Source organism: Panicum hallii, chromosome 4, assembly GCF_002211085.1.
Source record: "Panicum hallii strain FIL2 chromosome 4, PHallii_v3.1, whole genome shotgun sequence".
Lineage (NCBI taxonomy): Eukaryota > Viridiplantae > Streptophyta > Magnoliopsida > Poales > Poaceae > Panicum > Panicum hallii.
In genome coordinates, this window is record NC_038045.1 from 11,582,395 (window position 1) to 11,652,794 (window position 70,400).

General features: G+C 44.7%; 6 protein-coding genes across 10 annotated transcripts; 4 read left to right on the plus strand and 2 right to left on the minus strand.

Moving 5' to 3' along the window:
- The first annotated feature begins 2,758 nt into the window (after window positions 1–2,758).
- LOC112890086 lies at window positions 2,759–5,683 on the plus strand. Its single transcript, XM_025956934.1, has 4 exons — window positions 2,759–2,916; window positions 3,506–3,565; window positions 3,634–3,696; window positions 4,214–5,683. The coding sequence occupies exons 1-4, from the start codon at window positions 2,790–2,792 to the stop codon at window positions 5,395–5,397; spliced, it is 1,434 nt and encodes a 477-aa protein (XP_025812719.1). The 5' UTR covers window positions 2,759–2,789; the 3' UTR covers window positions 5,398–5,683.
- Window positions 5,684–6,138: 455 nt separating this feature from the next.
- LOC112890205 lies at window positions 6,139–9,843 on the plus strand. Its single transcript, XM_025957105.1, has 5 exons — window positions 6,139–6,306; window positions 6,942–7,001; window positions 7,093–7,158; window positions 8,171–8,236; window positions 8,416–9,843. The coding sequence occupies exons 1-5, from the start codon at window positions 6,177–6,179 to the stop codon at window positions 9,600–9,602; spliced, it is 1,509 nt and encodes a 502-aa protein (XP_025812890.1). The 5' UTR covers window positions 6,139–6,176; the 3' UTR covers window positions 9,603–9,843.
- An 18,046-nt stretch (window positions 9,844–27,889) lies between these two features.
- LOC112890875 lies at window positions 27,890–28,687 on the plus strand. Its single transcript, XM_025957745.1, has one exon. It carries the CDS (start codon window positions 28,020–28,022, stop codon window positions 28,536–28,538), a length of 519 nt encoding a protein of 172 aa, XP_025813530.1. The 5' UTR covers window positions 27,890–28,019; the 3' UTR covers window positions 28,539–28,687.
- A 3,625-nt stretch (window positions 28,688–32,312) lies between these two features.
- LOC112889078 (F-box/LRR-repeat protein 14-like) lies at window positions 32,313–35,526 on the minus strand. Of its 3 annotated transcripts, none has more exons than XM_025955563.1 (2): window positions 35,351–35,526; window positions 32,313–34,059 (listed from the first exon to the last, which is right to left on the minus strand). In XM_025955563.1, exon 2 carries the CDS (start codon window positions 34,040–34,042, stop codon window positions 32,621–32,623), a length of 1,422 nt encoding a protein of 473 aa, XP_025811348.1. In that variant the 5' UTR covers window positions 34,043–34,059; window positions 35,351–35,526; the 3' UTR covers window positions 32,313–32,620. The 3 variants fall into 3 exon arrangements, with proteins under 3 accessions (XP_025811348.1, XP_025811346.1, XP_025811345.1); XM_025955561.1 differs by having other exon boundaries at window positions 32,313–34,056; window positions 35,351–35,459; XM_025955560.1 differs by having other exon boundaries at window positions 32,336–34,104; window positions 35,351–35,485.
- A 1,083-nt stretch (window positions 35,527–36,609) lies between these two features.
- Window positions 36,610–38,819, plus strand: LOC112889080. Its single transcript, XM_025955567.1, has 2 exons — window positions 36,610–37,002; window positions 38,555–38,819. The coding sequence occupies exon 1, from the start codon at window positions 36,655–36,657 to the stop codon at window positions 36,997–36,999; it is 345 nt and encodes a 114-aa protein (XP_025811352.1). The 5' UTR covers window positions 36,610–36,654; the 3' UTR covers window positions 37,000–37,002; window positions 38,555–38,819.
- Window positions 38,820–39,514: 695 nt separating this feature from the next.
- LOC112889079 (protein trichome birefringence-like 25) lies at window positions 39,515–46,640 on the minus strand. 3 transcript variants are annotated; one of them, XM_025955564.1, is made up of 5 exons: window positions 44,282–44,299; window positions 43,454–43,884; window positions 42,569–42,646; window positions 41,815–42,092; window positions 39,515–40,651 (listed from the first exon to the last, which is right to left on the minus strand). In XM_025955564.1, the coding sequence occupies exons 2-5, from the start codon at window positions 43,695–43,697 to the stop codon at window positions 39,872–39,874; spliced, it is 1,380 nt and encodes a 459-aa protein (XP_025811349.1). In that variant the 5' UTR covers window positions 43,698–43,884; window positions 44,282–44,299; the 3' UTR covers window positions 39,515–39,871. The 3 variants fall into 3 exon arrangements, with proteins under 3 accessions (XP_025811349.1, XP_025811351.1, XP_025811350.1); XM_025955566.1 differs by lacking the exons at window positions 43,454–43,884; window positions 44,282–44,299 and adding an exon at window positions 45,874–46,640; XM_025955565.1 differs by lacking the exon at window positions 44,282–44,299 and having other exon boundaries at window positions 43,454–44,075.
- Window positions 46,641–70,400: the final 23,760 nt, after the last annotated feature.

Sequence of the window (70,400 nt, forward strand, 5' to 3'; positions counted from 1 at the left end):
AGGCTGCAAGCCATGCTTCTGCCCAAGAGGAATTACCCCCATCCCCGCCAAGAGCAGCAGCAAAGGAAGAAAACCAAAGCAGCCAATGGCCATCTTCGCTCCCCACTTTTGGAATGATAATGCCTATCATCAGAGGTTCCTCTCTTGAGTTGGAGAACAAGAGGTAGAGACCTGATTATTCGAGGCAAGTGCCCATCCACGATCAGGGGTCAAAACATAGTGGTCTCACATGCCAATCTTCTTCTCTGAGCAAGATGTCAACCTCATCAGTTACCCTCACACTGACACCATGGTAACCGAAGCAAATGTCCAAGGATGGACAATCGGAAAAATCCTAGTAGATACTGGCAGCTCAGCTGACATCATCTTTTCCAGCACTTTCGATAGGATGAATATCAGCAGACAACACCTCCAACCTATGGAGGTTCCCCTCATAGGCTTCAGAGGAAAAAGAGTGAATGCTCTGGGCAAAATCCCATTACCAGTCTCCTTTGGTGATCTGACCAATCCAAGAATAGAGTACATAACCTTCAACGTGGTCGAGATGAATTACCCTTATCTTGCCATTTTTGGCAGGGGCTTTCTAAACAAATTTAAAGCCATAGTCAACTAGTTATACTTCTGTATGAAGATCCCTGTAGCCAAAGGCATGATAACAGTCCGTGGCAAACAGCAGCTGGCCAAAGACATTAAGCGGGGGTGGCCCCCGAGCAAAGAAATGTCCATCATGTAGAGCTGGACATAAAACCCCCGTTGTTCAACCAACCCACAAGAGACAAAGAAAAAGCTAACATCAAAGAAGACTGTCAGGTCAAGAAGGTGCCACTAGACAATCACCTACCCCACGAAATGGTAACAATAAGCGCAAGCTTAGAGGAGCAAGAAGAGAAAGACCTACTTGAGTTTCTCAGCGAGAACAAGGACGTCTTTGCATGGTCTTATTAAGATGTCAAATAATAAGAAAGAAGAAACCTTCAGGCAGGCAAACAAAAGAAAGAGATCCCGTAAACTTATGATTCAAAGCTAGCTGCCCAGCGGATGGTCGGACAACAAGGCACCAACCAACCAGGATGCAACACGTGGAAAAGTAAAAAGGTCTTGCGCGGGTGAATGCGTGAAAGCGACGCCCCCCCCCCCCCCCCCCCTCCTCCTCCTCCGCTTATATAGGTGGTAAAAAGCAACGGTAACGACCGGCAATAAAATCGAGAGAAGTTGAAGCGACAACCAATAATAGTGAAACACATGCTAACAATAAAAATGACGCATAACCTTCAACTCATGCCAAATCCGATGTTCGGGGAAACATTTTTTGAAGAGCAAATCGCGATCTATGTTCGAGGGTTCGGACCGTCAGAGTCGGCCCTCGCCCGAGAGGGGCTACTTGGGGATCGCCACTTCCGATTGGCCCTAGCCGAAGGTTGTGCCCTGCTTCTGGAGGACAGAGGGATCAAGGATACGGAGGTTTCCAGCATGTGTTGTCTCCCTTCCTTTTCTTGTGCAGGATCGGAGATTCTGGTTACGAAGGGAAGAAGGAACCCACGAAGGAGGTTGTGTTCCTCAAAGGAGATCAACCCTGGAAAAAAACGTGAAGAGCGAGCCGACCGAAGGTTATCTTGAGGTCACGGGAAAAGCATGATCCTTAGAGGAAATATTCAAATTTAAACTAAAAAATCATAAGTAATTTATTTCAAATCTAAAAAATATGGAATGAGTATCAAAAATTTTCTAAAAAGTAACCAATTTATTGGCGCTATACTTGTCAGTTATTCAGATCTATTTTTTTATGTTCATAGTATTTGGTTGCTTGTAGTTATACCTATTATTTTTTAATAAATAAGATTCAAATAGAGCAATAATAGATAGGTTATATTTTTAGAAAAATTTTGGTACTAGCTTCATATTTTTTTAATTTAAAATGAATTAGTTTTTATTTTTTAGATCTAATTAGAATTTTTAAATTTTTTAAAAAACTCAAAACCACCTCCGAAACCATTCTAAGGGTCAAATTTGTCCAGTTTCAACAGTTGGATAGCCTCTCTCATCCGGTTTTATACGTTTTGTAGTTTAAGGTTAAAAATCGAACTTTTGCTATAGTTTAAAGGTGTAAACTGGACTTTTCCCTTAAATAAAAACATGCTTTTTAAGAAGAGGAAGAAAGGAAAATTGGACAATCTCTAGGGAGTTGTGCATAAAAAGTGAACAGTTGAATGTTCTACCATAGGGCATCGTGCACCTTAATCTCAACAGGAACAGCTGCCATTATCAGGGTAAGACCATAGCATTCCCAAGTCCTGGTGTTGTCAGAGCTTGGGCAAATCGAACATACTGTCTACTCAACTACAACGAATTTCCCCAGAAACGACGGACTAAAAAATTACAAGTTAATTAGTCCGCGTCGGTGCTCTCCTATTTAGCCCCCCTCCGGTAGAAAACATGGAGAAGTCGTAGGTTTCGTGCAATCAGCAGCATCCGTCGTCAACTAAGCATTTGAAAACAGCTGCCTAATGGTGATGCAACAGTCCAGCGCGCTGCAGGGTCCAAATAAAAATGCTTCGCGCTGCAGTGATCTCCCCTTTAACAACTCGCTCGCCCATCCACGCGCCGATGGTAGGGTGGATGCATGTGCATGGGATTTAATGCTGCGCACAAGTCAACACAAGGAATGGAGGAGCTCTGCGATCCAGGGCTCTCGTTCCTACCGAGACGCGATAAAAAGAGGTGGTGCCAGAGGAAGCACGCTAGCTCACTAGTTGGACTATAGATCGCCGGCGTGCAGAAGCTTGTGGCAGATGAGAGGGAAGCAGGAAGGTACCAAGCATGGGAGCAGCACCGGAACGGCGGCGATGTGGCTGCTGCTCCCTCCTGTCCTAGTTCTGATTGTGCTCAAGACTGGCTTCCTGCCGCAGGTCGCTCACTGTAAGTCGCCGTTTACGTGTTTTATCCTTGGACGAAGATCCATTCCATGGATCGGCCGGTGATCAGTTTTCGGTTCCGCTTTTATGTCTTATTCTTGGGTGTATTTTTCTTCTTGTTCATGAACCATAGTTGAGCAGCGTGGCGTGGCATGCAAACCTTTCCTCTGTACGTCCAGATTTCCTTTAGCAGGTGCCCCCGATAAAAATGTGCTGACAGGCTGCGGTTTCGCAGAATTAGATGCTTGTGCTTATGATATAATCAAAATTTGTGAACACATATATTTTCCTAGGTAATGATGTAAACAAATTTTCTGGTCTTTAATTTTGTCTGTTGGAAGTATCAAACCTTCACTTACTGCAATATTAATTGTAGTACAAAAGACCAGGTAGCATCGTGATCAAAACAAAAGGCAAATGACAACAACTGTAAGAGCATAGATAAGGATTGCTCTCCTTTTTCTTCTCAATCAAGAAATATGTTTTAAACGCATCAATGCCTTGGTATCATTGGGGAATTATGTACTATACAACGACAAGTTACGAGTTATGACTACATTACAGAACTAAAATGCACCTTCAACTTTGTGCAGTTCGGGAGACTGGATTCACCAAAGTCTCAGACGAAATGGTCCACAAGGTTTCAACCTTAGGTGAGCTACATAGTTTGCAAAGTTTGACATATCATGGTGTAATTCACTTTTATATATAAATACTCAAGGTCTGGGCGGTGCAACGCGGCAGCAGCAATCACATGACACGGTGAAGCGAGAAGCTGCAAAAGGTATGTTTGCCAATCTAGAAAAAACAAGTGCCTCCTCGATTGGTATCAACAACAATACACACCATGTGATTCGATTCATGAGCGCGCAGTTCCTTCACGTTCTACTTCCTCGAAACTAGTGACTACTACGTACCTAGAATTGATCAAGTTATGTACGATTTAGTATCACTGAAGTCTATATGGATGCTTTTTTTTTTGCAAGGACTAAATAAAGTATATGATTTGTATGCTATTTAATCATCGTCAGCTAATTATAATCAAGTTGACCGTTGGTACGGATCCTTTCACTGGCTTAATTAACTTCAAGCTAGTCATAGTGTGCTTACATATGAAATGTGCAAAGCTAGTCATTAGTTCTTACCTCGATTCATGTTTCGGCTTTACATATGCTGCACAATCAATTTACCCAAACGTTTTTTTAAAAAAAAGATCACCCAAAATGTAGATCCAAAAAAATTTCAATAATATAATTTAGAGGATTTTTCAACATCGTCATTCCTCTGGTATATATATGCAGATGTGTCAGCACCAATCAGCAAGTTAACCTGCAACTTCAACAATGCTCACTCTGACATCTGCACAATGGAAGGCGACCTGCGAGTCCACGGCAAATCCGCCACAGTCTATGTCGTCTCAGCATCTACCTTCCGGCCGGAGAATTCATCCATCAAGGTCCAGCCATACACGCGAAAGTGGGAGAAAGAGACCATGTCGAGGATCCGGGAGGTCACCATGCGATCCATGCCTCCAGCACCTTACAGTTTCACTATCCCACCGCGATGCACGGTCAGGCACGACGTGCCAGCAGTGGTCTTCTCCACCGGTGGCTGCGGCACAAACTTCTTCCACGCCATGAGCGACCTCATCGTCCCACTCTACATCACAGCCCATGAGTACAGTGGCCGCGTCCAGCTGGTCATCACTGACTACGAACCCAAATGGGTTGCCAAGTTCAGGCCGATCCTCGCCGCTCTATCCATGCACCCGGTGATAGACTTGGATGCCGACACCGCCGTGCGCTGCTTCCCGTCGGCGCGTGTTGGGTTGGAGAGCCACAGGATGCTTGGGATCGACCCAAGTCTCTCCCGCAACGGTTACACCATGATGGGATTCCGTGACTTCCTCCGGTCCACCTTCTCGCTGCAGCGGCCATGGACGACCCCTGTGATAAGTAGGAGCACCGGACGGAAGCCTCGGCTCGTCATGGTTCTCCGGCGCCACTCGAGGGCAATAACGAATGAAGCTGACGCCATCAGCTCCATGGTAGATCTCGGCTTTGAGGTGGTTGCTGCAGGACCGGAGGACGCCAGTGACATGGGCCAATTCGCCGGGGTGGTGAACTCGTGCGACGTGATGGTGGGCGTGCACGGCGCCGGGCTGACCAACATGGTGTTCTTGCCTCACAACGCCACGGTGGTGCAGATCATTCCCTGGGGAGAGATGAAGGTGGCGTGCAGGTATGACTTCGGCGATCCGGTGCCGGATATGGGGCTCCGGTATGCAGAGTACGAGGTGACCGCGGAGGAGACCACACTGAACGAGAAGTATCCCAGGGACCACCCTGTGTTTACTGACCCTGCTTCCTTACACCGCCAGGGTAAACTTTGGGAGATCTTCCTGCAGGGCCAGAACGTCACCCTGGACATCGGCCGGTTCAGAGGGGTCATGCAGCACGTGTACCAGTCCATCACCACGGACTAGAGTCGAAGGCAGGTATAAGGCTGTTGCTGAAGTGATACAGATCAATGTGTATTTTTCCTCTTCTTTTTTGGTTTTGTTTTTCAGCTCCTAGTCATTGTTACCCATTAGTCACAGTATAGTATATGAAAATAATGGCGGAAGTGTTAGAGGGTTGCCGCGCATGACTTGTCTTGGTATGAATTTTATTTATTTTTTATGAATAAGGAGGGGCAAGCCCCTACTGGGTATATATATAGATTAAGATGGAAAAGAAGTATATACATCAACCGAGGTAAAAAAAGATTTACAACAGAGTGTCGAGCCATTCGAAGATTCTTGGGAAGTTTTTGCACCATGCTGTTACGATTGTTGAAAATGACTCCGGCCGTTTCTTTCGGGGCATTGAACGGCTTTGACCAAATTGTCGAACGACGACATTGATCAAACACCCATAGAGTTAAGGGAGTATGCAAACAACTGCCGGTGGCCTAGCTTGCTGCTAATTTAGTGGTGTGATGCAATCCAAGACACCGCGGCTAAAAAATTATACCAGCATCTCTCTGCAGTTTTGACCACTGGCTCCCAATTCCATACGTGGATGCCATTTGCGCGCAAGCATGTGCATGGGATTTAATGCTGCACGCAAGTCAACCCTTATACTTAGCTCAAGAATCCAAGCGCGGATCGAGATGCGATGAAAGGGTAGTGTGCTTGGCTTAAGTAGCTGCAAAGGAAGCTCTTACTAGTTGGAGTGTCTAGCAAAGGGCATTACAGAGGTGGCGGTGTAAGGGCTTGTGGAGATGAACGGGAGGCATGAGAGTACCAAGCAGCATGGGAGCGGGGGAGGAAAGGCGGTACTGTGGCTCCTTCTACCTCCTCTTCTAGTCCTTATTGTGCTCAAGACCGATTTCCTGCCACAGGCTGCGCGCCGTAAGTCACTCTTTCATTGATCAGTCGACAAAGATCAGTTCTGTGTCTGAGAGCAATTCTTTTTTGTTATCTTTTATTTATGTGTTAAACTGTGCTGTCCTCTGTCCGTTTGATCCCTCAAATTACCAGTAGTGTTTGTTGTTGTTTTTTTCTCTTTGTTTTCTTTCATCTTTCAACAATGCATTGGAAAGCAGTCTGTGATTTCAAGATTTTACTTGAGCAGGACCCTCAATTAAATTGTGGTGAGATGTCCAGATTTTACCAGAAATTCACACTAGTGCTTATTAAAGTGGATATTGTTGAATGTCTAACAAACACAGAAATTTTAATGGTTTGTTAGAGAACACTATTTCCTTTTGTCAGAGCATATAATTAAATACATCCGTTCCAAAATGTATGTAGTTCGTTTTGGCTTTTCTAGATTCATAAGATTTGCTACGCATATAGATATAATGTATGTCTAGGTGTATATTAAAATCTATGAATCTAGAAAAGCTAAAACAAACTAGATTTTAGAACAGAGGGAGTACCAAATATGGGTTCTAATGAATCCGATAAAAAACATGGATCTGGTTATAGCGTTTAGGATGTTTAGCTCTACACTTACAAAACTATGCACCTTCCACATCATGCAGTAAGGGAGACGGGATTTACCAGATTCAAAGATGGAATGGTTAACAAGGTTTCATCCTTCGGTGAGCTAATGCAAGATTGTATACAGAATTTTTTTTCTCCACCTACATCTCGATGTCAAATGCTTGACACACCATGGTACCTCTTTTCAAGGTTTGGACAGTAGTGCAAGAGGGCAGCAACAATCACTCGACACTGAGAAGCCAGAATCTGCAAAAGGTATGCATAGCATTGATATGGAGAGAGAACATTTGTATTAACCAGTCTCAATGTATAGCATTGGTATGTAAGCTTGAGTTCGTTCTCTTCCTTGATTGATAGACTATAGTTTAATTGTATAGTTGCCAAGATCAAGAACTTGGTGATGTGGCATGGGATGAAATCTATCTCCCATCCCATAAAACTCCCCCTCCCCTCTCCTTATAATTACTCTGCCATAGCAGCAAATTTGCTGATGTGGCGCAAAATTTAATACCTATAAATCTCTTATGAAATATCCACCGAGACTAGCCTTATTAACAACAATATACACAATGTGGCCCTCACCTTCGATTTTCGTGTCACCTCACCTTCTGCAGCATCAAGTGACTAGTATCCAGTGCCTTGACGTGCTACATGAACAGTTGCACTAACCTAGCTAGTAGTGACTATTAGAGTAACATTAATTATGGAGTCATTGAATCTAAGGGACTTGTTTCAATAAATGTGATGTTTGCCATGCAACCGATGGAATACTTAATTCTATAAACTTTCTTCTTTTTCTGCAAGGACTAAAGGGTTATCGTATAAACTTGGGATGGACATGATAATCCTACCAGACTCTGATTAGTCCTCCGCACTACGAAAATACAAAGATTATGATACTTTTACTGTGAGCATTATCCTTCTGAAACCTTTAAAAGAAATCAAGTACTAACAATCTGCAGCAAACATCTAAAAAGAATATCTACAGCAAAATTACATGAGTCAGCAGAAGTTATTCTGCAGGTTGCTAGCCATGCTTCAGTACTTGCAGCTGACCAGTACAATAGAACATTCGTTAAATCTAAAAATTCATAATGTGTTTACCACGGCCACGCACAATAATGTAAACTGCATATACTTCAAATACAGTTAATTCGTATGGTTATTATTGTGAAAGTGTACGCATGTCTTGTGTTCGCATTACGTTGCAGTAGTTGCACTCGTGTACGTGTGAAAGCTTATATTAATCCATAACAATGTGCTGCAGGGTATAACCAACAAAACGAAATCCTCGCCACCAACGGGGCAAGGGATGGTTCTTTGGTAAACTCAGGTACAAGCAGCATTCCATATTTATCATAGCTTGATTTCTGTATTGGGCTTCACATCGGGGACAGTCCAGTGTATTACACAATTTGCACAACAAACTGACGCGAAAATGTTTATTTCCAATATGGGTGAAAAATTAAATAAATGTAGCGAAATTTCTAATCACACTTCTGTTGGATGCAGATGTGGGAGGAGCAGCAACAATGAGCAAGCTAACCTGCAACTTCAGCAACCGCCACTCGGACTACTGCTCAATGGATGGCGACTTGCGCTTCCACGGCAAATCCGCCAGAGTCTATGTCGTCTCCTCCTCCACCTTCCGCCCAGAGAATTCCACGATAACAATCCGGCCCTACACGCGAAAGTGGGAGCCAGGGACCATGTCGAGGATTCGGGAGGTCGAGGTCAGATCCTCAGCGCCGGCGCCACACAGTTTCGTTATCCCACCCAAGTGCACGGTTCGGCACGACGTGCCGGCGGTGGTCTTCTCCACCGGCGGCTGCGGCAAGAATTTCTTCCACGCCATGAGTGACCTCATCGTCCCACTCTACATTACGGCCCATGAGTACGATGGCCGCGTCCAGCTGCTGATCACCGACTACAACGCCGACTGGGTGGCCAAGTTCAGGCCGATCCTCGCCGCACTGTCCGTGTACCCGGTCATCGACTTCGACGCCGACACCGCCGTGCGCTGCTTCCCGTCGGCGCATGTGGGGCTGGAGAGCCACAGGATACTTGGCATCGACCCGGCTCGCGCCCGCAACGGCTACACAATGATGGGGTTCCGGGACTTCCTCCGCTCCGTCCTCTCGCTGCAGCGGCCGTGGACGGCCCCCGTGAGCCGGAGCTCCGGGCAGAAGCCCCGGCTCGTCTTCGTTCTGCGGCGCCACTCCAGGGCAGTGACGAACGAAGCCGACGCCGTCGCCGCGCTTGCGGACCTCGGCTTCGAGGTGGTCGCCGCGGGGCCGGAGGACGTGAGCGACATGGCCCGGTTCGCGGCGGTGGTGAACTCGTGCGACGTGATGGTGGGCGTGCACGGCGCCGGGCTGACCAACATGGTGTTCCTGCCGCACAACGGCACGATCGTGCAGATCATCCCGTGGGGGAACCTCAAGTACCCGTGCCGGTTCGACTTCGGCGACCCGGTGCCGGACATGGGGCTCAGGTACGAGGAGTACGAGGTGACCGCGCAGGAGACGACGCTCAAGGACAAGTACCCCAGGGACCACCCTGTGTTTGCCGACCCGCTCTCCATAGAGCGCAAGGGTAAAGTTTGGGACGTGTTCCTGGAGGGCCAGAACGTGACGCTCGACATCGACAGGTTCAGAGGGGCCATGCAGCAAATTTACCAGTCCATCACCACGGAGTAGCGTAGCTCCAGGCATCAAGTAGGGGTTCACAGTGATGGATCGATGTGTAATTTTTCTCTTCTTTTGCAGTTTTGGGTTTTCCTTTTTTAAAAAAAATCTCCTACTAGTATCACCTGTATGAATATAATGATGGATGTGTTGAGGACAATTGATGAGGGCTTCGATCAGCAGGATGGAGAAACAAATGAAAATATATAGCAGTTTGTATCATCAGTCTGGATGAGATGGACTGGAACAAGCAAGCAAGAGGTTTCTGAATAATTTTATATAGAATCATGTATCCTTATGATGATGAGATGCACTTGAACAAGCAAGCAAGAGGTTTCTGAACAAGCACAAACGATGCCCACGCGTTCCATGGCTTCTCAATTTTAGACGCAATAATCTATTTTTTACTCCACTGACGGAGGGATAAATGCCTCTCGTCCGCGTGTCCAGCCACAGGCCTTGTAAGAAAAATGGCCACTTTAGATCATAAATATAATTTAGGTGATTGAGTGAAAACATAGTTAATGGGATTAATAAGTTTGTGAGCTCATATGCGTAGAATTTCTAATTCTATGGATGAAATCCAATTCATAGTCAAGACAGTCCAAACCATAGTCAAGACACCTAAAATATAGTAAAAATCCAAAGAATATTTTGAACATATCCAAATGATTGCCGAGATGACTTGGGCAAGTGACAGCATGAAAGGAAGCGTCGGATGATCTGACAGCGTTGAAAATGAATAGGTTGGTGCAATTCAGAATTGCAATGACGATCAAGTGCAGAAAAGCTCTTCAGCACCGGATCATCCGACACTCTGAAGATAGGCGTCGGTGCAATAGTGCCAAATTTCTCCGGTGATTTGCTCAGAAGCTCCAGAAGGTTTGGGGAAAAGTGCTATCAGCACCGGATAATCCAACACCACTGAAGAAGGCGTCGGTGCAAGCATGGTTTAATTACTCAGAGAGCATGTCAAGTGACAGAAGGTTTCGGTAGAAAGCTCTTCAACGCCGGATGAACGACAGGCATCGAATGAAGCATCGGAGTAATGATGCAAGCAAAAGTGGCTTTAGGGAGAAAGGTCCAACAGCTATGTGGCTGAAAAGAGGTACCGAATGATTCGACACCCTCCTAGACAGAGTATCAGTTCATCTGGTACTGCACCTTTTGTAGCCATTGGAGTAACGGCTCTTTGGAGCTCTCGGGCTATTTATACCACCCCCCCCCCCCGCCCCGGCCATTTATGGTTGCCAGAGTTGAGAGGAAGCTCATACACATTGAAGAAGACATCCAAGCCATCACATTGCTAATTAATCACATCCATAGGCTTTACACATGCTTTGAGACTGTTAGTGCTAGGTTAGACCTAGAGAGAGTGAGAGAGCAAGGTGTTGTTGCCTTGTATTTGGTTCTAGAGTGAACAACAACTATAATCTTGGTGTGCCAGCCCATTGGAATCTTAGTGGCTCGCCGGCAAGTCATCGACCCTCCGGCTTGGTGTGGAGCGACAATAAGGACCGTGTTCGGAGGACGAGGAGACCCCTCCTTCTAAGGCGATGGTCAAGTTAGTAAATCCCGGGGAATAAGCCACAACCGCCATCAAGAAGCCACAAGGAGTCGCCACGTGGAAGATGGGGGTGAAAGGCGGCACGGGGAGTTCAGCTAAACCAGTGGTTTGGCCGACCCCCTGGCCACCACCTCTCCCACCAACCTTCATTTGGGTGGCTGTCAAGTGGGCCCCAAGGTCGGCTAGGCGTGCATCATGCGTTGGTACGTCGGTTTGGCCTTGGTGTAACACCCTAAGGTAATTTCCTTAAATTATAATGAATTTATTTTGGCTCAAATGAAATTTCCAAGGTTTTTCTCTAATTTACCTTGCATTTAAAACAATTTATAACACAAGGAAATAAAACTAATTATAGGGTCAACATGTTTGTGCATTCATGCTGGAGCATTATTTTTTTTTCTTGTGTTGAGCTTGTAGGATTTGAATTCAAATCTATTTGAATTCAAATAGTTTGTTTGAATAGATTGAGTAAAGGAAAAGAAAAGAAGAAGCAAAGGAAGGAGAGCCCAGCAGCCGGCCAGCCAGCCCAGCATCTCTCCCCTTCTCTCCTTCCCCGTGGGCCCTCTCTCCCTCTCTTTCTTCCCACGGCCCAAAGCCGCCCGAGGCCCAGCACGCGCCAGCCCAGTTCCCCTCTGCTTTCCCCGCCGAGCGCTCTCCCTCTCTCTGACCCGGTGGCCCCACCGGTCAGACTCTTCTTCCCCCGCACGCCCCTCCCCTGTTTTCTCCGCGCCGGCCCGGCCGCCCGTCCCTGGGAGTGGCCCGCTCCGCTGCCCCGCCCCGCTGCCCCCTGGACCCACTCCTCAGCGCCGCGCCCCGTCTAGACGCATCTAGAAGCTACCCGAGCTCGGAAGAGGCTCGAGCGGCAACCGCCCGCGGGATGCGCGGCACCCGTTGGATCGGTGGCCGCATGCCGAGGCTGCCGGCCCCTCCCTTTCTTATCCGTAGCCGCGCTCTCGGGCCGCCCTAAGCCGCCAAAATCCCCAGTGCACCCGAGCCCCGCACCGCCTGTCAGCCGCTCGAATTTGGGCCGCTGCCGTCGTTGCCGCCCTTGCGCCACCACCGCAATTTCGCCCTTGCCGTCACCGCTTCGGGCCCTGTAACCCTGACGTGACCCTCACCGCCCGTGTGCGTCGCCGACCGAGGCACCCGGAGCCCTGCAACCCTGCCCAAGATCTCCTTCCACGATCACCGACCGCTTCAGCCGCCTGCTCGCCGCCGAGGAGATTCCTTCACCGCATCCTCGCCCGTCTTGAGCCCACGGTGAGGAACACCACCACCCCCTCTCGGAGATTATCCAGCCAGCGTGGTTTGTGGCATGTGTCCGAGGTCGGAACGCCATCCCGGCAAGACCCGTCACGCAGAGCCGCCCCTCGCCGTGGCAGAACGCGGTTAAGCCCAGACCGGCCGTCCTGAGTACCCAGGCGTGCTCGTCATGTCCCTCTGGCTCTCCCAAGATCAAGCCCCGCTCGATGCGCCGCCGCGGGATTTGTCACCGGAGAGGTAGCGCCGCCACCTGTGTCCCCAGACCTCTCCAGCCGTCCGATCCGCAGCCAGTGACCAGGATTAGATCGCGGTGTGTTTAGATTGGAGCCACTAGATCATGATCCAGCGGACGGAATCCACGCGTACCCCTTCGTTAGTGAGTCTAATCTCAGCCGCCCGATCCAGATCCGAGGGGCCAGAAAAGAAAGTAACGCTTCAGCCTGGCGATCTTTCTAAAGAGCCCCTGAGTTTTTCTCAAATAAACCCGCAGTCCACCCGTAGTTCAAAAATAATTGCGGATAGGTCCTGTTTTATGCTTTTAGGCCCCTGAGCTTCCTGGAATTAGTGGCCGCAGTCCATGCCGCATGTTTTCACGTGCTAGCCCCTGTGTCTAGGGTTTAATTACGCTTAGGCCCTCGGTTTTTTCGCAGAACCCCCTGGTTTCTCTGTTTTTCTCGCAGAAAAGCCCCTGGACCCTGTTTTAAGCGTAGTTTTCGCATTCTAGCTCCGTTTTAGGTGTTCTTTATATCCACGCGATCGTTGTAATGCGTAGAATAGTTCTAGGCCAGTTTTATGTTCTGTTCTATTGTATTGGTGTACCGTTTCTTATATTTTGCAATTGTTTGCATGTGTGTGCATGTGTGGCCCATGTATTGCTGTTACGATCGTGAGTAGACGTCGAGCCACCGGAGCAGTAACAGGAGCAGCCATCTTCCGAGCAGTTTGAGCAGCAGCAGGAGAACTTTGAGGAAGGCAAGTATAACATGAACCTCCTATCACTTGTTAAATACAATTTCATACTGCATTTTAATTCTGTATGCCTATAAGGATTCCCTAGCCACTTTATATCCTGTATATATATCCTTTGGGTTGCATTTTGGTTAGTTGTGCTAGGTTGCTGCGCTATAACACACCTGGTCCTTTTTAATTAATTTGTTAATGATCTTATGCAACTTAATTCTGGAGCCGACCCTCTGTGCTGTGTGCTTGAGTGGTTTGTGCGTCCTTAAAAATATGATTTTGTAGAAACTTGGTTTAGGGGGCCAGCACGGTGCTTAGTGCTTGGTTGGCCACTCTCCATAAGGACCGGTTCATAGAGCGACAACCTGGGACAACCGCGCAACCACAAGACTGGAATGGGACGGTCTTGACTTACTAATTAGGTCGTGTTGGTTCGGGAGTAACTTACCTGCGTGGGCAAGAGGGGTGGTAAGCTTCAATGGTCCCTGCTCCTCCGGCTTGGTCTGTGCTGTGTGTCTTGTACCCCCGGAGGTGGGCCCCATCGTTGCTGATCCAGAATCCTTAGCGGTTACACCTTACCAACGTGGTCCTTTGTAACGGTCTCGTAGTGTGCTTGCTAGCCATCTCACCTAAGGAAGTGTGATGAACAACTAGCGTAGCTCACGATTTGTGGGTAAAGTTGTGCAACCTCTCGAGAGTGTAAAACTGATATATCAGCTGTGCTCACAGTCATGAGCGGCCCAGATCCTCCTTTTGATTAGTGGGGTTATCAACCTTTGATTAGGGAGATTCCCCGGGGTGGTTTTGGTTTGGATGGTTCTCAGTAGTTCTTAATTAATACTGATTAATTTCTTATGCAATTGGGTTATGGTAATTCATCCACTTGTAGTAATTAGCTTTGATAAAATTTGCCAAGACTAAAAGCTAATGCACTTTAGTCAGCCAGCCTAGAGCCTCATAGTTTGTGTTATACTTGTTGAGTACTAGTTTGTACTCACATTTGCCTCTCTACTCTTCTGTTCTATCTCGGTTGTCTTCGACTGCTGCTCAGTGCCCGGCAACGTGGAGGACTACGTCAGCGGCTTCGACGACTTCTAGGCGTTTGTCTCCCAGTCAACGTCCCTGTGGCGCCCAGCTCTTCATGTATTCATTTTACGCTTCCGCATTCCTTGAACTGATTCTTGATTCAGTTGTAATAAAGATATTCATTTTATAATTTATACGCTTTTATTCGTGACATGTGTTGTGATATCTTGATAATCTGTTGTATATATGCGTGACTTGATCCTGGCGCATATATGATTGCTCGATTTATGTTCTTATAAATCGGGTGTGACAGATTGGTATCAGAGCCGTGTTGACTGTAGGACGAAGCCTAGATAGAACTGGTCGAGTTTAAGATTTCTTTTCGCTTGCTCTGCTTCCGCAAAACCTAAACATCCATTTTTGCTTCTATTCCTTGAGTCTTAAGTCCTTGATTGGCTATCCCTCTCCTGCCTTCTCTGAGAAATAGCGTGAGTTTTTCCGTAGACGTTGGCCTTAGTCGCCTAATCTTATAAGTTAAGAGTTTTAGGTTGTCCTGATAAAAAATATATATATATATATGCTAGAACGAATGTGTTAGTCGAGTGGTGTTGATTTGGATTTTTGGTTGATTGCATAGTTTAGTAGTTAAATTTGTTCATGCAAATCGACCCTAACCCAACTTGAACTAAATAATAAAATTTGAGTTAGATCGTTGGGGGTAAAACCTATATTCCTTCTTTTGTCATATCATTCCGAAGTTTCATTTCCGCAGCTGCACAATAAGTCTTTCTCATAAATTTTGTTTGTTGAAATCAGATGGTGAACACCAGATGCACCGGTTCTAGTTCTGACCAGCAGGAGCAGAACAACCAGAGTACTGGTCAGCCGTTGCCGATGCCGCCACCACTGACCCCGGAGCAGTTCTTCCAGCTCCAGATGCAGATGATGGCTAGCCTGAACAATACTGTTCAGGCTCTGCAGCACATCCACGCCCAGCCACCGCCTCCTCCGCCGCCTCAGCCTCGTGATCAGCGTGCGGATTTCCTGAGAGGTCATCCTCAGACCTTCTCTCACGCCACGGACCCACTCCAGGCGGACGACTGGCTTCGTTCGGTGGAGCGCCAGTTGGTTGTTGCTCAGTGCGACGACCGTGAGCGAGTTATGTACGCAGCAGGGCAGCTGCGAGGCTCCGCTCTCGACTGGTGGGAGTCCTACCCAACTCAGGACCGTGATGCTCTCACCTGGGTCCAGTTCCGTGAGCATTTCAGGAACCACCACATTCCCGAGGGCATCATGAAGATGAAGCAGAAGGAGTTCCGTGCCCTTAAGCAGGTAAATTTGAACGAAATTCTCTGCAGTTCCTTTTGAGCTTCGATCTATCCTTGATCCCCTTCGTAAGCCTGACGCATTGAGCGATTTCTATCCTTGTTATCTGTGTTGTCATTTCAGGGATCTATGACGGTGACGGAGTACCGTGACCGTTTCCTTCAGCTGGCCCGTTATGCCCCTGCTGACGTCGCTCGTGATAGCGATAAGCAGGAGTATTTCAAGGAGGGACTGGATGATCACATTAAGTATGCGCTGCTGAACCACCGCTTTGACAACTTCAACCAGCTGGTTGATGCGGCCCTCAACACCGAGCGTAAGCGCCGGGAGATTGAGGATAAGAAGAGGAAGATGGCTCCATCCTCTTCGGGCAGCAACACTCGTCCCCGCTATCAGTATCCACTGCAGCAGCAGCAGCAGCAGAGGCCACCTCAGCAGTACCAGCAGCGGCAGCAGTTTCCTCCTCGTCCTCAGCAGCAGGCAGGACAGGGTCAGAGGCTTTCAGCGCCTCCGGCTCCACCAGCTCCGAGGCAGGGAGTACCCACTCCTCCTCCTGGGCAGCAGGCCGCTGCACTTCCTCGAGTGTGCTTCCACTGCGGCGAGCCGGGGCACTACGCCAACATCTGCCCCCGAAAAGCACAGTCAGGACAGCAGGGGCGTGCAGCACCGCCCAAGGCCCCAGCTGAGGGCAGGGTGAACCACGTGACGGCCGAGTCAGCGGCCGACGCTCCTAACGTGGTTATTGGTACGTTCATGGTCAACACCCATCCTGCTACAGTGCTTTTTGATACTGGTGCTACGCATTCTTTCATCACCCAGTCTTTTGTTGAGCATCATGGTATTCCTACTAGCACATCAAAGAGGTGCATGTTAGTATCTTCACCGGGAGGACAGTTGAGGTCTCATATCTTCTGTCCCAGAGTCAGTGTGGCCATAAGGGGGGTAGATTTCAGTGCGAATCTGATGGTGCTAGACACCAAGGGCATTGATGTGATCCTCGGGATGGAGACTCTTGCTAAGTGGAGAGTCCGGATAGATTGTGCTCAGAGGACTGTTCTTCTGTCAGCACCGGATGGTCAGGAGGTTACTGTTGGAGCTACAGAGCCTTCTGGATTTCTTCATCAGATGGAGGCTAGACCCACGGATGGTATTCGCGTGGTGTCTGAATTTCCGGACGTCTTTCCGGATGATTTGCCAGGTATGCCGCCTGATCGCGACATTGAGTTTTCTATTGATCTCTTGCCTGGCACAGCTCCTATTGCTAAGAGGCCCTATCGTATGGCTCCCGTCAAGCATGAGGAGGTTAAGAAGACTGTCGACGAGTTGCTAGCTAAGGGTTATATCCGTCGCAGTTTCTCTCCTTGGGCTTTCCCTGTGTTGCTTGTAGAGAAGAAGGATGGCGTGAAGAGAATGTGCGTCGATTATCGGGATCTGAATGCAGTCACCATCAAGAACAAGCATCCATTGCCCCGTATTGAGGATCTTTTTGATCAGCTTCAGGGTGCTTGTGTATTCTCGAAGATTGATTTGCGTTCGAGTTATCATCAGCTGAAGATTCGTTCCGAGGATATCCCGAAGATGGCATTCACTTGCAAGTATGGGCTATACGAGTATACGGTCATGTCCTTTGGCTTGACCAATGCTCCGGCTTTCTTCATGCATCTGATGAACAAGGTTTTCATGGATTATCTGGACACCTTTGTGGTGATATTCATCGATGATATCCTGATATATTCCAAGTCAAAAGCAGAGCATGAGAAACATCTGAGGCTTGTGTTGCAGAGGCTCAGAGAGCACAAGCTGTATGCCAAGCTCTGCAAGTGCGAGTTCTGGATTGACGAGGTTCCATTCCTCGGTCATGTTATCTCCAAGGGAGGTATTGCTGTGGACCCCGGGAAGGTGAAGGATGTGCTTGACTGGGTTGTACCGCAGACAGTGAAGGAAGTCCGCTCTTTTCTGGGCTTAGCAGGTTATTATCGGAGGTTCATTGAGAATTTCTCCAAGATTGCGAAGCCTTTGACTTCCTTGCTAGAGAAGGGTGTGGATTTCTCTTGGACTAATGAGCGTCAGAAGGCCTTCGAGGAGCTGAAGAAGAGGTTGACTACGGCGCCAGTCCTTACCCTGCCAGACCAGAGCAAGAGGTTCACAGTGTATTGTGATGCTTCGAGGGATGGTCTTGGTTGCGTCCTGATGCAAGAAGGCAGAGTGATAGCTTATGCTTCGCGGCAATTGCGCCGGCACGAGCTGAATTATCCTATTCATGATCTGGAGTTAGCTGCAGTTGTGCATGCTCTGAAGATATGGAGGCATTACTTGTTTGGGCAGAGGTGTGATATTTACACCGATCACAAGAGCCTCAAGTATATTTTCACTCAGAGTGAGCTGAATATGCGGCAGCGAAGATGGCTAGAGTTGGTCAAGGATTACGACCTGGAGATTCATTATGATCCGGGCAAGGCTAATGTTGTAGCAGATGCTCTGAGCAGGAAGAGCTATGTTAACATGGCCGTGGCTTTTCAGATGCCTCGCGAGTTATGCGAGGAGTTTGAGCAGTTAAGTCTGGGTTTCTTGCATCACACCTCGGGTACATCGTTCGAGGCAGAACCTACTCTAGAGGCAGAGATCAGGCAGCATCAGAAGGAAGATGAGAAGCTGCAAGAGATCCGTGAACTGATCAAGATTGGCAAAGCACCTCATTTCAGAGAGGATGATCAGGGTACCTTGTGGTACAAGGGTCGTATATGTGTGCCGGATGTGAATGACCTCAGGAAGTTGATTCTGAGTGAGGCTCATGACACAGCATATTCTATCCATCCAGGCAGCACGAAGATGTATTATGACCTGAAGGAACGATTCTGGTGGTATGGAATGAAGCGTTCCGTTGCGGAGTACGTGGCTATCTGTGACACTTGTCAGCGTGTCAAGGCAGAGCATCAGAGGCCAGCAGGGTTATTGCAGCCGTTGAAGATTCCAGAGTGGAAATGGGAGGAGATCACTATGGATTTCATCGTTGGCTTGCCTCGTACTCAGAAAGGGTACAACTCCATATGGGTAGTAGCGGATCGGTTGATGAAGGTTGCTCACTTCATTCCGGTGAACACTACTTACGCCGGTGCTAGACTCGCAGAGTTGTACATCTCCAGGATTGTCTGTCTGCATGGTGTTCCTAAGAAGATTATATCTGATCGAGGATCTCAGTTCACTTCACGGTTCTGGGAGCAGTTGCACGATTCGTTGGATGCGAAGCTACGCTTCAGTACTGCTTATCATCCTCAGACAGATGGGCAGACAGAAAGAACCAACCAAGTGTTGGAGGATATGCTTCGAGCCTGTGCTATTCAGTATGGTACCAGCTGGGATAAATGCCTGCCTTATGCAGAGTTTTCGTATAACAACAGTTATCAGGCCAGTCTGAAGAAATCCCCTTTCGAGGCCCTGTATGGTCGGAAGTGCAGGACTCCGCTGTATTGGGATCAGATTGGCGAGAGGCAGGTATTTGGTCCAGATATTGTTGAAGAGGCAGAGCAGTTGGTACAGCAGGTGCGAGAAAATCTGAGGGTCGCTCAGACTCGTCAGAAAAGCTATGCGGATGTGCGTCGTCGAGATCTGACCTTTGCAGTGGGTGACCATGTATACCTGAAGGTCTCACCGATGAGAGGAATCCGCAGGTTTAATGTAAGAGGAAAGCTAGCTCCTCGATACATTGGTCCGTTCAAGGTGTTGGAACAGAAAGGTGAGGTGGCATATCGTTTGGAGTTGCCTCTCAATCTCTCAGGGGTGCACGATGTGTTTCACGTGTCTCAGCTGAAGAAGTGCTTGAGAGTGCCAGAAGAGCAAGCACCGATAGAAGGGTTGGATGTGCAGGAAGATCTGACCTACATCGAGCATCCGGTGAAGATTCTGGAGACATCCGAGAGAGTTACCAGAAACAAGAAGATCAAGGTGTGCCGTGTTCAGTGGAGTCATCACACGGAGGATGAGGCTACTTGGGAGCGAGAAGATGAGCTGAGGAAGACATATCCCGATCTCTTTGCTAGCTAGCCTATTCGAATCTCAGGACGAGAATCCTGTAAGGGGGGTAGGTTTGTAACACCCTAAGGTAATTTCCTTAAATTATAATGAATTTATTTTGGCTCAAATGAAATTTCCAAGGTTTTTCTCTAATTTACCTTGCATTTAAAACAATTTATAACACAAGGAAATAAAACTAATTATAGGGTCAACATGTTTGTGCATTCATGCTGGAGCATTATTTTTTTTCTTGTGTTGAGCTTGTAGGATTTGAATTCAAATCTATTTGAATTCAAATAGTTTGTTTGAATAGATTGAGTAAAGGAAAAGAAAAGAAGAAGCAAAGGAAGGAGAGCCCAGCAGCCGGCCAGCCAGCCCAGCATCTCTCCCCTTCTCTCCTTCCCCGTGGGCCCTCTCTCCCTCTCTTTCTTCCCACGGCCCAAAGCCGCCCGAGGCCCAGCACGCGCCAGCCCAGTTCCCCTCTGCTTTCCCCGCCGAGCGCTCTCCCTCTCACTGACCCGATGGCCCCACCGGTCAGACTCTTCTTCCCCCGCACGCCCCTCCCCTATTTTCTCCCCGCCGGCCCGGCCGCCCGTCCCTGGGAGTGGCCCGCTCCGCTGCCCCGCCCCGCTGCCCCCTGGACCCACTCCTCAGCGCCGCGCCCCGTCTAGACGCATCTAGAAGCTACCCGAGCTCGGAAGAGGCTCGAGCGGCAACCGCCCGCGGGATGCGCGGCACCCGTTGGATCGGTGGCCGCACGCCGAGGCTGCCGGCCCCTCCCTTTCTTATCCGTAGCCGCGCTCTCGGGCCGCCCTAAGCCGCCAAAATCCCCAGCGCACCCGAGCCCCGCACCGCCTGTCAGCCGCTCGAATTTGGGCCACTGCCGTCGTTGCCGCCCTTGCGCCACCACCGCAATTTCGCCCTTGCCGTCACAGCTTCGGGCCCTGTAACCCCGGCGCGACCCTCACCGCCCGTGTGCGTCGCCGACCGAGGCACCCGGAGCCCTGCAACCCTGCCCAAGATCTCCTTCCACGATCACCGACCGCTTCAGCCGCCTGCTCGCCGCCGAGGAGATTCCTTCACCGCATCCTCGCCCGTCTTGAGCCCACGGTGAGGAACACCACCACCCCCTCTCGGAGATTATCCAGCCAGCGTGGTTTGTGGCATGTGTCCGAGGTCGGAACGCCATTCCGGCGAGACCCGTCACGCAGAGCCGCCTCTCGCCGTGGCAGAACGCGGTTAAGCCCAGACCGGCCGTCCTGAGTACCCAGGCGTGCTCGTCATGTCCCTCTGGCTCTCCCAAGCTCAAGCCCCGCTCGATGCGCCGCCGCGGGATTTGTCACCGGAGAGGTAGCGCCGCCACCTATGTCCCCAAACCTCTCCAGCCGTCCGATCCGCAGCCAGTGACCAAGATTAGATCGCGGTGTGTTTAGATTGGAGCCACTAGATCATGATCCAGCGGACGGAATCCACGCGTACCCCTTCGTTAGTGAGTCTAATCTCAGCCGCCCGATCCAGATCCGAGGGGCCAGAAAAGAAAGTAACGCTTCAGCCTGGCGATCTTTCTAAAGAGCCCCTGAGTTTTTCTCAAATAAACCCGCAGTCCACCCGTAGTTTAAAAATAATTGCGGATAGGTCCTGTTTTATGCTTTTAGGCCCCTGAGCTTCCTGGAATTAGTGGCCGCAGTCCATGCCGCATGTTTTCACGTGCTAGCCCCTGTGTCTAGGGTTTAATTACGTTTAGGCCCTCAGTTTTTTCGCAGAACCCCCTGGTTTCTCTGTTTTTCTCGCAGAAAAGCCCCTGGACCCTGTTTTAAGCGTAGTTTTCGCATTCTAGCTCCGTTTTAGGTATTCTTTATATCCACGCGATCGTTGTAATGCGTAGAATAGTTCTAGGCCAGTTTTATGTGCTGTTCTATTGTATTGGTGTACCGTTTCTTATATTTTGCAATTGTTTGCATGTGTGTGCATGTGTGGGCCATGTATTGCTGTTACGATCGTGAGTAGACGTCGAGCCACCGGAGCAGTACCAGGAGCAGCCATCTTCCGAGCAGTTTGAGCAGCAGCAGGAGAACTTTGAGGAAGGCAAGTATAACATGAACCTCCTATCACTTTTTAAATACAATTTCATACTGCATTTTAATTCTGTATGCCTATAAGGATTCCCTAGCCACTTTATATCCTGTATATATATCCTTTGGGTTGCATTTTGGTTAGTTGTGCTAGGTTGCTGCGCTATAACACACCTGGTCCTTTTTAATTAATTTGTTAATGATCTTATGCAACTTAATTCTGGAGCCGACCCTCTGTGCTGTGTGCTTGAGTGGTTTCTGCGTCCTTAAAAATATGATTTTGTAGAAACTTGGTTTAGGGGGCCAGCACGGTGCTTAGTGCTTGGTTGGCCACTCTCCATAAGAACCGGTTCATAGAGCGACAACCTGGGACAACCGCGCAACCACAAGACTGGAATGGGACGGTCTTGACTTACTAATTAGGTCGTGTTGGTTCGGGAGTAACTTACCTGCGTGGGCAAGAGGGGTGGTAAGCTTCAATGGTCCCTGCTCCTCCGGCTTGGTCTGTGCTGTGTGTCTTGTACCCCCGGAGGTGGGCCCCATCGTTGCTGATCCAGAATCCTTAGCGGTTACACCTTACCAACGTGGTCCTTTGTAACGGTCTCGTAGTGTGCTTGCTAGCCATCTCACCTAAGGAAGTGTGATGAACAACTAGCGTAGCTCACGATTTGTGGGTAAAGTTGTGCAACCTCTCGAGAGTGTAAAACTGATATATCAGCTGTGCTCACAGTCATGAGCGGCCCAGATCCTCCTTTTGATTAGTGGGGTTATCAACCTTTGATTAGGGAGATTCCCCGGGGTGGTTTTGGTTTGGATGGTTCTCAGTAGTTCTTAATTAGTACTGATTAATTTCTTATGCAATTAGGTTATGGTAATTCATCCACTTGTAGTAATTAGCTTTGATAAAATTTGCCAAGACTAAAAGCTAATGCACTTTAGTCAGCCAGCCTAGAGCCTCATAGTTTGTGTTATACTTGTTGAGTACTAGTTTGTACTCACACTTGCCTCTCTACTCTTCTGTTCTATCTCGGTTGTCTTCGACTGCTGCTCAGTGCCCGGCAACGTGGAGGACTACGTCAGCGGCTTCGACGACTTCTAGACGTTTGTCTCTCAGTCGACGTCCCTGTGGCGCCCAGCTCTTCATGTATTCATTTTACGCTTCCGCATTCCTTTAACTGATTCTTGATTCAGTTGTAATAAAGATATTCATTTTATAATTTATACGCTTTTATTCGTGACATGTGTTGTGATATCTTGATAATCTGTTGTATATATGCGTGACTTGATCCTGGCGCATATATGATTGCTCGATTTATGTTCTTATAAATCAGGTGTGACACTTGGTACGTTGGTTTGGTCTGATTTATGGGCCCTTAGATCCATGTGCTAGCCTCTCATTGGTTAAAAGTGTGTTTCTTTATATTTGAGTTGTGTTTTCTCCTTTTCTTGCTAAACTCACATGCATACAAATTTGTAAACACTTATGGAAATTGTTAGAAATAAATCCTATTATTATGATGGTACTTCATCTTTTATATTATTGATGCAGGTTTTAATAGTTAAAATTGGTACTTAACGATCATCAACACCATCTTTTGTAATCTTTCACATTCAGGTACATCATAAAGCCGTTGGCCGGGGTCACCTGGCTGACTAGGTATAAACTGGTGCCCGAATAAGCAGTTAGAGACTGATCTCTCTTATATCAAGATTTTTAGCCGTAGATACCAAATTCTAATTGTCATTGGACAAAGCTGATTCTTAGATAGTACACTCATGTTTCCTATGGATTCGGTACCCTAATCATTCTCACATGAAAGAAACATCGGTATCCATACGTTTGCGTATTTATCTAATGATCGTTAAAAATACCAACAAAGATCAGGACCGAGTCTCGTCACCTATTAATTAATGAGTTACCTCATAGTGCCATGGTTCTGCGCATCTCCCAGCAGCTATGATTGGCATCTATTGTCATATGCGCTTTTTTTGCGATAACAACTCTTTTAGAGAATGATATTTTGGTGAATGAGTCAAATGTTCAAACCAAGGTTATATCTTGGTTATATCTTGGAAACTACTGCTAAATATTTAAGTTATCAAATATAGTTCGTTGTATTGATTAGCCATGTGGAGGATGTTATGAGTAGAGTTATATATATATTTAAACAATAATTCTGAATAAATTTGTGATAAAAATTAATATCTATGTAGTGTTTATCTGGGATCAGCTTCATGTTAAAACGCCTCTACATGTAGCTAGGGAATATCAGACAACTGGAAGGCTTCAATGACACCGAACCGTAATAATTAAGTATTACATTGTAACAACTTCAAGGATTCTCTGGTGTACTTTTTTATTATCTATCTCAGCGGAGTGGAATAATCTTTCGCGTGTCTACTTGAACAATCGTAGACCAAATTTTTGTCTTGTGCTGGCGATGGAGGGTCTGCGTCTCTGCTTGAATGATTGCATTTGTAGTGCCACTCTCGGAAAGCAAACAGAGTGATGAAGTATACTATTTTTACAAGGGTGCGTGTCACAAACTTAAAATTAAGTGAAGTACCCAACACATTACTAATGACAAGTGATGCGAGACATACATCTACCACAAGCTAAATTAAAGTTGATGTAGTTTGCACACGTAGTAGTTGCGTTGACATCATAAACGTTGACATAATTGCTTATTTTATTTGTTCAGATTGACTAAAAAAATAGTGTTCCATCAATCATCGAATACTTTTTACAAACCAAGTGTACCTCAGTTGGTTAGGTTATTTGTGGTGGAATTTGCATATCCAAAATTAAATTCTCGACTAGGCGCGTGTAAATGTTCCTAGATTTAATCTAAATTTGATGGTAATGTTTGTAGGCGACGTGCATGACGACAACAAGGCATCTGCGTCAGCATGATTGTGTGTCTATCCATACCATATTTTTAAAAAAATCTAAAAATACATATCATTGTTGCCCTTTTACAGTATCTAGTGTTTTCAGTATAATATAGATGTTGAGAAACTTTTAATGGGCCTAATGATTTTATATGATGCAAGAAATATTATACATCAACGCAAAGATGTACATAGTCCCTGCATGTCATGTAACCATTCACTAACGGAAAATGTCTGTAGTGACGGGTCATAACCTCAATAATTAGTGACGATTGTTATGACTATTGCTTCTTGAGAGCCATCACTAATGACAAGTATATTCATTTCCTTAGATGTGAAGTAACTCTAGAATAGTACAGGTTCTTCCGATGTGCTTGAGAATTCAACACATTCAACATGTAACAGCTTTGGCAGTAGGCATAGGAAACACTACGTGAAAACCCCCTGATTGGTAACGGGTGGAGATAGTCATTGGTAACGGGCATGGCCAACATTACTTTGATTGTGTTACTAATGACCCAACATCGGTAATGGGCATAAACCCGTTACCAATGACAGTCATTAGTAATGGGATTATGTTGATGCCCGTTACCAATTGCATTTTAAAAATACCAAATGGCAGCAAAAAAGATCTATACCCAAGAGCAACACCCTCGCTTGACCAGCTTCTTTTCCTCCAAGAGAAATGATTTTTGCCACCTCTAGAATTCAAGCTAGGGACTTCTTGGTTTGCGCAAGCCTCCATTAAAGCGTACAATCACTTGTGGTTGAAAGAGGGATGCAATCCTTTTATATTAATATTTTTTAATCTTTTCGAATTTCTATAGGTCACATGTTAAGTCCGATTGGTCTAGATTTTTTTTGGTCGTCACTTATGTGCTCGTAGTAAAAATATCAGAAAAATAATAGAAAGATACAAAGATTTATGTGCACCACGTTGGTAATAGGCATCAAACACTCGTTACCAATGTGCACCACATGGGTAACGATACGTTGTTAAAGTCCGTTATCAATGATATTGGTAATGGGCGTTCTTAACATCCATTACCAATAATGAGTTAATGGTAACCGATGTCAGTGTTGCTAGGTCGGGTGGGACTCATTAGTAACGGGCTTAAACAATAGCTGTTACCATTAACTCTTCTTATAACGAGCATCATACACCTGTTACCAATACCATGTTACCTAAATACGTTTTCACGTAGTGAAACCCACACTGATTCTAGTATCAGTTGTAGCAAAAGTCAATATTTGGAATTCTTCAGGAGATCTTCAGCTCATGTGTAAGCAAAATTTTGAGTACATAGGTCGGTTAGGTTTGTCTATAGATGTATGTACCACATGTGCTTATGGTTGGTTTTGTAATGAAAAAAATAGCATAACATTCAGCTATTAGGTCCTCCGCTATGAGTTTCTGCTTTGTTCTTGTCCCCGCTCAAACTTCCCTACAGTCTACTGGTCGTGCTCAGTAGCACCAACGTCTGGTGTCCGATCAGTCACTAATGACATAAATTAGTGACAGGTTTAGACCCTACACCCTCCAATTGTAACATTTATTAGTGACGGCTCCAAATTTGAAACTATATCTTTTTATGTGAGAAGTGATTGGCATCTATCAAGATAGATAGATATATGTGCCTCAAAAGAAATTCAGATTCTTATCATCATCCTCATATCACAACACAATTGTATGTTCCTATACATAATATCTAATTCATATTTAAATTTACATCGAATTTATAGTCTCAAGTCATCATTTCACATCAATTGCCATACACCGTTGAAGTACAAAAATGTTGTAGATCCACAAGATTGAGTTTTATGTTTGATTCTTGAGCTTCAAAAAAGCATAGTGAAAATATGAAGCTCAATTAGTACAAGCGGGAAAATAATTTTCTCAACTATATATAACCATGTCATTAGTTAGCCTTCAAATGTTATCGACTATGCAATTCTTTAGGTGGTGCTGAGACGAACTTCTATCATCTTGAAAAGGTTTTAGATACTACCATATTTTCTTTTAAGACACAAGTATGTTGTATCTATTTTAATTCAGAATTACATATTGCTTTTTATTTTATAGGAAGAGTTGTTTTTCCGAAGGGCAAACTGTAGAAAGATAAATAAAACCGGCAATTTGTTTTTTGGTTGGTGCTATTGACTTGCTAAAACTAGGATAAAGGAAAAGTATTGGGTACATTCAGTTTTGATATCAATAGCTTATCCCCTATATGCTATATTTCTTTTCTTTAGGAACAGTTCGTCAAGTGAGCTTTCTTAAGACGAACTTAGTCTGATATAGGAGAATAGCCTCCTAGGAATAGGATTTGTAGGTTAAAGAAGCAAGGTGTCAAGACAAATCACTTAAATCTATGACATGATAAAGGAAAAGAAGTTTAATTATAACAAATATCTGCATGACTAACGCAATTTCTATCATTTTCAAAGTGACTGCGGACCGTCCATTTAGGTAGATCTAGATGATTATTATCATAAATATATTTATATAATTTTTTATTTTTGTAAATTGGCAAAATATCTTGTAATTAGCCACAATAGATCCTTATCCATAAGATGATGAATCCCTACGGCACACTACGTGTAACAGTTTCCTTTTTTTTTACGTGAGCCCTAATGATTTAGGGTAGGGGTCGGAGAGGAATAACCATTTTTTATTTTTAATTACTTTAACTGTATAAAATTTAAGGCATGGAATCAGAAGTGTATCCCTACGAGGTAAGAGGAAAGACCACTAACTTAAACTCATGTTGAGCACAACATGACGTTATAAGTGTATTATCTCTAGACGAGTCTAAAACTACCATTTCCAAATAAAGACATAACACAACTAAATTTGCATGGAAGTCATAATTTAAATTTGAAATTGGTTTGCTACGTGTGGTCATCAAAGTATATCCTGTTGACTGCAGAAAATCTCTCCCGGTGGCAGATAGTCCGTTCCACATCGATGAACAGCCTATCATGCTGCATCTGCTGTTCACAATCAGCTATTCCTATTCTCGTTTCCCTCCCTCGCCTTTATTTGCAAGTGGCCGAGTGATGAATCAGAATGGAAGTCGCGTGAGCCGTGACCTCCGCTTGCTTTGATCATGCATATATCTCCATCGATCACAAGCTCCACCGCCTTCGCGTTGCTTGTCACCTCCACCCACTTGTAAAGCTCCTCCGCTTTTTCTGCCCGTCACTGCACCCATCTGTTCCTATCCCCTCTCCCCCTGCTTCTCTCTCTCTCATCTGTTTCTTTCTTGCTCCTCCGATCGAGGCAAAAGGCGAGAGCAATATATATCAAGGATGGCGATGGCCGATCACGAGGCGCCGGAGTTCAGCAGCGGCACCTCGCTCCTCGTTTGGGACTGCGGCAGCGCGCTCTACGACTCCTACGAGCTCGCCGCCTTCACGCGCCAGCTCGACGCCGCCGTGCTCGCCTGCGGCCGGTCGCTCTCCATGCCGCACCTCCCCTCTGCAGCAGCACCGCCGCCGGCCGACGCCCAGCTGCAGGGTGCCGGCCGGCGCAGGAGAAGGCGGAGCCTGCCCGCGCTGCTCCGGAGGCTGTTCTCCAAGGTGCTGAGGCTGCGGCTGCCAGCCCCCGGCGCGGCGCGGGGCGCGCCCTACCGGACGGGGGATGATGGAGCCGGGTCGCCGTGGTCCGGCGCACTGACATCCATCCCGGAGGAGCAGAGCTCCAGCAGCCCTGAGATGGGGTCGTCCCCAGTGGAGCCCGGCACGAGAGCGCTGCGGAAGACGCAGTCGGAGCGCTTCATCGGCGGCAAGACGGCGGCGTCCGTGGTGCAATTCGAGGTCGTCTTGTAGCTACTATGTATGCAAAGTATGTGCACAGTATTCAGTGTAGTATGTTTAGCACTGTTTGTATAAATTATAGTGGCAACAAATTAAGTCGTTGTGACATTAAGAACAATTCATGTGCGAGAACTGCATTCATCTCTGCAGTGCTGCAACGTAGCCGCAAAAACTGGTTCTTCCCATCTTGGAGTTTTCACCGGTGTTCAGTGAAAAAAACAGGTCAACATTGATAGTTCTAGTAAACTATATATGGCCGTGAACTGAACCAAAAACTTATTTTTATTTGGAATGGCTTCTATCACAGACAAAATCTATGAATTATTAGGCCATGTTGATATGGGAAAATTCATTTCCTAAAAAATTATTCTACTGAACCAAAAACTTCTTTTTTGTTGAAATGACTTCTTTTAGAGCCAAAAATATATGAATTAGGCCTTGTTGTTATGGGAAAATTCATTTCCAAAAAAAATTCTTCTACGGGCTCACCTCCACCTTTACTCGATTTTAGGAGGGTATTGCAACAGGGGTAGAGTGGAAACAATTACAGAAGCAGTGTAGTCAAAATTTCAAATAGTGAAGAAGTCTTGTGGAATTCTGAAAATGACATCCTATTGCAAAGTCAAAACATGATTTGGAAAAGTGGGCAGTAGTACACAAGTCAAGGGTAAATATTATTAAAGATATCCAAGAAACCAGTGGAAAGCCCATGTCATCAACATGGTTGGAGACAAACAACTACCACAAACTACTCACAACCTAGAGAGACTCCAGAGAAACATATGTCGCCAAGAATCTTGAGGACGGACAGGCTGTGCGTTCAGGACTTCAGGTTAATGGATCTCTCCTCATTATCCCAGTCTAGAGAACCATATATATCGCAAGCTGAACATGAACAAAATTTTAGTTGTATAGATTTCGAATCCATATAGGTTGTTATGCAGCAGCTATTTTATATACAGCGTGTTCAACGCATATGAAGTGTATATCACGATCAGATACAAGCCAATCGTCATAACTCATCAGCACTTTATTTATAGCCCAATCAAGCAGCCAGCTACACACATCATGTGCACAACCATTTCTAACCACAGCCTACAATCAATTAGCAATGAGCAGCAGGACACGTTTAAGATTTTTTTTTTCCAAAACCGTGCCTAAGCATATTTTTCATTAAGAGGAGACTTACAATGACACAACTACGAGAGAACACTCATAGCATAGAAAAATAAACGACCAAGCTGGTGACAAGCGATCCAAAGCAAAATAAAAAGAGCAAGAAAAGGAAGGATCCCAAACAACCCCTAAAAACCTAACTACAACACCACGTACAACCGAGACCATGAGAGTAGAGACATCATCGCCATGACTACCTATGTAGACTGCCTAACAAAAAGATGGCAAAGCATCCATCTAGCAGAGACGAACATTCAAAATAACCATGGCCGCAAAGCATCCACCCGGAGTGATCCAACAATGACAACAACAGCAGCGGCAATGCATCCGCTAGACCGATGGAGCACAACATCAATGCATCTGTTGGAGAATCCACCAGAATCTAGAGAGACAGCAAAGCATCCGCTGAACATGAAGTAGCAAAACAAAGCGACCCGGCAGCAACAAAGTACACCATGACAAAGAAGAACACATGAATTAGGCCATGTTGATATGGGAAAATTCATTTCTTAAAATGGCTCACCTCCACCTTTACTCGATTTTAGGTGCGTATGTGCAAAAGGGGTAGAGTGGAAACAGTTATAGAAGCAGTGTAGTCAAAATTTCAAATAGTGAAGAAGTCTTGTGGAATTATGAAAATGACATCTTATTGCAAAGTCAAAACATGTTTTGGAAAAGTGGGCAGCAGTACATAAGTCAAGGGTAAACATTATTAAAGATATCCTAGAAACCAGTAGAAAGCCCATGTCATCGACATGGCTGGAGACAAGCCAACAACTATCACGAACTACTCACAACCCAGGGAGAATTCAGAGAAACATATGTCGCCAAGAATCTTGAGGACGGAAAGGCTGTGCGTCCAGGTTAATGGATCTCTCCTCATCATCCCAGTCTAGAGTACCATATATCGCAAGCTGAACATGAACAAAATTTTACTTGTATAGATTTTTTTTAAACAAAACTTGCATAGATTTCGAATCCATATAGGTTGTTATGCAGCAGCTATTTTATATACAGCGTGTTCAACGCATATGAAGTGTATATCACGATCAGATACATGCCAGTCGTCATAACACATGAGCACTTTATAGACGAATCCAACCAGCCAGCTACACACAGCATGTGCACAACCATTTCTAACCACAGCCTACAATGAATTAGCAATGAGCAGCAGGACACGTTCAAGATCAAAGCTCTAAAAATTGATTTATATACAGAATAAAGATTCACCTATGTAAGAGTTGAAAGTAGTTTCACAGCAAAGAAGTTTAACATTAAATACTTTGAGCAGGCGAAGTTGGCTTGTAAGACCACCATGACCTCTTCTTCAAGGGACCTAAACGAAAAATATGGATTGTTTCCAAGAGAGTAGTCATTCTATTATGTACTCCATTCGTCCCAAATTACAATTCGTTTTGGCTTCTTAGATACATAATTTTTACTATATATCTAGACATAGTGTACATCTATCTAGAAAAACCAAAATGAATTGTAATTTGGGACAGAGATAGTATGTTGGTCACAAAATATATGTTGACTAAATTATGGTACAATAAAGACACACAAGTTACAAGTATGCAATGTGGAAACATAAAGGAATGGGCTACAGAAGATGCAAACTCGGTATGATGATTTATCCCATGGTATCGGTAGACAAATGCCACCCCCAATACATGTTGAACTTCCATTGAGGATATGCTCTTACTCACCAAATCTCTTCAGTTCAAGGTCTTGGGCTCGCCACTACGCCTTCCGCCAAGCCGGATGAGAACTTGGCACTAAGGTAAGGGTCACTACTCCCTCTTTTCTAGTCACTTTGACGTCATCTTCTCTACGGAGCTTCGCCACCAAGAAAGGGGTCTCCTCATCCTCAATATACATTCACGTCACCACTCGACACAAAGTCGAAGGGTCACGGCTTGTTGGCGAGCCACTAAGACACCAAGCTTACAAGATTGGTTCACTCTAGTAAGAAAAATGACCTCTAAGTTGTTTGTTTATAATTTTGGTGATTGAATAACAATATATATTGAGACTAACGTGTTTATAAAGATGTATTCTTACATGTGTTTCTAGGTTTCTAATTCCAATGATGAATTTCAAGCCATCCAAATGATCTTAAAAAGAAAGAGAAATTCTATAACATCTAAATTGTAGTAAAAGTTCAGAGAGAGAATTTTTCCAAGCTATCCAAATGATGGCAAAAAATCAAGAAAAAGAAGCCCGGATAAAGAATCGCGAAGAAACAAGTCAAAATAGTGAAGAACTGGTGCATTTTTATGGGGTATAGATGTGAAAGTTATGGCAGCAAGGACATGTTCACAGGCTGTATATAAATTAATAGAAATGCCTTTTCTCTACTTTTAATTTCCTGGCGCCAAGGAATTCTATGAATCCGGCGGCAAGGAATTCATGAAGCCGTCAATTGCTTAACAACCTTGCCCATCCTAACAAGCTGATACTCATCCTCCTACCGTCCCGTGGCAACAGCTTCCGGGGAGGAAGCATCACGCTAATTCACCTTTGGGCGCAGGGCAGGCGGAGCTGCGATGACTTTTCACCTTACGCAATATATCATGGCACAAGGGAAGACACACGAGATTTGCTAGCTTGAACCGAAATAATCCAGAAGATATATCATAGAACGCCAATGTGCTAAAGAGAGATGGAAAGCCGCAAAAAAATGTGCTACAAGCAGAAGTAAGTCATAGTAGTCACCCAACAATCAGATGCCTTCCAAACATCCAAATATCACAATTACACACTAACATTCTCGACCCACAAATCGCAGTAAAAGGGAGGGCAAAGAAATATGTAAAATTTTAAAATCCAGCCACCAACCGTGACCAATCCTCCTCAAGGGGCCAAAATAGAACTTAATATGTGGGCGTGCGCTTCATCCTTCCAGATGGTCACACTCACACTCTGCCTAGATTTAACAAGCCTGGGTAATCTTCTTTGTAGTGAATTGATTTTGCAGCCCCCTGCACTGCGTTTAGAGCGACCCGAGAACAGCCTTCAATAATCAGGGACTCCAGATTCCGTGCACGTGCCACCTCAGTCACTCCAGCATCAGTGAAACCATCACACTGCCTCAATGTGAGGTTAATCAAACGTGGGCAACGTGAGAGGAGGCGCATCCCAGCATTAGTTACTTTCACACAATGCATAAGTTCGAGTGATTCTAGGAATTGTGCAGATGAGACCGCCTTCATTCCCTCATCATCAAAGATGTGAGCACCACTTAGCACAAGATCACGAATTGGACAAGACTGAATGAGCATCACAAGGCCCTCCTGTGTGAATCCTATTTCTGGCCAGTCGCAATCACATGCCCAACATATAAGCTCAAAAGACTGAAGCATACGGCACCTGAGGGCTAGAGCCTTAAGGCTGTCATCAGTCAATGATGTCCTGAAAACACTACCTTCATTGAACTGAGGTGTCAGCCGAAGTGAGATGCTCGTAAGGTTGTTGCAGTTCTGCGAGAGTGTAACTATGTCATTGTCATGTAGACCATGAACATAATGAAGGCTCAAGTTCTTTAATGCTTTGCACTTCCTCAGGAGACAACGAAGTCCTATTTCCTTCTCAGTTGCGATCCGTGCCAAAGTCAAATCCTCCAAACTCTCACAACTGAAATCATATCTATACTGGTAGTGTGCCATGCATGAAGGATCACGAGGATCATATAAGTTGATGAACAAACCATTGATCTGAAACTCAAACTTCCGGAGTGCCATCCATCCTGAACCAAACTTTAGTAGGTCAAACTGGCTGATCATCTCACAGTGCTTCACTACAAGTTCTTCCAATGATCCAACCCTGCCAAGGTACTCCAGCCACTCCACAATACCAACTTTCTTGCAGGCAATAAGGTGGAGAGCAGATAGATTCTTGCATCCAACAGCCACCAAGAGAAGCCCGAATGAAGTTATTGCTGGTAGTGTGTTCAACCTGACAGACATCAGCTTCTTGAAGCATGCTAAAAAACCAAGGCCTGAGTCATCAATGTATGAGCAGAAGCTTAATGTGAGATCAGTCAGTGAGGGGCAGCAAGATGAAAACACCTCGAGGCCATGGTTGTCCAACTGCATCCCGTGGTTGTGAGTCCGACCAGAGTAATTGAATTCCACTTTGCACAAATTGGGGAAACGGGAGCACAGTGATTCCAAGGCCCCTGTCACAGGGCTAACGCCACAGCCAATGTAAATAGCATCCCTTAGCTCTCCCACAATGGCATAGAGCCGCTTTGACACAAGAGAAAGAGATTTAAGATCACACGGGCTGGTTAGCCGCTTGACAATCTCTGCAAGCAGTGCCTCCGGGATATCGTCCATTGAGAAATGCAGCTCTGCTAGTTTGGCAATTTCAAGGTTCAATAGGTATTCAGAGTGCTAGACTGAAAAGAAGGAAAACAGAAATTCAGTATGAAGCATTGAAGATAACCAGACCATGGGAGTGAAACTAATGAAGAAGCACAAATGCATAAAATGAATTAATGATATTTTGAAAAAGCTACATAGTCCCTCAGTTCCAAATTATAGGTCGCTTTGGCATTTCTAGGTGCATAGTTTTTGCTATGCATCAAGATATACACTAAGTCTAGATACATAGACAAAACTACGGATCTAGAAAAGCCAAAACACCTATAATTTGAAACGGAGGGAGTATGTAATAAAAGATCCTCTGTCCATAGTAACAAAGAAGAGTAGTTAAAGGTAACTAAGCAACGTCACATTGGTCATCAGTAGTTCAGTACCAAATCATTTTCCATTTTTCAGGTTCTTTTCCACCGCTATACTGATCAGATGGTGGAAGTGGAGCCCCATATATTTGAGGTGTAACCACACGAAGCTAAGCAGTTCACAGTGGAAAATTTCATTATGTGTGTGCACACAAACAATGAACATTTTTTTAGATAAAACAGATATGAAGCTAAGTAAACTAATGCATACTGATCAGATATGAAGCTAAGCAGTTCACATAAAGACTTTTTGTGTAAATTTTCCAACGTTTCTTAGAAGTCAGCAAGATGATGAATAAGGCAGCACCCTATCTATTTTGAAAAATATCCAGAAGCATGTGTACATAGTTACATACATCGATGAATCAATACGCATCTATTTTCTCTCTCTGTAAAAGGATCGTGCGCCTACCTCATAAAGGATGAATTTGCAAGCCAATTAAGCTATTTATTCAGTAATAACTTGCTGAGCAAACAGTAATGAAGCAAAACGCAACACAAGCACATCAAACTAAGACCCTAGTACGTGCATCTGCTGAAATATTGAAAATTAAGTAACTACAAATTACAGACGAACTAAAACAAACAAGCAACAAGCACTAGGCATCTGCTTAACTGGCATACTTGAGAGCCGCCAAACCAATCCCATAGAAAATATGAACCCCCCCCCCACCCCCCCAACAAAGAAAATCACATGAAAATCAACCTGTTTACGATGGGTGCGCAAGAAGCAGAAACGAATCAAGCCTATTCCGTGCATCATACTGTACAGCTCAAGGGTTCCATTTTTTGTTTTTTTTGATGGGGTTCATATTTATCGAACAAAAACCAACTAGATTCTTTTTGTCTACCGCTTAAATCAGCAGAGAACGCAAAAAGGAGGGGAAATCCAGGGCCATACCTGAAATCAGAAGAGATTCAGCTAGGGTTTCTTGGGGCGATAGCAGGGAGGAGGCGGCGCCATGAAGCGCAACCGGAGGACGGAGGAGCAGAAACCCTTGTCTCGCGAGTTCGCCGCAGTCGGCCGAGGCGCCAGAACGACCTGGACTTGATGGGTAAGCTGAGTGTGTTGGGCCAGAATGGGCTTGGCCGGGCTGACGCTGACCTATGTGCTTGTAATTCGTTTTTTGTTTGGCGCTGAGCTGTTTTTCCTTTTTCTTTTGTTTTTGAAAAATGGTTAAGATGCCATTACGAGTTTGGCAGCAATTTGTGTCAGTTGACTTCTGTAGCACCGGAACATAAATAAAAGAAGCGACCTCTTATGTGATATAACGGATCCGTTCAGAAATCCATAACGTAGGTTGGTTCTTCTTGCAAAAAACTTATGATGAGATAAACTTGTCGCTTGGTAATTAATTTTTTAATATTACATTTCTCGTAATGAATTCATCGTGAAACACAAAAGACATCACATAGAAACTTTTATGAACAAGAATGCTCAATGGTCCACTATATTAGCCATCACAACATGTGTTCTTAAATACACGTCCATTCAGAGATATTTTCACAATCTCTAAACAAAATGAACTTTTTTCTAACTCTACAAACTGATAAGAGAAAAAAATATATATAGAAAGATCAAATAGTCACTTGCTAGTCGCACAAATGTTCGCAGTCACGCGTGCGGGTGTAAATGAATGCGTCGCAGAAGCTCCGCGCTCGATCCCTGCAAGTAGATGCGAGTGGATGCGGCGGAGGCATGGCGGCGCTCCAGGTGGGGCTAGACCACCGGTTAGTGGTGGCCGTCGGCAGGGTAAGAAGAAAGCTGGGGTCGAAAGCCAGTGGCGGAGGTGAGGCGGCGCGGAGCGCCGCCGGCCGAGCGGGGCTGGATCCCTGATTGTCGGTGACGCGGCAGCGGGGTAAGAAGAAGGCCGGGGTCGAAGACGACGATACGGCGGTGCATGGGCGGGTGGCGCGGCAGCGGATCCGACAGTGGGAACTGCTGGAGAAGGAGGAGGAGGAGAAGAAGGGAGCGAGCACGTTGCGGGCCGCCGTGGATCTTCTGCGACGTCGGGAGTCACGCGCGTTGCTCCTAATGGCACACTAGTCGCTAGCAAAAACATTTGTACCGGCAGTTCATAACGTCGTAGCTACTAGTTTCTGTCTCGGCCCAGAATGGGACTGGCCCAAGCTGGCCCATTTCCTCACTCCTCTCCCTCCGGGGAGAGTCTTCGTGAGTGAGGATCAGCGGTCGGTCAGGCCTGAATGTCGAACCACCAGGAGAAGCCTACCACGCCGCCGCAACCACAGGCGGCGGAGGGCGGCGGCGCCCGACCCCGCTTGCCCGGCGGCGGCGGAGCTCACGCGGGGGGCGGTGGATACCCTAACCCCCCGGAGGCCGCGGTTCCCGACGCGGCGACGCTGCGGGACCAGTGGCGGTTCGCCGTGCGGCAGTACAGCCGCTGGTACTCCCACGCCTGGGGCACAGCCATCCTTGCCGGCGCCGCCTTCTTCGCGCTCGGGTGGCTCGTCAAGGGCTCCAACCCACTCCCTTCCCGTGCCGAGCCCCGCGACACCACCGCCAATGCCGTTGCCAAGGAGGAGAGATGACTGGTGAGAGCACCTGATTCCGTTTTGTTTTTCTTCTTGATCTGTTCGTCGGTAGATACTTGAATGCGACTTTTATCATCTATTGGGAAGAATTGTATCTCGTGTGTGGAAATTAGATGATCCAGATTCGAGTCTTTTTTGTATCATTAAATGGACCGAATGAGGATTCCAAGGCTTTAGACGCTCGATAAATTCCCAAGTTGTTGACCAGGTAGAGTGCTGTCTTGGCTTGAAGGTTAATATGTACATTTGGAGAGTTGCGCTTCGAGAATTGCACTAATTGTCACAGGGGCGACTAGAATCAGTCCTGTCACTAGCATCATAGGTTCCCCACTTCCTGGTTTTGGGCCGAGCCTGCGAGGCACATGAGCAAGCGCATGAATAGATGAACTTGAAAAGAAAATTTTCCATGGGAACAGATGAACAGTGGGACAAGTCATGAATACTATAGAGTCATCAAGGGGTCAGTGAGACAACTCATGAATCATGAGTAATATACTAATATGACGACTTTGGAACACTCAGAATATACATTTACATAACGAAATACGGTTGCTATTGAAGTAATTAGGAAGTAACATTTACAATGAAATGTAATGTTGGAGAATGACTTGATTAATGTCTGTTTTATTTTTGAAGATGATTTTATTGGGTGGATATTACTTACAATTTCGTTTTGAGGTTAATGGAGGTTTGAATTTTTTTTTCCTCCTTAGAGCTTCATCTGTTTTTTTTCTTAAAATGAATCATCATCCAGTTGAAGTAGATGCTGAATTTGTTTTAGTTCGAAGAGCATATTGTTTCTTTTACAATTAACATTGAAGTATTTCAAAAGATCTAGTTTCTTTGAGGATCTAATTTTAAGGGTAATTTTGTCATTAATTTCTTTTCTAGAATATTGATTTTTGAATATCTTTTGGGTATGTAGTGTTGTAGCTATGGATTTCAGCTTGTATGAAGGCAAGGGAGTATTTGAACCGTTCGTATTTCATCATATTGTATTTTATGTATCCAGTGTTGAAAGTTATCGATTTCAGGAGGATTTCTGAAATATTAGTATTAATATCCCTGCTGGGATTCAACTTTATTTTTGAGGGTTTGTTTTGCTTTAGTACTACTGTTCCTGGTGCCGGTCGATGACCAGAGTGTTAAATCCTATTCGTGCATGATGGTATTGTTAAGCAGTAACCAGGCAGTAGTATTCATGAATAACGATGACTGACCAAACTTTATCACTGGCTGTTGGAGAAACTGCAGCCATCGCTAAAAGTTCTGCACAATTTTGGAGCCTCTTCTACCTCTTTCCTGTGTGTTTGTTAATATGGTTATTTATTGATTGAATTGTCTTGACTGACTTATTTTTCAACACCATCAAACATGTAATTGTGAAATATGGAGTCTTGGTGATGAGAGGTTTTTCTTATGGTTTGTAAAATTTGCAGTAGTAAACCACATAGCACAATCTAGATGAGTTATGTTCTGAGTTCTGCCACTTCAACTTCTCTGGTAAAATTTCATTTTCTTGTAGTTTGTCTTTGATAAAGGTGCCTTGCAGATAATCCATTCCTTTCCACCTGTGGAGTTCAAATGGACTGTTGATGGTGAAGAGAGGTAGTTCAAGCCAGAAGGGAGATATAGTGTGGCATGGAGTTGTGATCTATGCACTTGTTCCAGGGCAGTGATCTGCTTTCTATTCCTCTGCTGTTGTATATTTTCTCAAAATAAGGGGGTGTAACCATGCTTTAAGTAAGGCTTTTGAAGATTTTGTAAAAATACAAACGAGACGTTGCTGAATCAAATCATAAAAGAGTTGATTATCATTTCCTTGTACATTTGCTTGGATGAAATTCATTGGCAAATGATTGCTTCATTGCTTGTGACAAACAGAAGGCAATTTGGTTCAGCCAAGTGCATCAATGCGTTGTTTGAAGAGAATTCAGTTTTGTTGATGGAATGCATTGACGAAAGGTTGGATGTTGGTTCTTCGATGAAGTTCATGGTCGAACGTTCCATCAGTTTTTTTTTCATTCCCAGTTTTTTCGGTGACGGAAGACTGTCGGCCTTTGTTTCGACTACATGAAAATTCATTTCAGGTGTACGACAACGGGAAAGTATGTTTAAGTCCACCATTGCTTGCCTGTCGGTTGTATCTCACGCATCATTCTGATGTATAAGATTCAGGTGAAGACATACAATGCGTAGATCTTTTCCAGTCACCATGGTATAAAAACATCTTAAATCTGCGCCAGCAAAGGATATTATTCTCTGCAACCTGAGTTGATGTGGGCACGTGACATTTGACATCTCAAAGGATCTGCACAATGGCATTCTCTTTGCAAGAAAAGCCACCAGACCTTTTTTTTCCCTTTATTTTATTTCATTTTTTTAAGATCGTGAAATTTTTTTCTGAGTATTTGAAAGTACATTTTACACGAGTAGTTGTTTTCATTATACTCGGAACATCTGATTTTATATATTATTATGTACTCCAGCTGCATGGCAATGGGAAAACTTGTTCAGTTCACCACTGTATATGCCTTTGAAGACTAAAGTTTTAGATGCATACATTGGCTACAGAATATCACGCGCTATAGACAATAGGCGCACCTTTTCCAGTCTATCATGGTATAATATTACGACCAACAGTCATCAAGAAGTAAGCACTTTGGCATGCTATAACCTCTTTTCCAACACACCCTAACAGCTAATAAACCCTCTGCGGTGGTAGATTGCTTCAAGAACCACGATGCTGCATAGGCTCCTGGAAATTGCGAATTTGAGCAGCAGAGCACATATGTATGACAACGAGGCAGCTTGAACCGACATCAGTGTCGAAATCAGATGGCACGGTTTGGTACCAACTGAGGAAGTTTCAGTCCTTCGCCAGCATCTGCATGATGATGTCGTTCCACGCATCGATAGGGCCGGGCAAGCACCAGTGCAGACAGTCATTTTGGACTTTGGCAGTCATCCCCTTCTCATAAGGATGGTATGTTCTGTAAGGCCCCGAGTGCCCATCAGGCCGCAGCAGTGAGAGCTCAAATGTGTCGAGCAGTTTCAGACGGTCAGCACTGCCGTTAGGCCCTTTGTTCGCCACCGCCTTGTCAAACTCTTCTCTCTCGATCCTCCACATCTTATTGTCCGATCCCCTGTCACCGGCCTCCCCTGGCTTGAATGGCGACGTCCTGTTGCAAGTCCCACCACTGAACCACTCGCCATTCTCGAAATGTGAAGGCGCCCATGTCCTGTAGAAGACCACTGGCTTGTGAGGCGAGGATATGATGAACAGGAAGGCTGCGCTGAGTGCCTTGCGGAAGGAGTACTCTGGGGCCAACTCTTTCAGGTTTTTGTTCTGGCAGGAGTGGCAGCCGATCTCAGCTCCATTCTCCCAGTAGACTGCAGTTTTGAAGAACCACTGGCCTGTGGATATCACGACGTAGTCAAAGCTCTCCCACTGACTAGTCCAGTTTGTCTCAAGAATATCAAGGTGCAGCTGGAGATCAGCAGTTGAAACTCCATCGTCATCCTCAAATATTTTGGCTTTGACAAGGAACGGTGCCCAGATAAGAGATACCGTGAAGTTGTATGAGGGGAAGTGCCATCTTCTGGATTTGAATGTACTGTCATGGTAGACCTCAGTAGCATCTTCGACCTGCAACGGAAACAATGAAGTCTTTTAGCCCCATGCAAGTTTGAGTTGGCTAGAGGTGAAACCCAGCAAAAGCCTTGCTTTTGAAATCGTACTATGAAGGATTGGTGCAAGCACTACAAATATTATCTACACAAAGCACTAGACAATATGCATGTGGAAACAGGGCAGCATAAGCTTTAGACACTAGATTTACTACCAGGTATTGAAAAGCCATGTCTTCTCGTCAAGCCATCTTCAACAAGAACACCTTGCTAGCAATATCAAAGGATGTTTCTGAAGTACAAAGGGTAGGGACGCCAAACACAAGCTACGTCTCATCAAAATGTGGTTTGATGTGGTTGATGCACAATTTGCGGGCCTCCAACCAAAGTTGCAGCGAGAAATGCAAAGACAGAGACTCATCACCTTTAAGGTTTTTAGTATGTTGATATGTCAGACCAATCTCTTCCCCTGTGACATGGGTGAAAGAACCGATTGTTCATCTTATTCACAGCAAAAACATCATGCTTGGGTTGTTGTGTCTTTATCTTCTTGCTTTTGTATAACTAGTCTTGCACAAAATAATAAAACAGAGAAGAAAAATAACTTTTTTGTCAAACAAGCATGGACCGTGATCCTGATTTATGCTATGCATAGTTAAGGAATTCCTAGTTGTGCACAATGAATAGTGAAGGAAAATGTATAACTGGTGAAAGTGAGGTATTGCATAATGAACCAGACAGATATACACAGTGATTAGTGGGAATCTGCTTACAGTATTGCAACATCTCAAGCTAAGAATCAATTACAAAGTATTTTGCATGATGGATATGATTTACATGAATTGTGTTCTAGTCTAGAGAGAATAAAAGAACACTCTGAGGCACACTCAGTATGCATATTTTAATAGAATAAGCATCTTTCACATCGAAGGGATAATTTTATCTGCACTGCCAAAGATAATAATCAATCTTAAATAATAACAGAGTACACCATATTATTGCAAATTAACCAGGTTTATTCCAAACTTCAACACTGTGCCTGCAGTAAAAGAGGGATAACTAATATCTACTTAGCTAAACTTCAAATAGTCAGAAACTGAATGAAGCATTAAAATTAGACAGTGGCCATTAAAAATATTATGACTGGCTAATTACACGAATACTTGAAAAATCACAGAATACCTCAGAAACAAGACAAAGCAATGATTGGACGTGATTGCGAAGGATCGAATCACCAATAAGTGCCCAATGCTTGCCCCGCATGCCATCCAAAAACTTCTTGCCGTCAAACGAAGGTATGTCACAACCATATGGCTTCCATCTCCAATAGAGATAAGCAGTGTCAGGTCTTCCATTTGTCATACAGTTCTGAGGAGACTCAATGAAGCGGCAGCTTGCATTGGTATAAGCTGGCCCTGATGAATGAGGAACCCACTCGCCATGGAAAAGATTACAACTTTCTGCACAAGTGAAAATAAAATGATTACTAACGGAAGAACTAAAGATAAAAATGTTTTTTTTCTGAACACATGAAAATGAAATGGACCAGACAAAATATTTCCTTAAGAAGATCACAAATATCTTACAAGTCACCGTCCTTTTGCTTAAAGAGAGCATGGGCTGATAATAGCAAAGGAAGCCATGAAACTGCATAGATTTTCCAAAACAAGAAGAAAAAGAAAACCCGTATCCTTACCTCTGTTCAGACTTCCGATGATAGCGGTTGCTACGGGAATTTAGGGATTCTGTTCGAATTTCAACAAATCCTAGGGATTTACATCCAAATAAGCCCTTTAATGTTTACCACTTAACTAAGATCGATGACCTTTTCCATCAATAAAGAATTGCCCCAATGCACTAATTTTCTGCCCAAGATGCCATTCTCATGTAAAGTGTAGATTAAGCAATGATTGCATCTATGAATTAAGAAACATACCTCCTGGGGAACCTTCCTTCTTGTCTGGAGCTGTTAGAGGTCCCGAACCAGTCACAGCAAAAATCAAATCATCCGTTTCTGTTAATCACAAGCAAGATTTTAGTAGAAACATAAGATCCAAAACAAAGTGCAGTAATTATTTGATTAGTAAATCTATGAAAAGCAAAGAGAATGGTAAAAGCTGGCATCACCCTAAGACAAGAAACTGGATTTTTTTAATCCAAATTGGGGATCCTCTCAATCATGAACCCCATGAAGCAAAAGCAAAGCTCCCACCTTTTCGTAGAGGATCTAACAAGCTTGCCCGTCTCACTAAACTAATGCAAGTGATCAATCACACACCTCCATCCTCCAACTGTAGGTATTTGGTCATTTAACAAAATACATGCAAATAACAAATGCCACAGCACTGGAATGTAGCAGAACATGCATATAGGGTCAAACAGAACAAGTATAATAAATTAAACGAATGGAAACAGAGGGGATCCACGCAGTCCCCCCTGAGCAGTAAACAATTCAAGTTACAGCCTTTAAAGTAATTCTGAAGATCCTCAGACCTTTTAGTAGTATAGTTTCCACATTTAGTATCTTTTTTAATTTTGCTGTTTAACCAATAATCCAGTGTGGAGCATAAACATGTCGATTCAAATGTTTCACAATATAAGGCATCCAAATTTTACTGCTGCTCTTCTCCAGCAACAATCAATCAATATTCCAAATTCTCGTCGTACAGAATGGGCATGTTTTAATGTTGCAAATCCCAACCAAATATCAAGCCAGATCATTTCCCCGTGAGAAGGAACGGCTGCATGCCTTTCTTGTTGGAAGAAACAACAAAAAGGAAAAGAGGCAAAAAGGCACAAAGGCATTCCAAGAACCGCTCACCGGAGGGAGGCGTCCCGCCGCCGCCGCCGGTCCTTCCCCTCCCCGGCGCCGCCAGGAGGCGCGCGGCCCCGTCCGGTGCGGCGGTGGGCGGCAGGAGGTAGGCCGCGGGGGCGGCGAGCAGCCGGAGCGCGAGCCCCGCGAGGATCACGAACAGCAGCAGCTTCAGCGCCGACCCGCCGACCACCGCCGCCTTCCTCTGCAACTGCAGCGCCGGCGTCGGCGCAGGCGGCCACTCCATCCCCATCCCTCTCCACACGCAAGTGATCGCGGAGCCGGGCAACAGGCACCAGGGACTCTGGGACTGACAGGCACTTCCGTTGTGTCGGTGCCTCGTCTCTCGGCGGTGACGGTGGTGGTGGTTGGCATGCAGGTTTGGACTGCGGAGTTATGTGGGGTCCTGTGTTTGTGTGACAGCTACAATCAAGAAGAACCTGGAAACGGTGGTGGCCTAGGTGAGCATTTGAGGAGCTGCCAACAAGGAGCGGCGCCTGCTTTTGCAAGAGGCACCCGAAGGCTTTCACCAGACGCGTGTTGTTGTGAAAAAGGGTATTCTGTTTGGTTTTAGTATCTGTTCGGATCCAATGGAAAGAGAAAGAGAAAGTGCAAAATTTTTGGTCTTTTGCACTATTTTTGCACTTTTGGATCAAAACACCCCAAAGTGCAAAAGGGCAAATGCTACCGTAATTTTGCTAATTATGGATTAATTAGGCTTAATAGATTCGTCTCGTCATTTAGTCCTCATCTATATAATTAGTTTTTTAATTAAACTATATTTAATATTTCTAATTAGCGTCCAAACATTTGATGTGACAGGAGCAAAAATTTTACCATTTGCCCTTTTGCCATTTGCCTTTGGATCCAAACAGCACCTTAATGGTTTTCACGTCTCGAGCGTGTTACAATGAAAATTTAGCATAATACTCATAATTTCACTCCTGCAATTTTTGAAAGACAGTGATATCCGGTGATAACATGGTAAAATAACTTCGGAAATCAAATGTTATCACACATAACAGGTTCGATAGGTACATAGTAATCGGTGATAATGTACGTGTATTGTAACGCTACACAACGTGATGCCATTTATCAGTGATGTAAGTTAGCTCCATTACAAGATCATATGGCGGAGCTGCATGCATGTGCTTAGCTATAGGCTATAAGATATGCGTTGCAACAAAGACGGACATGAGCTAGCTTCAAGTGACAATAATTGTGAAGATAAAATGCACGAGTCACCTCTAGACGCTAAGCTCTACGGAGCCAGTAAAATTAATTTTATTGATATAGAAATATAAATCTTAAAAAAGTAAAAATTAATACAGTCATACCTCATCCTTGAAATAGATCAGTGGTTGGTGGGAATTTAGCTTCTATATTTAAAAATGTGATAAGTTACATAATAGTAATTTATTGTAAATTGTTAACGTAGTATCAAGCATGTACAAAGCTTCAAAAAAGTTCTTTTAGCGGACAGACAGAGGAGCCTCCTATCTATTTTCTTATTATATGTAAAAGATGGAAGCGGGGTTAACGGAGCTTGAAGCTCAAAAAAGAAAAAGAGACATGTCAAATGTTACTTATTAGCCAATTATCTAGCGACAACTTCACCGATGGTTTAGCTCTGAGTGTAACTAGAGCTAATTATTCCTTAAACACATATCTCTACGCGACCATCACAACTTTCCTAAAAATGGGTTTACCAAATTGCTGCCTTGCAAAGATAATCATGTCCAAGGGTGATGAATTGAAGTCCCAGGGAATGCTAATAAACCCCCAACATGCTTGACTGAAAGAACAGCTGAAGAACAGATGCATCAAGGTCTTCTCCTATCCAGAGTTACAAAGAGCACAGTTATAGTAATCAAAGTGCTTGCTTTTCCTTCTTAGCAGGTTTCTTGTATTCAATCGATCTAACAGTAAGAGCGCAGCCAGAAGAAAAACTTATGTTTACTGCAAGTATAAGATTGGCAGGTCCACTTAGAAGGTAGAGCATTTATCTCTCCCGATTAACAACAAACCAAGCAGTAAAACTTCAAACCGTACGTGTTGCATTTTCACACGCAAGTGCACGAGGAAGTACACGCATCGTGCGTGCTTGTGCATCCATCTTCGATATGTTCCCTGTCGCTGCTGCAAAAGCTAAATTACATCCCTAGCTTAGAGATATCAGAGATATCATGTTCGTTGTATATGCATGCTATAGGCGAGCCGTCACGTGTTTTGCGTTTGTCGAGTAGCGGCAGTGTACAAGTAGGATCCACGTGCTCGTCTTTTCTGCACAAACCTGTTTATATATATTTATTACTCCCTCGGCCGTTTTAATTTTTTTTAATTTATAAATTTTACAATGCATCTAGATATATATATTATACTTAGATATATAATAAATACTATAAATCTGAAAATTCTAAAACTATCACCTTTGGAACGGAAGGGAGTATATCCGATCCGTCTTGAAGAATCATCGTCGACACCTCCTGCCTTCAATGAGCCGACGACGTGCATGCACAGATGGAATGACGACCAAAGGTCGCTGGCAACTGGGCCTAGTTAATTTACGGTCGACCGTATACCGTCGATCTTCCGACCGTCTTTTTTCCCCTTTTCTAGTATTTTTTATCCTTTTCTGACAAAGACTTTGCGGAGAAATTTTTCAAGGAAATATTTGGCGAGAACGAAAATTTTGATGAGAATACGTTTGAAAGAGAAATTTTGAGAAAAAAATTGAAAAAAATTGAAGAAAAAACTTTTGCATCCAAAATAAAAAAAGTTTGGGAAAAAAAGTTTTGTAAAAAACTTCTGCATCCAAGAAATAAAAAAAATGAAAACAAATGAAAGAAAACGCTGCTACCTCGGGGAGCTCGCCGCCACCGAGGACGAGCGCCCGGGGGAGGTCCCTGCCGCCGCAGCGCCGCCAGCGGAGCTCGCCCTGGGGAGCCCGCCGCCGTGCCATGCCTTCCCGCCGCCGGCCCGCCGCGCTGCTCAGCTCCGCTCTCACTCTACCTCGCCGTGCTGCCACCGTCCCGCCAAGCCGCACCGCTCCGCCCAGCCGCTGCCGCCGCGTGCTCGCTCGGGGGAGGTCGTTGCCGCTCCCGAGGAGCTCGCGGCCGCTGCCGCCGCCGCTCTGCGCTATCTCCAGAGGGAGAGGAAAGGCCGAAGTTACCAGAGGAAAGGAAAAGAAAATTAATGCGTTTGCCCTCGGTGAGGGGACACGCCATGTTATACGGAGTAACTCTTAGAGGGCGGATTGATCGTAAGTTTTAGATCTGACTTATTGGGCTGGCAACTGCGCTTGTTATTAACTTGTATCATCGTCATGTGTGATGAGTATTAACAATAACCAGCAGAAAACAAATATAAATTATAATTAACCTTCTCAACATCCGCTAATGATCGCAGTATTGGGTCAAGTGCCTGGTAAGGGTTTTTCTTTTGGCGATAACAGCTCCAGAATGACGTAAGTTTTTTTCTTTGGGCGACCAGTGGAAATGCACGTGCAACAGGCACGTGTTTTAATTTCTTTTGATAAACCTGAATTTTATATTTATAGAATATGTACTAAATAATAAAACTATTAAATCAAAGATATGACAAAGAAATTAACTTTTAACTTATCAAAAACGGCAGGAGCAGATAGAAATAATTTATTGATACGCTAACAATCTATCATAAACTAAATGAACTCGTACGAGCTTTGAAATTTGCCCATAATAAAATTAAGAAAGATATACATAGATTATAGATATACATAGTTATCGTACAAATCTTCCAAATACAATAATGCAGTAATTCTTCTAACTGAAAAGCATGCACTCCGTTCACCTAGACAAATCTACTACAAATTTGAAATGACCTTTCATTGGTTAGAGTGTTGTCTCGATCAACAGAGAAGGGGTTATTTGAATATACTCTCTCCATTCGAAAAAAATGCAAATCTACGATTAAAATTTTCTTTCCATAAAGAATTATATACAATTGTAGCTTTTAATTTGGACCAACTTGTGGGGTTCAATTAATTGCACTATTTCTAGTCTTCTGCATGCACATTTAACTGTACCCATCTAATTGCATGAGCATGTTACCAAACACATGTGCATGTAATAGGAACCTGAGTGCCCGATTTCTGTTAGCAGGTTAACTGCCGATCGGTCGGCTACTTGACACAAACATCCTTCCGATCAATAAGATTAAAGCCCGCAATCGCACCGCGTCGCCTCTGGTTATCAATCATACGCTGCATGATTGATCTCGCTACGAAGGTTAATTTTTATATGCGAATTGAAGAACACAAGCAAGAACGAAGAGAACGCAGCAACATTGCAAATGACAGATTATGCTCATCAATGTGGATTTTTGCAAACCGATAACAGTAAAACTATTCTTGATAAATTAATCTAAGCAGAACCTAAGCTATTTTGGACGACAACTATTAAATATAAAGGGGTAGGGTCAGCCAAGAAACTCTAATAACATGATACATGGTCCAACGGTTCAAATGACGGCAGTGCAACACCCTGCTAGATATCAATAACTTTTATGCACTTTGAGTGTTTAGTGTTACTATTTTATTCGTATATTATTTAGCTTTTTATTTATTATTAGTATTATTATTAAAGGGCCTTGAGTTTAAATCTCGCCCTGGCCCCTAAAATCTTAGGACCGGGCCTAAGTCCTGCACGCCGGCAGTGTGGGAGGGGAGGGAAGCTGGCGGTGGGAAAGGAGGGGAACCAGCGGCGGGAGGGGAGGGGAGGGGGAGGGCCGGAGGGGATGGGATCAAGGGGAAGGGATGCAGTGGGAGAGAGGAGGGGATGAGAAACAGAGGAAGGACCGTGGGGGGAGAGAGAGACCAGGGGATAGATAAGAGCAACTGAGAGAGGAAATGAGAGGGAGTGTGAGAGAGGGAGAGTGAAATAGGGAGGTAATTATATCACCGCCGGATCGTGTTACGAACTGTGGTGATGTGTGGCAGAACCGATTGAATTATGCCGGTTCAAGTGCGCTAGTCATTGCTATACAGCTGATACTAACTCAACGCACCTCAAACGGAATAACCCATTGGTCTGTCGGGTCTCCGCCCAATGCAACCACGGCTCAATAGGATCGAAGCAGATTTACCTCGCACGAAGGCGAGTTTACAATCACACAACAGCTCACCAACTTTTAATTCACGGAATATTAAACATTATTACAAACCGTTTCAAACTTAAGTATACTTATACAGACATTGTTTAAAGACCACAAGCTATGCAAGCTTGTGTTGAGTCACAGCGGAAGAATTAAACACGCGACTACACACGTCGCAGAGGTTGACACCAAGTTCAGCCCGTAACATGGTGTCATTCCGGAGGGTCACTGCTAGCCGGGGACGGATCCCACTCCACGGACCAGCCAAACGGAATAGAGGTGGGCCATGCTGAACCATCCGTGGGGTTCTCAAGGGCCATACCTGAAAAGTAGAGTAGCAAGACTGAGTATACTAATACTTAGCAAAACTTAACCAGAATCGAGTATATTTAGCCCATAACTAGACCATGGAGGATTTAAGAGATTTTGGTTTTCTTCTTTTGCTGAAAAGCAACAAAGAGTATGATCTAACTTGTATATTTTAGCTTTCAGATTCTAGTTATATTAACTATTCTAGGTAAGCACCTATACTAGACAAACAAGGTAGAGATTAGCATCCATCAATATTATTCCAACCATGGTTACTGTTCTTACTCTATGTGGTAGAAGGAATAAGCTGTCTCAATCTCAGCGAGAAACGGACGATTCTGAATCGAATTTCCATGCCTTGCAAGGCAAACCTAACTCACACGCTTGGAACATCAAATGATCTAGTGGTTAAGCGTTCTGAGCAACCGTTTGCCTTTCAATCCGACTCGTGGAACAAGGCCACCACAAGCGACTGTAGGACCATACGCACACCAATGTGCAGGACATACGTCTGTAGCGCGACTACATGACCGTACTCCTGTCCGCTACGCGGAACGTACTCCCGCATGTCGGTGCGTGTGAAAAACCAAATTACGAGTGGTGGGAGGTATGTCCACTCCTCGGGCCGATTGGTTACTAGGCTTACTGCTTTCCATATTTCACGGCATGTGGTTAGTACTTTCAAACGCTTAACCACCACTACCACACACTGCGACCTTATCAACTTTTATCAACACAGACGGGGTAACCTTTTAAGTCATGATACTGCACATGACTCCGTCCATCATCCTTATAGTGATTGCGGAATAGTAAACATTCAATTCCTATATCGCACGAGTGACAGGAAATTACCCGACTTCTGTCGGTCTTATTAGCAGAGCATCTATTCGATACGGACTCAGGCACAAGACATAGGTTCCTAGTATCCATGCATCTAGGGTTCCATTTCAACTCTTAGACTTAATGCAAGATATAATATATAAGCATAAAATTGTATAAACGTAGTAATCTGAAATACTAGGTTATGCATCGGGGCTTGCCTTCTTGAGCAGGGCTAGGGTCAGTGATGTCAAGGATTTCCGAACTTTAGTTCGGGGCTTCAGTTAAAGTCTCAACGACGTTCGCAGGATCTTCAGAAATTCTTTGCTCGGTTTCCGGGACTTGCTCGTAGTCTCCGTCGTCGAGTGTCGCTGACTCTACATATGCAATAATTTAAATTAGGTGGTTCTCGAGTTAAGTATTTTATTTCATGATAAAGTTGCAATCCAACCAATTGATAAATACAACTTCATAAAATAGGAGATTTGAACTCAATTTCACTAATTATACCTTAATTTTGTGGCAGAACCAACCTGAATTATACCGGCTCAAGTACGTGAGTCCACTCTAGAGGGCTCCAACGTACTTCAAACGGTATAATCACTTGGCCTGTCGGGTAACGTCCCGATAAACCACTGAATACAAGATCAAATAAGGTTACCTCACACGAAGGTGAGTCTAGAGATACAGTCACCGTCATATTTTACATCACAGGAAATTACCATACAAGAGTTTCCAACAGTACGAAGTTTCAAATTTAAAGAAAACATTACAAACTGTTAAAGTTATGGTTTTTGGCAGCAGAAAACATACGCGATGATTTACAGCACGTCGTCAAGACGGATGTCATGCTAAGCCCGGGCACGACATCACTCGGTATCATCAGTGTTGGCCGGGGACGGATCCCATTCTACGGACCAACCGTCTGGAAGAGTACAGGGCCAAGACAGGGGAAGAGTAGGGTCTTCAAAGACTTTACCTGAAAAACATATAACTAGCAAGACTGAGTATACTAATACTCAGCAAGGCTTACCCGTTCATGGTATACTTAGCCATGTAACTAGACTTATGAAGGCTTGTAATAGTTCCGGGTTTAGTTTCAGCTGAAAAGCAACAAAGAGTAGATCCTTAATTTCAACTTTTAGCTTTCAGGTTCTAGTTGATTATCCATTCTAGGTAAGCACCTATAACTAAGCAAGCAGGGTATAATCTTTAGCCAAACATCATCTTTGATAACCATAACATTGCTCTTGTTACTCTATGTGACAAAGGGATCAAGCAGTCTCAATCTCCGCGAGAAACGGACAATTCTGAATCGAATTTCCAACCTTGCAAGGATAAACCTAACTCACACGCTTGGAACACCAAAGGGTCATTCCGAAGCAACCGTTTGCCTTTCATTCCGACTCGTGGATCAGAGCCACCACAAGCGACTGCAGGACCATACGCACTTCCAAAGTGCAGGACGTACGCCTGTAGCGCGACTACATGACCGTACTCCTGGTTGCCCAGCAACACGTATTCCTACACGTCGAATCGAGTAACAGGAAGAACCAAAATACGAGTGGTGGGAGGTATGTCCACTCCTCGGACCGATTGGTTACTAGGCTTGCCGCTTACCCAAAACTCACGGCATGTGGTTAGTACTTTCAGATGCTTAACCTCGATCACCACACATTGCGACCTTATCAGATTCAACAACACAGACGGGGTATCATCTGAACCATGATACTTCACATTCTTCCCATCCGTCATCCTTATAGTGATTGCAGGAATGTAAACATTACAACTCCTATATCGCGCGAGTGATAGGAAATCACCCGACTTCTACCGGTCCTATTAGCATAGCAGCTAGTCGGACTCAAGTTCTAGTGTTCAGTACATCGGTTCCTGGATATATGCAACTAAGGTTCCAAACAATTCCTAAGAACTTAATGCATAGAATTACATAAATAGATATAGATTGCAGTGTAATTAAAATAGTGGGTTATGTCCGGGGCTTGCCTTTACTGGTGAGGCTGAAGTCAGGGATGTTAGTATTGTTGTCTTCCGAACTTTGGTTCGGGGCTTCCGATAATCCCTTGGTGACGTTCTCTTGGTCTTCAGAAATATCCTCTACAGACTTCTGGGAGATCTCGTAGGTACCGTTTGCGGAAGTAGTCGTATCTACATGCAATGCAACATACGAAACTATCTTACTTTACAATAAAGTTGTAATCCAACACTCATTTAACATACTAATCATATAACAATCAAAAGATCTGCAACTAAACTTGGATAGATCTTTAGGTGGATACTAATTAAGATGGACTATTGGTTGAAGACTACGACAGTCGATTGGAAACAACAGGGGTTTCGGTCGATAGAATTGGCAAAGGAGGGAACTGTCTACTGTGCTATCTTACTGACCTAGGGTTGTGTACTTTGGTCTGGGTAGCTGATTGAAAGGTGTATCGGGTTCCTAATTGATCGATGAAAGCATCGATCATTCTAACATAGGGGTGATTCCTAAAGCAGCTGTGTCTTAACTAAGATGTGCTTAAGTGTTATCCTAGGTAACTAGGTGTGGTTGTATCGGTTTGATTACGTCAGCACAACAATTGAGTGACGTACAGCCGATTGGAGTGTGGTTGAGGGTATGTGACCGATAGATATATAGCCGATCTCTCAGTTGATAAATCGGCTGATAAAGTGTGTGGATAAGGATGGGAAAACTAAGGATTGATCGGCCATAACCGATATGGAAAACAACTAGAATCGGCTTGGATCGGCCGATAACAAGAATATTAAGATCGTGTGTGCATCTCCGATGCATCGATCATGTGCAGCCGATGTAGGACAGAACAAAAGAATTGTATCAGCAGTAGCCGATACTAGAAAGATAACAATCGTATCAGCTAACCAGCCGATGGTAGAAGCATATCGAAAGAATTGCATCGGCTGGCAGCTGTTACACAGGAACATCATAGGTTCAAAGGAAACGGATGCGTAGCGGCTGAGCTGATAGCTGACGCTAAAGCATAGCTGCATAGATGTATTAGTTAAGCAGCAGATACACACAAATTAATAAGGATCCTTATATGGAAAAAACCTTAAGGAAACGGCAATCAAGACAAGGATAAGGTCTTGATGGTAGGGATATAAGTACTCGTGTGATAGGATCAACTAAATATCACACATCTATACTTGAGACATACATCCTATGGTTTACCTTCCAGCTACAACACATGCATATAATATAAAGTACAATAAAGCACTCATTTCCTAATATTTAACCTAGACCACAAATCAAAACTTTCAACTCAAGATCACAACATAAAACTTGTAGATTTTAACCGAAGGATTCAAACAAAACTCATTTTGTATTTTTTTTATGAACTTCTTATGAATTTCTATGAAATGTAGAAGCTCACTGATTTGAAAATAAAGAAGACTCTGGAAATTTTACAGAGAACATCCTAGAACTTTCTAAATCGAAGCAATTAAGTCCCTGGTCGGGGAAAACAGAGAATAGGAAGATAACGACGATGTTCCGGCAAAGGGGGTCACCTTGGGGTCAGAGCAAACCTTGGGGTAGCCTTGGTTGTGGAGGATAACAGGCGGAAAGTGAATTTCCGCGGTGAAAAGGATTGGCGATGAGAAGAACTCGATGGTGACGAGGTTCTGTGGGTGACGAAGAAGCTTGCCAGGGGATTGTAGTGGGTGAAGAATAGCCGGAGGGGTATTCCTCACGGTAATCCGTGGCGACGATAGTCGGCTTTGCCATGGCGATGATGTTTCAGCGAAGGGATCCGAAGAAGCTCGATAAGAGGGTTCACGAGCTTCCTTGAGGTATCGTGGTCTTGCTCGGACAATCGGTGAAGGGTAAGAGCTGCTGGACATCGTGAACCATGGGAGGAAACGATGGTGCCGGATTGGTTCGCTATGCCGATTCTTTCGCGAACCTCAAGATCCTCTTGTTCACGGGTTGAACTTCCTCTGCTCACGCAGATGCACTGCAGAAACATATCCGGCATGCCCGCGCAGTTACTTGCAGGGCCGCCGTGCCTGGCCGCAGCCCCTGTGCGCCACTCTCGATCGCACAAGGTGTAGCTCTGCCGCCCTTTCTGCCTGCTGCGATGCATCCGAAACGGCCTACCACCGCCGCCGATAGAACGCTTCCGCTCCACACTTGCGGATGCGCCAGTTCAATTCTGCCCAGACCTTCGCCTTCGCTTCACCGCGCCACACTTGCCCCCTCTGCCTCCGCGAGGGCCATGGTCTGCTCGCACCTGGCCATCTCCAAATCCTCCACGAGTAGTTCGCAGTGCCACCTGATCTCGTCCGCTGCTTTCTCCTCAACAGCCTCCGACGTCCATCACGCGCGACTCTACTAGCCCCTGGGCGGGTCCGCCCCGAATCGTTGCGCTACAGCGCCTCCCGCACCGCGTGCGACCTTCCTGTACACCAACTCGGTCGCGGCCTGAGCTCGTCCTGTGGAGATACCACTATGCGCTGCACGCCGTCGTCTTGCACGTCATCGCTCTGCATGTCGTTGCCCTGCACAGCCCCTCCTGCTGCCGGACTCGCGCTCGCCCCGGCCTTGCCGCATCGCTCCCGCGCACGCCCGAACCGCGTGTGTTCTTGGCCCGCGTCATGTCTTGCTTACACCGCCCGTCTTCTGCTCGCACGCTGCCATGCCACGGCCGCAGCTCCACCTGCGTCTGCGCCGCGTGCCTACACTGCCAGCGGTTCGCGCGTCCACGCTCCTGCGCCGCCACCAGCCTCGCCTGCCCGTGTTAGTGCTCCACCCACGCTTGCTCGCGCCTGAGCCGCCCGCGCGCCGCCTACCGCGAGCCCCAGCTCCGCGCCACCCGAACGGCCCTGCGCTGGCTCGCTCCCGCGCGCCTCCATGCCTCCTGCGCGTGCTCCGCGCACCGCCCGCGCCAGCCGCTACGAGCTCCTGTGCCGCCAGCCCCCGCAACCCGAGCCGCAGCCGCCCGCGCCTGCTTGCTCGCCCCAACGCCCAGCGCCCGCGAGCCGCTCGGCTCCGCCGCCGCACCACCACCGCGCCGAGCCGTGGCCGCCCCAGCCGCGTGCGCCAGCGCCTGCTCCGGCTCCAGCCCGCCGCCGCGAGCCTCGGGCCTGCGCCTGCGCCCCGCGCGCGCGCCTGCTCGGCCCGAGCCCGCTGTTGCCTGGTGGAGGAGAAGGAAAGAGGAAGAAAAGAAGGATTTGGATGGAGCTGCCGCCAGTGGGGAAAGAAAAAGAAGGGGCGCCAGGGAGAAGAAACAGAGGAGAAGGAGGAATAGAATTCCTCCAAAGAGTTATGCGCAATTTAGAAAACTGCAGGGACCTTTCTGTAAAGTATAAATTTCACATTAATCTAAAGCCCTAATGAAGAAATGCCCAAAATGAAAGTTGGAGAGTTTTTCAAACTCTACAACATTGCTTTAGGGCTCAAGTTCAAAAACTCAAAACTTATATCTTTACACGTTAAATTTTGAACAAAAGTTGGATTTGAATTACTTTTGTCCTAAAAAGCGTAACTTTATAAAATTCAGGACCTAAATGCAAACATTTATGACACGTCATGATGACGGGATAAACACGTCATAATGATTGGATAGACATGTCATGATGACTTGCACCTTTTACACTTTAGTTCTGAGTAACTTTGAGAATTATTTTTGTAAATCATCTACTTGCACAAAAGGACTTGTACTTTTATAAAATTACATAAACACCCTTATTTTCACCATTTTACCCAAACTTTTACCCAATTCAACACATACATTTCTAATGCAACTTTTGAATAAATATATAGTTTTTACAGGGGATAAAATAAGAAAAACATGTTTACAAAACCACCTTTCACTTATTTTGAAATTACCCTTATCCAGATACATTTTGCAAAAAAAACCCTAGTTTTTCCATAATTACAAAAATACCCTTTTTATTTGCACTTTAAATTTTCAAAAGCTTCACATAAACACACAAAAACTTCACATAAACATACACAAACTTTACACTAACAAGCACATACTTCACACTAACAAATAATGTGCCTAGTTTACAAGTACATGAACTGTCACAAATTCAATATCAAATTACTTGATTTAATAGAATTAAGTTAACAAGTTTGATTTTTAGTTTGAAATCCCCAAACGCTGTAGCCTTGAATTTTTGTGGGTAAGCTTTCTTCTAGTGGATGAGCTTAATGTGAATTTTTCATAATTTTCTAAAAATAGACTCTAGGGTATTTGAATTTAGTTCAAATGTTAGGTTTAAATTCAAATCTTAGGTAAAACAGTGCTATAAATTCTTGAAACATTTATTATGCATTACTCAATTACAGATCATCACATGGAAAAAAATCCAAGCATGAAAACTTTAGTAACATGTTTAAATAAACTTTAACCAATTCAAGCTTGATTTGTATAAATTCAAATTAGTTCCAGATAGAGTGCATAAATTAAGGTGAAATTTTTACAAAATCTTACATATACCTTAAACATGCTGCATACCAAAAATCATATGAAAATAAGCTAACATGCAAAAGTTACACACAAGATATCCTTTTGTTAAACTTTAAAATAACTCTAAAAATATTTGGTTTCAAACTAAACTTCATTAATAAAAGTTGTAGAGTTAGATTTCAAGAGTACAACTATTTTTGGATTTTTCTACAATTTCCTATGGATTTTACAAGTTGGCTGATTTGAAATTAGAGAGGGGTACAGATTTTCTACAGAAAGAGCCCTGAAAAGATTCAAATCCTTGCAATTGGATCCTTGGCCGGGCTACACAGGAAACCCAATCGGTGCCGATCAAATTCCAGCGAGGGGGCTCACCGGCGGTGAGGGGGAAGTGAGGGGAAAGGTTCAGGGGCTCACGGCGGTCTCGGGGGTGGCCGGTGTTGGGGAAGAGAAGGGCCGAGGCGACGTATCGACGGTGAACAAGGGCGGGCGGCGGAGCTCCGAGGGGCGGCGTCGGTGTTCCGGTGGCCGGAGTGCCGGAGGGCGGCGGGGAAGTGGCCAGAGAGCTTCTACACGATGATGTGGTGCTGATGGTGTGCTTGGCCGGGGCTAAGAGGCAGTGGATCGACGGGACGACGGCGAGGCCGAGCAGTGGCGGGAGCTCGAGCTCACCGGCGCTGTGGTCCGGGCGATCTAGCGTCGGAGAATGAAATTGGGCAGGCTTGTGAGCTTTAGTGGGTTGCTGTGGTGCTACTCGAGCTCTGGATCGGGGATGAGCAGCGGCAGCGGCGGCTGTCGACGACAAGCAGTAGCTGCGGCGGAGGTCCGGCGAGGTGGAGAGCTCGAGAAAGAGAAGGGTAGTGGAAATGCAGACGCATGAAGGCAAGGGTGAGTGCGTGGGGAGCTTCAGGACGTGCTCAGGGTCCAGAAGAAGGCTTGGTCGCGCGAGAGCAGGTGCTGGCAAGCCGGCGGGATGCGTGGTGGCTCGGGCGGCGGCGGCGCGATGTGGAGAAGCGAGGAGAGGGCTAGCGCGAGGTGGGGAGTGGCGGCGCGGTGCTGGGGCGGCACGTGGCGCGAGGGAAGGCGGCGCGGGGGCAGCAGGAGCTTGGCACATGGCCGGCGAGGGCGGCCGGGTCGGGCAGAGAAGAAAACAGAGGAGGAGGACTGGAGGTGGACGAAGGGGGGCTTAGTTGCAAATTCCCAAAAGTACAGGGACTCCACTGTAAAGCCTAGTTAACTTTCAAACCATAGCTCAAATGGAAATGTGCCCGAAAGCAAAAGTGTAGAGTTCAACAAGATCTACAACTTTTCTTTAAGGTTCATCTTCAAAAGAGTTAATAATTTGAAACTAACATAAAACTTAGCAAAGTTTTTAAATTGTAAGGAAATCCTATTTAAAATCTACACTACATTTGCATCCTTTGGGTAGTTTCATCTCTATTTGCAGTTTAAAAGTAAGTTCTTGACTTTTTGCAAAATAACCTTCATATGTTTTGATTTTTACCTCCCATTCTCACCCATTTTGCACGAAAAGACCTAAATTTTCTAGAATTACATAATTACCCTTTTCCCTTTGCATTCAAGTTTTAGAACACATACAAAAGATCAAACATGCACACTTTATACTAGAACCTAGTGGGTCTTAACCCTAAATATCTGAATGTCACATGATGCCTTTTGAACATATCATAGTCAGGTTGTATTACGAACCGGCGGTGTTGTCCGGTATCACCGTGGGTTCTATTTGGACCCAGCAGTGATACTATATCATCGTTGGTTCTGTTCAAATAGGCAGTGATGAGGCGTTTGCAATGATAGGTTTTGTAATAGTGAAACATGCTTCTACCATCTGTTTGGAAAATAAGATTCTTTGCAAACCAATATGACTGCAGTTGGAGATTGTTCGCACCATGCATTGCTTATTCTTTCAGGTCATTCTAGTTCAAAGTTAAAGGAAATATTACCAGAATCTTATGGTTTCGCCATCGCGCTCTTGCACTTTGAGCAAACTAACAAGTGGATTTATGTTTATGAGAGAAAATCAGCAATCATAGACCAAGATAACAAGGAACAGTCAAGTGTTACAGCCATCTTACCATGTAACAGGACTACAGGACGACCAGGTTGCTGCCATTGTCGTAATGGTTCCCAATCCGCACTTGAAAGCTCGGAGGCTATATATACTCCCCCATCCTTTCATCCTCCTAGCTTCTGGTTGCCATGCTCCTGTACTCTCCATAGAAATGTTTTAAGCACAAAAGGTGATAAGCAAATCAAACCAAAATTCCTAAAACACAGGATTCATGTTCATGCCGATGTCATCATAGGAGTCCTCGTGCTATTTTACTCCCAACATTTACTTGAATGTTTCCTAGTCACTCCCAATATTTTATCAGCAATTCTTTAGTTACCCTCAAAATTATGAAGAAAAAAATTAAAAGACATTTGAACTGAAAAGTACGCTCCAAATCCAGCCCTGATGTCCATTACATTAGGGGATTTAATAACACATTACTGCCTACTCTTGGACACTCCATTACATTACTCCAAAAGTACATGGTTCCTTGCAGCAATGGAAAGTAAAGTGCGGCTACTTCCAAAAAAATCAGGCGCATGCGGTGGCCTCCAAAAAAATCAGTCGCTTGATTGCATGTATAATTGGAAAGTAAAGTACGGAGGATCATTTTGCCTCCAACAAACTTGCGTGTGACGGGATGTTATAATGGAAACTAAAGTGCGGGTATACCCTACGGGTATATAAAAGATTTTGGTGAAAAAAATATAGATTTTGAATGGAAACATTTTCCTCCTATCAATTTCGTGGGTTTACATCATCTTTCGTCAAACCTTTAGGCTGACAAGTAGAATCTCCATGAGGAGTACGGTGAGCCTAACCTTGATGAGAAATGGTTTCAATTCTTTCGACTTTCATTGTATAGATAAAGTGCGGGTATACCATGTGGGTATATAAACGGTTTTGGTGAAAAAAATATGGCTTTTGGGTGGAAATATTTTTCTTCTATTAATTTCGTGGATTGTCATTCTTATTCTTATTTTCTGTGGGTTTCATCTCTAGTCTACCCCAACTTGCTTGGGACAAAAGGCTAAGTTGTTGTTGTCACACCCGGTTTAGAAAAGGTAACCGAATGCATCCCATATGTGCGCCAGGATCAAGTTCCGCACGTATAGTAGACGTCACAAGTGTACACCCGAAACAATGCATTAACGAAATAGAGTATAATAATACTTTATTATATGACCGACAGTCTTAATCTCAAGCGAATAAATAAACGTCGATAACTAGCAGCGGACTTCGACTTCACAGGCAGATGACTGGGAGATATACGCCTAGTATTCTTCAAAATTTTCAGGGAACTCCAGACAATTATCTTGTTCTAAGCAGCATTTATTTTAATAAAGCAAGTGTAAGTACACTTATGGTTGGTACTCAGCAAGTGGAGTAAATTATATGACATGCAAGGCTATAATCAGGAAAAGCCGACATGATTTGACTGTGATAAGCATTTTTAGTTGGTCAAGCTTTATTAGGCAGGCATTAACTAAATGTAAGTATATACCAATCCCTTAAATAAATAAAAAAGATAAGATAACAACAACATAAATAAATAAAGTGTGGCAGAACCAACCTGAATTACACTGGCTCAAGTGCACTGATCCTTTCTCAGAAGGTAGTAAGGACTCAACCACACTTCAAACAGTGTAACCCCATGGTCTGTCGGGTAAAGTCCCGATAAAACCACCTAACTCAGGATCAAAACAAGGTACCTCGCATGAAGGCGAGTCCAGAGATACAAACACCGACAATTTTACATCACAGGCATAATATTACATGAGGTTCGGATATATATAGTAGTAAGACCTAACTAGTAAGAATTTATACAAAACCGTTTAAAGAGTGAGTGTTTGTAGCGGAAAGTAAAATACGACACTATCAGACGTCGCGGAACATATATCGAGCTAAGCCCAAGCCCAACATCACTCGGAGTAATCTGTGTTGGCCGGGGACGGATCCCATTCCACGGACCAACCATCGGCAAGAGCATAGGGCCAGGGCACAGGCAGAGCAGAGTCCTCAGGGGGATTACCTGAAATATAGTTAAATTTGCAAGACTGAGTATTCTAATACTCAGCAAGGCTTACCCGTTTCATGGTATACGTAGCCATGTAGCTAGACTATGAAGGCTTTGTGAACAGTTCTGGGTTTGTCTTTTGCTGAAAAGCACCAAAGAGTAGGTCCTTAATTTTCAATTTTTAGCTTTCAGATTCTAGTTGATCATCCATTCTAGGTAAGCAACTATAATTACTCAAGCATGGTAGAACCTTTTAAACAAACATCATCTTTGATAATCAGAAGGTTGCTCTTATTACTCTATGTGGCAAAGGGATCAAGCAGTCTCCATCTCCGTGAGAAACGGACGATTCAGAATCGCATTTTCAAACCTTGCAAGGGTAAACCTAACTCACACGCTTGGAACATCCAACGATTGTTTCAAAGCAACCGTTTGCCTTTCATTCCGACTCGTGGATTAGTGCCACCACAAGCCACTGTAGGACCATACGCACATCCAATGTGCAGGACGTACGCCTGTAGCGCGACTACATGACCGTACTCCTGTCCGCTATGCGGAATGTACTCCCGCACGTCGGTGCGTGTGCGAAAAACCAAATTATGAGTGGTGGGGGGTATGTCCACTCCTCGGGCCGATCGGTTACTAGGCTTACCGCTTACCCATAATTCGTGGTATGTGGCTAGTACTTTGAAATGCTTAACCACCGCTACCACACACTGCGACCTTATCAAACTTTTATCAACACAGACGGGGTCTCTGCCATGGTCATGAATCATAATCACAACCCCGTCCGTTATCCTTATAGTGATTGCAGGAATGTAAACATTGCAACTCCTATAAAGCTCGCGAGTGATAGGCAATCGCTCGACTTGTACCGGTCTTATTCGCATAGCAGCTATTCAGACTCAAGTTCTAATATACAGTACATAGGATTCTAGGAATGTGCAACTAGGGTTTCCATACAACTCCTAAGAACTTAGATGCATCAGTACAATAAATTAATATTTAAATTGTAGTGTATAAAAATAGGGTGTATGTCCGGGGCTTGCCTTCGCTGGCGGGGCTGAGGTTAGAGATGTCAAAACTAAAATTTTCCGAACCGGGGTTCGGAGCTTTAGTTAAATTTCCGGTGACGTTCCCGGGGTCTTCAGAAATTCCTTCTTCTGGTTCCGGAATTAGCTGATAATCTCCGTCAGCGAGAGTTGTCGAGTCTATATGATATGCAAATATTATAATTTAGAGAATGCATACACTTTCATTTCATTTCATGATAAAGTTTCAATCCAATAAACAAATATTCTATTTAGCAAACCGATTATCTACTTCCCTATTGGGCAATCATTTATCGAGTACAAACTAAACTACCTAATTGCATTAAGTAACATGTTTAGTTATTCTAAGCAACCAAACTAATTACATTAGATAGCATGGGGGTGATCCTAATTTACCAAACTAACTCCATTAAACACCATTAGTGGATTTTAGAAACTAGGCTGGTTATTCTTTTAAAGAAATGGGGTCATTATTATTAAAAACCTTTATTTTTAATCAAATAATTAAACCCCAAGTCAGGAGTGGTTACTAATATTACAAAAATTAGTTTAAACAGATCTCATTGCTATACTCTTATCCTAAAATTTTCAGAATATTTTATGCAGTAAATAAATTAGAAGAAATATCTCCATTAATTAGCACCTAGAACATGTTTTATTTCGACAGAGCAAACCACTATAGTACTGGAGCTATAATTTTAATTGAGTATTGGTGAAGCATGAGTAAAGCTCCTGTAAATTTATTAGAATTTTATCTCCACTGGAACAGTGCTACAAAAATAAACAATATCAGCATTATTATTTCAAGATCTATTTATACCTAGAGTTCCAAATAATTTTAGAGGCTGAAATATTATGGACATGTTAAGTAACTCAGAAACATCATTCAAAAATATTTTTGGAATTTTTCATGAACAGGATCTAGCATAAATGTTCATTCTCGAGATACCCCTATTTTTTTACAAAGAAGACCCTAATAAGATTGAAATCACAGCAATTGGGTCCTTGGTCGGAGTAGAGCAAGGGGCAGGGAGGGGAACGGCGGCGTTCCGGTGGGGTGGCTCACCGGCTGTGGATCTGAGGTGGGGGAGAAGCTTCAGGGGGTCGAGACGGTTCACCCGAGCTACTTGGCGGGGGCTAGGATGGCCGGAAGGGCGGGTCCCCACGGCGACCCGGGACGGCGATGAGAGGGAGCTCGACGGCGAGGTGGATGTGGGGTTGAAGGGTGGCATTGGAGGGGCTGGTGAGCTTCACTGGAATAAGGTGAAGCTGCTAGAGGTGTTGGCGTGGATCGATAGGAGGCGGGGCGAGCTGTCCACGGCGGCAATGGAGCTCGACGGCGGCGGCGTTATAGTGGCACGAACGTGAGGGAATGGAGAAGAATTGGCTATGAAGCTTCAGTGGGGTGTAGTGGTGCCAGTAGAGCACGGAATTGTGGGTGTGGGGTGGCGGAGGCGGCTGACGACGGCGAGCAAAGAGCGTGGCGGTGGTCCGGCAGGGTGCTGAGCGGAGGAGAAGCCGAAGAAGCGAAATGTGGTCGCGCAAACGGATAAAAGAAGTCGAAAAGAACTCCTGGACATGCGGCGGGGCTAAGAAGAGGCATGGCGAGCCGGAGAAGCTGCTGTCAACCTGCGGCGCAACGTGGCGGCTTGGGGCGACAGCGGAGCGGCGTGGCGCGCGTGGGAACGGACAGTGGAGAGGCGCTGAGGCGGTGGCCGAGCTTTAAGATTTGCTTGAATAATCTTAACCTTATCTTCAGCTTCGGTAACTAAGTCTGGTCCGAAGATTTTGCGTTCACCGGTTTCAAACCAACTCAAAGGAGTTCGACATCTTCGACCGTACAAAGCCTCAAATGGAGCCATTTGAAGACTGGACTGATAGGTGTTGTTATAAGAAAACTCGGCCATGGCTAGACATTTGTCCTAGTTCATACCATAGTGAATGATACAAGCTCGGAGCATGTCTTCAAGAATCTGATTAACTCGCTCGGTTTGTCCATCAGTTTGTGGATGGTAGGCAGAGCTTCGAATTAGCATGGTTCCGAGAGATGATTGTAACTGCTCCCAGAAGCGATCAGAGATGATCGTCTTAGGGACACCATGCAGATGAATAATTTGATCGAGATAGACTTCGGCATACTTCTTAGCAGTATAAGTTGTATGCACAGGAAGGAAGTGTGCTATTTTGGTGAGTCTATCAATGATTACCCAGATGGGGTTATGCTTCTAAGATGTGTTGGGAAGACCAACGATGAAATCCATACTGATGTCTTCCCACTTCCAAGATGGAATAGGCAGTGGTTGGAGTGTACCTGATACCTTCAGATGACTGGCTTTGACTCTCTGGCAGGTATCACATTAAGATACATACTTAGCAATTTCTCTTTTCATCCTGGTCCACCAAAAGTTTCGCCTAAGGTCTTGATACATTTTAGTACTACCAGGATGAATAGAAAACTTGGACAGATGTGCTTCATCAAGGATTTATTTACGTAGTTGACGGTTCTTAGGTACAACAATACGATTGTTGAACCGTAGAACTCCTGATGATCAGTGTGGAAACAACTATATTTTGCTTTTCCTTGAGATAGTTTCTGTTTGATAATTTTGATACCCTTATCATGCAATTGCGACGTGATGATTCTATCTTGAAGGGTAGGTTCAATTGATATAAGATTCAGACTACCTTGAGGAATAATCTCCAGATTGAGTTTTCTCATTTGATAGCAGAGGGTTTCACTGAAGACTTCTATGGATAAGCAATGACAATGTGCCTTGCGGCTAAGTGCATCCGCAACCACATTAGCTTTGCCAGGATGATAGTGTACTTCAAGATCGTAGTCCTTGATCAATTCCAACCAGCGCCTTTGCCTCATATTTATGTCGGCTTGGGTAAAGATATATTTGAGGCTCTTATGGTCAGTATAAATATTACACTTGGTGCCATAAGATGATGTCTCCAAATCTTGAGAGTGTGAATAACAGCTGCTAACTCAAGATCATGAGTTGGGTAATTTTGTTCATGATTCCGGAGTGCTCTAGAAGCATAAGCAATAACTCGATTGTTTTGCATAAGCACACAACCAAGTCCAGTTCCAGAAGCATCGCAATAGACATCAAAAGGCTTGGTACTATCTGGCTGAGCTAATACTGGAGCAGTGGTTAGAAGTTTTCTCAGTGTATGAAATGCTTCTTCGCATTTATCATCCCAATGGAATTTAATCTCCTTCTTGAGTAGCTCCGTCATAGGCTTGGCTATCTTAGAGAAGTCTAAAATAAATCGACGATAATATCCTGCCAATCCAAGAAAGCTACGGATTTGATGGACTGAAGTTGGAGGCTTCCAATTCATAACTTCCTGGACTTTAGTTGGATCAACCGATATGCCTTCACTAGAGACAGTATATCTTAGAAATCTCACACTATCAAGCCAGAACTCGCATTTAGAGAATTTAGCATAAAGTCGGTGATCACGTAGTCGTTGAAGAACAACACGTAAATGATCAGCATGATCTTCTTCAGTCTTAGAGTATATCAGAATATCATCTATGAAAACCACAACGAATTTATCAAGCTCCGGCATGAAGACTGAATTCATAAGATACATGAAATATGCTGGTGCATTAGTGAGTCCAAAAGACATAACCAGATATTCATAAAGTCCATATCTGGTCGAGAAAGCTATTTTTGGAACATCACTAGGCTTGATTTTGATGTGATGATAACCAGAGTGTAGATCAATCTTAGAGAAGGCCTTGGCTCCAGCTAGTTGATCAAACAAGATGTCAATGCGGGGAAGAGGCTACTTATTTTTGATAGTGACCACATTGAGTGGACGATAATCGACACATAGCCTTAAGCTATTGTCCTTTTTCTTTACGAATAGGGCGGGGCATCCCCAAGGTGAAGCACTTGGGCGTATAAAACCCTTATCAAGAAGATCTTGAAGTTGGATCTTTAGCTCGGCTAGTTCATTAGGCGGCATACGATATGGTCTCTTGGAAATAGGAGCAGTGCCGGTTGGAGTTCAATAACGAACTCGATCTCCCGATCTGGTGGCATCCCAGGCAAATCGTCTGGAAAGACATCGGGATACTCACAGACTATAAGAATGTCTTCTACTTTGATGTCTGTGGTTGCATAAACACAAGAGTAAAAGTACTCTTGTTGGGGTAGATAGAGGGTAGTAGCTCCATCATATGGTGAGTCAATCTCAATAACTCAGGAAGAGATATCTAACAACACTTTATTTTTTGTCATCCAATCCATCCCATGTATGATATCCATACCCTCTAAATGGAGCAAAACCAAATCGGTTTTTATTACCTTACTACCCAACTGTATTGGAACATATCTAATCAGTTGATTGGAACTGATCTTTCCCCTAGGGGTAGAGATCATATACAACCCCTCGGTTTGACAAGAATCAAGTCCCACTCGGGCACCACACTTGTCACTAATAAAGCTATGGGTTGCATCGGAATCAAATAGGAAAATAACGGGTTTATAGTCGATAGAAAATGTACCCGTCATTATGGGGGCTCCTTTTGGAAGTTCTGCAAGGGTGGTGAAGTTGACTTGCCCTTGCCGGACTTGCATTACTCATTTCTTGCCCTTGCCATGGTTGTTCTGATTAAAACCCTACCCTTGAAAAGGTTTCCTGGGCGAAGGACAATCCTTGATAAAGTGATCTACACTCCCGCAGTTGAAACAACGATTAGTGCTGCTCCCTTGCTGAAACTGTTGAACATTTGGCCTTGAGCCAAACTGTTGTGGCTGTTGCGGAGGCACTGAAGGTTTATATCCTCCTTGCTGTTGAGGCGGGCGGAAAACCAATCTGCCAGGTGGGGCATTCCGCTGTGGCGTTCTGAACCGCGTATTGGGAATAAAATGATACCTTGGTGACTGAGCACTCGAGGGTCCAGTGGGAGACTTCCGTTTCTTCTCGGCATGATGTGCCGTGATGCAGTCCTCCTAGGTTAGGGCCATATTAACCAGCTCACTAAAAGTATTAGCCTTAACAAGGTTTAGGCATTCCTTAAGCTTGGTATTGAGGCCACGACGGAAACGATTCTGCTTCTTGGCATCATTATCAGTGTGATAACTCGCATATTGGCATAGATAATTGAATACCTGCGCATACTGCAGTACCGTGCGGGTGCCTTGGGTAAGTGCCAGGAATTCATTCAGCTTCTGCTCCAACAGTCCTTCAGAAATATGATGTGCCCTAAAGGCAGTCCAAAATTCCTCCCAGGAAATAACATGTCCAGCAGGCTGCATGGTGCAATAATTATCCCACCAAATGCGGGCAGTGCCACGAAGTTGCTGGGCGGCGAAGTGAGCTTTAATCGAGTCCGCACAAGGTATAGTAAGAAGGGTGAACTTCGATTCAATAGTACGAAGCCAGGCGTCGGCATCAAGAGGTTCTTCCGCTTTACTGAACAATGGGGGTTGGGTACTGAAGAAATCTTGATAGCTTGCTACTTGAGGGTTGAGGTCATCACGACCTCCTCATGGTTGTTGGCGATGCCGGTTCTGTTGTGTCTGCACTAGAAGATTGAGAAGCTCAGTCTGTCGTGCCATAACCTCTACTAGATTTGGTGGTGGCGGCGGTGGTTGTTGAGAACCGCTAGCCTGATCTGGCCTGAAACCTTCAGGAGTTCCACGCGTAGTGCCAACCATCTGAAAAACATGGAAGATGTCTATTACAACAGGTTATTCTTGCTTCCATTATCAGAGGTATGATGCATGGCACAACATATTGAAACAACATAAGAACGTTGATGAACATACACAATGAGTTTGAGAAATGTATACAATTCGTGTCCATCTCATCAAATCAACTCAGCAGTCATAGATAGAAGGGAGAAATGGATAAGGACGATGATTGTGAAACCCAGCTGGTGGTCACCATATAGTACATAATTCTGGTAGTCTTTAAAATACATAAACAGCTAGAGTTCAACTACTATAGGCCACGATGTTACAAGAAATGGCCTTATCCTAGTGGTCATATTACATCCCTTTTATTAACATATGCTACATCTTAGGATCATAACCCAGCTACACCATCTTGCCTAAAAGTCATCCAAATTGCCCACAGACGACGCACTTCCAGAGGAAGAGTCATCATCTTGAGGGTTGGGCTTTGGATCTCCATGTTCCGAATCTATCTTGGATACGCCTTCAATTTCCTCAGGTTCTTCTTCTGAATCTTCCTCTTCTTCTTCCAGCTCATTGGGCACAAGAGGAGGCATTTGCTGTTCTTGGAGCATCTCAATATGTCCAAGGGTGTCACCTAATTCTTGGTTCAAATCATGGACTTGTTCCTCCAAAAAGTCAATTATGGTGTTGCGCAGGAGAATTTGAGCATCAATCTCCAAGATCTGCACTTCCAAATGCCCAATAGTAGTATCTCTCCCGGCAATTCCTTGACCAAGCAAATGGATCTGGTCATCTTTCAAGGTAAGGCCCCTATGAAAATCCTGAGCCAGATTCACCATATCGTCCATACACCTTTGCTTAAGTGACTGGAGGCGGTACTGAGCGTTCATATACCTGATCACTGTCCTGAGGGTCTCCTCGGCTATATCTCCAACTAAATGTCCGAGATAAGTTGTTCTGAAGATCCACTCAGCATCGTGTGCAAAAACTGCTGGAAACAGTTCGATGGGGTAAGCTGCTACCGTATCCGGATGCTGTTCACAAAAAGTGGTGATAGCATTGAGGGCTGCTGCTTCAAAAGCATCCACGAGACGATACCCAACAACCTCTATCTCAATAGATTGCCACTCCAGGGTAGGATGATGGGGAATAGTGACAGTGGCACGACATCGAGGGACTCCGACTTCAGTAAACTCACGACCCTTATACTGGGGTGGATCCGGGTAGTGATAAATACGAAGTGTATTCCACAGAATTCTCGGAAACCCTTCCCAATACAGGAAATCAGTGTGAGCATATCCCTCAGCATCCCAATAGATCCTCTGAACATCTACCATCTGAATCAAAAGGATTCAAATGTTAGATAGGATATAAATTTCCTAAAGTTTGAAGAAGGTGGTGGAAAAATGTGAGTCAAGCTCATGAGAATGCTGGATTGCATCATAGTATCCATCCCACTAAGAACTCACAAGATAAAGAGAACGAGACATCTGATTTGGTAACAGCAAGGATTGGACATCAGATAGATATTATAGACCTTGAGGATGAAACACAGGATACCAAGATACTATCCCTATTGCTGTCCGTATGACCATTTCAAGTCTGGACTTGTGATTAACAACACTCTAGGTATCCTTATGACAACAGAAACATGAATTCTAACTTACAAACAATAGTTCAGAGATGCATGCACGTACTACGTCCACACAAACAAAGATAACTGCCCAGTAATCTTGGTCTTACGTGGTTAGTTACGGTGGCATAATATAGGTATGTCTCTCCCTATAATATCTAGTCGACAAATCCTAACCGTTCAGAACCTATTGAATCATGGTTAGCGTACCTGCAGTAAACCACAATTGTATATCGTGAACCTTTCATGCCAGCATGTCATGAAAGCGTCCCCAAACATTACTGTTCACTATAGAAATAGTATCTGTACAATTACCGCCGTAGAGACAACGTTAACATACGTTATCGAAACAACGTATTCACGGGGGTACCGCAAAATACGGGGTATGAACAGCGATCACCATACCCTGTGCCTAACCATATACTCCCAATATAACCAACCGAAGTTGATATATTGGCAGCATCTCAAGTAGGCCACTGCTTGAGAAACAGCGTTCGGTTCGCATCACCAACGGGAAGGCTAACTCCCCAGTTAGCTGAGGATCCTTACCTTCTTACCTTCGCGATGAGAGCGTCGGTACAAAATATAAGGTTGATTGTGCAAAAGTTTAAGTTTTAACGAAAAAGTAGTGCTGGAAGTTAGAGTTATATATATATACTTATACTATAGCCACCTCTAATTCTCTTATTAAACATTACCCTAGGGCTTTACGTACTAAGCACAATCCTTAACGAAACCAACGTAGTTTCGTAAAATACTTTATTGGTCCAATTTTTATACTAAAAGCATTTTTAAGACAATTCATATCTCCGGTGTACACTTTTTAGCTCTGATACCAGCTGTGGCAGAACCAATCTGAATTACACTGACTCAAGTGCACTGATCCTTCCTCAGAAGGTAGTAAGGACTCAACCACACTTCAAACAGTGTAACCCCGTGGTCTATCGGGTAAAGTCCCGATAAAACCACCTAACTCAGGATCAAAACAAGGTACCTCGCACGAAGGCGAGTCCAGAGATACAAACACCGACAATTTTACATCACAGGCATAATATTACATGAGGTTCGGATATATATAGTAGTAAGACCTAACTAGTAAGAATTTATACAAAACCGTTTAAAGAGTGAGTGTTTGCAGCGAAAAGTAAAATACGACACTATCAGAAGTCGCGGAACGGATATCGAGTTAAGCCCAAGCCCAACATCACTCGGAGTAATCTGTGTTGGCCGGGGATGGATCCCATTCCACGGAGCAACCATCGGGAAGAGCATAAGGCCAGGGCACAGGCAGAGTAGAGTCCTCAGGGGGATTACCTGAAATATAGTTAAATTTGCAAGACTGAGTATTCTAATACTCAGCAAGGCTTACCCGTTTTATGGTATACGTAGCCATGTAGCTAGACTATGAAGGCTTTGTGAACAGTTCTGGGTTTGTCTTTTGCTGAAAAGCACCAAAGAGTAGGTCCTTAATTTTCAATTTTTAGCTTTCAGATTCTAGTTGATTATCCATTCTAGGTAAGCAACTATAATTACTCAAGCATGGTAGAACCTTTTAAACAAACATCATCTTTGATAATCATACGGTTGCTCTTATTACTCTATGTGGCAAAGGGATCAAGCAGTCTCGATCTCCATGAGAAACGGACGATTCAGAATCGCATTTTCAAACCTTGCAAGGGTAGACCTAACTCACACGCTTGGAACATCCAACGATTGTTCCAAAGCAACCGTTTGCCTTTCATTCCGACTCGTGGATCAGTGCCACCACAAGCCACTGTAGGATGTGCAGGACGTACGCCTG

Excerpts from the sequence above, each read along its gene's own strand:
- LOC112890086 (XM_025956934.1), top strand. The coding sequence starts at position 2,790 with ATGAGAGGGAAGCAGGAAGGTACCAAGCATGGGAGCAGCACCGGAACG. Across the intron at positions 3,566-3,633 it reads CCACAAGGTTTCAACCTTAG|GTCTGGGCGGTGCAACGCGG; the intron begins GTGAGCTACATA and ends TAAATACTCAAG. Across the intron at positions 3,697-4,213 it reads GAAGCGAGAAGCTGCAAAAG|ATGTGTCAGCACCAATCAGC; the intron begins GTATGTTTGCCA and ends ATATATATGCAG.
- LOC112890205 (XM_025957105.1), top strand. The coding sequence starts at position 6,177 with ATGAACGGGAGGCATGAGAGTACCAAGCAGCATGGGAGCGGGGGAGGA. Across the intron at positions 7,159-8,170 it reads GAAGCCAGAATCTGCAAAAG|GGTATAACCAACAAAACGAA; the intron begins GTATGCATAGCA and ends AATGTGCTGCAG. Across the intron at positions 8,237-8,415 it reads TGGTTCTTTGGTAAACTCAG|ATGTGGGAGGAGCAGCAACA; the intron begins GTACAAGCAGCA and ends TGTTGGATGCAG.
- LOC112890875 (XM_025957745.1), top strand. The coding sequence starts at position 28,020 with ATGGCGATGGCCGATCACGAGGCGCCGGAGTTCAGCAGCGGCACCTCG.
- LOC112889078 (XM_025955563.1), bottom strand. The coding sequence starts at position 34,042 with ATGGACGATATCCCGGAGGCACTGCTTGCAGAGATTGTCAAGCGGCTA.
- LOC112889080 (XM_025955567.1), top strand. The coding sequence starts at position 36,655 with ATGTCGAACCACCAGGAGAAGCCTACCACGCCGCCGCAACCACAGGCG.
- LOC112889079 (XM_025955564.1), bottom strand. The coding sequence starts at position 43,697 with ATGGGGATGGAGTGGCCGCCTGCGCCGACGCCGGCGCTGCAGTTGCAG. Across the intron at positions 42,647-43,453 it reads CGGCGGGACGCCTCCCTCCG|AAACGGATGATTTGATTTTT; the intron begins GTGAGCGGTTCT and ends TGTGATTAACAG. Across the intron at positions 42,093-42,568 it reads GAAGGAAGGTTCCCCAGGAG|AAAGTTGTAATCTTTTCCAT; the intron begins GTATGTTTCTTA and ends TCACTTGTGCAG.